The 72089-nt window shown below is 42.0% G+C and overlaps 1 protein-coding gene across 4 annotated transcripts; it reads left to right on the plus strand.

Moving 5' to 3' along the window:
- Window positions 1–34130: 34130 nt before the first annotated feature.
- LOC148014318 (uncharacterized) lies at window positions 34131–56200 on the plus strand. Of its 4 annotated transcripts, none has more exons than XM_087666193.1 (2): window positions 34131–34827; window positions 55744–56200. In XM_087666193.1, the coding sequence occupies exon 1, from the start codon at window positions 34278–34280 to the stop codon at window positions 34806–34808; it is 531 nt and encodes a 176-aa protein (XP_087522319.1). In that variant the 5' UTR covers window positions 34131–34277; the 3' UTR covers window positions 34809–34827; window positions 55744–56200. The 4 variants fall into 4 exon arrangements, with proteins under 4 accessions (XP_087522319.1, XP_087522317.1, XP_087522316.1 ...); XM_087666191.1 differs by lacking the exon at window positions 55744–56200 and adding an exon at window positions 54643–55314; XM_087666190.1 differs by lacking the exon at window positions 55744–56200 and adding an exon at window positions 54636–55313.
- Window positions 56201–72089: the final 15889 nt, after the last annotated feature.

Below are 72089 nucleotides of genomic sequence, written 5' to 3' on the forward strand. Positions count from 1 at the left end.
GTTGGATGAGATGATGTCTTTTTCCTCATCCTGTTGTACATGTGTACATGTTGCACTGTCTTTTCTTTTTTCTCTCTCACTGGGGCAGATTCGCCTTTAAGTGGGAGGTTGTTGGGGGTAAAGGCGCCTCCGCCTAGCCACCCGTATATTACTACACTGACAATACCCACCATTGCACACTGCAGGTGGCGAGCGCCCGTCACAGTCACTTATTCTTTATTCTTTAAGTGACAGTTTGAATAAAGGAAGGCCTGGCCACACATTGTGGTTGTTGGAGTTCCCACTTTGAGTTTCACTTTCTCTCTTGCTCTTGCTCTCCATCCGCTATAACTGTCACTGCCAAGCTTCTTCCTCCTGGGTTCCACTTCCCTTTCAAAGCTGATCAAAATGTTGAGGTGGTGGAGGCCGATAATGGTTGGAGTGGATGACGAAGCCTTCGAAGTTGGTGATTTACAAACCCCTCACACGATAGGATGTAAATATCATCATACAAGTCCCCATGCAAGAAAGTGATCTTTATATTAGTATGTAAGTCCCCATACAAGAAAGTGATCTTAATATCCATATGAACTAACTCCATATCCTCTCTAACAACCAAAACAAGAACCATACAATAGATGGTCATCTTGACTACTGGTGAAAAGATCTCATCAAAGTGAATCTCCTTCTCCTGCTTAAATCCTTGGCCACCAATCTCGCCTTGTATTAAGGCAATCTATCATATGGAAATCATTCAACTTGTAGAGCCACTTACATAGCCCTTTAGCAAAGGAACTAACTCCTAGGTAGCATTCTTTACCAAAGAATCCATATTTGACTGCATACTTTCATTTATGATTGTCATCCCTAGTTATAGCATTTGCATAACAAGAAGGCTCACCACAACCACAATATGTGACCATGACATAGTCTAGAGACAAAGTGTATCTATTTGGTGATTTAGAAACCCTCATAGACTTACTTAAAACTGGCTCAATAGGAGCCTCTAGCTATTCCATTTGTCCATCCTATAAAATGTAAGGCTATCTATCATCTTGTAACAATCCTACCTTAGCATTTGCTAGCTATCCAAGCCATATATCATGTGGAACAAGCCATACAATCTACTCATGTGATGGTGCCTATCCTCTTGAAACAATACTCTACAAATCTCAACCATTTTAATGAGATGCTTATGCATTTTATCCTTATTAAAGATAACATCATGGCTATGTACTACATTCTTTGATTCAATATCCCATAAGCAATAGCCCATTTTACATGATTCTCCATATCCAATGAAAATGCACTTCTTAGACTTACAATCAAGCTTACTGCACTTGCTTCTAGGTATATGCATAAATGTCTCGTAGCTAAAAATACACAAGCGATCATAACAAGATTCTCTTACCAAACCATAACTCCTCTAGTACCTTATTATCCAATGGCTTGCTAGGAGACTTGTTGATCAAATGCAATGTTGTCTTATAGCTTTAGTTCAAAATCCATTAGTGAGACTAGCATTAGCAAGCATACTATAGACCCTTTCTTGAGTGGTCCTATTCATCTTCTCAGCCACACCATTTTCAGAAGGATTCTTAGGAGCTATCAATTCTCTCTTGATACCACAACTAGCACAAAAGTTTGTAAAGTCATGCAAGTTATACTCTCCACCATTATCAATCCTCAATCACTTAAGCTTCTTGCTTGACTAATTCTATGTAAAGGATGTTGAGAACTTTTGAAATGGATTCAACACATCACTCTTCTTACAAAGAGGATAAGCATAAACCTTCCTTATGATATTATCTATAAAAGTGACAAAGGGCAATACTCCACCTAATGAAATAGTGGACACTAGCCCACACATAAAAACCAAGATCAGAAAAATAAGACAATGGAGATAGTTCAAATGGCACAAATGTTTCATTCCAATGATTGACATATATCACAAATGATGATGCCATAAAGAAATAAATGGCTATTATAGTGAGCTACAATATTATCTTTAACACTAGAAACATGCAAAGGATACAAAGTACTAGATTTTGGGCTTTGGCTACAACAAGAGATCCCTTGCAAAACTTTCACACATGGTCACCAAAGATCCCTCTATAACCACAATCATCAAGCTGCCATATACTAATCAATCTTTTTGTCAAGTTTGGAACATGCCATACATTTTGCAAAACAAAAAAAGAACCATTTAGCAAATGAAAAGTGTATATTCCCAATGGCAATAATGCTACATGCATAGTTGTTTCCAAGACAGATGCATTTTCTCTTCCTAGCATCATAATAACCGCTCCCTATGTGGTGTAACATGAAACAATGCTCCAAAACATGGCCTTCACTAAATCATGAAAGATAATATTTTAAGATATCAATTGGCTAAAATTAGTGCTAAACTCATTGAGGTGATTATATATTGATGCTTCCTCCTCGATGTAGAGGTCAATGAGTTTTTTTAATTAATAAATTTGCGAGACTACACTCTCTCTTTCATACAAGTCACTAAGCTTTTTTTGTATACTTTATGCACCTATCATGTCTTTCACATTAAAATATATGAACTTTGAGAGTGTTAACATAATAATAGAGCATGCTAGCTCATCTAATTCCTCCCATACATCTACATCCAAGTTCTCAAGCTTAATCCCGCTACATTTGATTGACTTTACTTACTTCTTCTGGACCAATACATTATATATTTGCTCTTTCCAATATGAAAAGTTCCTACTTGTAGGCTCTTTAATAGTAAAAAATGCATTACCTAAACTTGATAAAGAAGCCATAATAATAAAATGATATCTACACACCAAAAACAGCAACGAACACCCAACTGCAAGCTCAATATAGACCAATGGATTGCAAATAGAGTGCCACACAAAGTTAAGCAATGCCTATCCAAATGTCAAAACAATGTAAAAATAATACAAAAATGACATTTGAGAACTTTTAAAGACATATTAATTTTTTGCAAGCTTTACCAAGTACTTTGACTATCTTTTGAGCATAAAACAACCATTAGAGACCAAATACATGCAAACTGCCTTCAGAAATCAATTGCAACCCATATAATCTCTATAAAGTAAACATAAACCAACATGCTAAATATTTCAAGATAACAAATCCATGGAAATTTCTATGAAATCCCAAATCAAGAGTAATCCAAGAGCCTCTAAGTGCGAGCACTTGTCCAAAAGTGCTATCCAAACTAGAATTGTTCTATTATGTGTAAAATAGAAAACTAAAAGCTACAAAAAATCAACTTTTTGATTGCTCAAATATATAGCTCTTGTCACATTCTTCATTTTGAGTCATAGAATGCCTCAATCCAATATCATATACAATAACTATGTGTAAGATATGAAAGTGATATCAAGCTACCATAACTATCATGACTTCTATAGCATGCTCTATATCTACTCAACATGGATAGAATGGCCATTCTTTGTATCCACAAAATAATATATAAAATGGCTATGGTTCAAATTACTCCATTTCAAGTGACCTATGGAACTGATACCATACAAGATCCAAATCCCCAGATTGAGAATAGATATGTAAGAGTGATAAGAAGGAAACACCAACTAACACCAAATAGCTATGTAAGAGTAAGATCCACTTCTCACTAAGCATGCACTAATTGTTGAGGCCCAACAAAAGGCTTAATTTGGCAAACATGTGCAACGAAAGGTATTATGCATGGAAGCATCAACCAAACTGGAAATATGTTGTTTTGCTACTCAATGCCACACAAATGGGCTAATATACTCTACAACAAGAGTGGTGAGATCCAAGCACAATGCCATGTCTAATTACATGTATCATTACTTAGACAAAGCCATGTTGTAGCATGCATGGTTGCCAAGCCACAAGCAAAGTGAGTCAAATACTCACATGACAACGAACATCCAAACCCTTACAACACAAGAATAATAAATTACTTTGTTGAGAAGGAGAATTTTTGTCAATTGCTCAAGGACATTTGGAAAGCAACCAATAGGAACAACTCAAGCCCTATCTCCATTAGTGAGCGGTGGATTTTTGCCTCCAAAAGGTGCTTAAAATTTGCCAAAAAATCCTAATGTCAAGGGAAAAATAAACTCCGTCGAAGGCGGCATAGGCAATTGGGTCGATTTTAAGTAGCAAGCAGCCAACGGGTGCCAAAAGTGCTTTAAAGACCCACCGAGAAACGATTGGGGAATTTTCATAATTTCTCAGGATGTCAGATGAGACTTCTGGAAGTGGCAAGTAGTGGGGAACTTCGAGTCGGTTAGGTAAAAATTTTCGAAGCAGTAAATAGACGCCGAACGCGAGAATGAGAGTGCCTAAGGGCCAAGACCAAGAGCGGCCAAGTGTAAAAGGACTTGAGAAGGAAGGGGGGTGACCCTTGGGGTCTCCCACCCCAAAAATTTGATTTCGGGCAGGGGGGGTTGGTTTTGTGTGCACAGCTGCAAAATGCCGACATACTCCCCCTTTCCATGGAAAAAAAGAGGTGTGGGGGCTGAAGAACAACCTCCCCCCCCCCCCCACCAATTGCAGTAGTGATCTACATTCTTTCTTCGCTTCCAATCACCGCCTCTGGCCTGTGAAATGGCTGCCCGAATCAAAAGATCACAAACTAGTCTTTCTCTCTCCTCCCTCTCTCTCCCCTAAGAGGCAATTCATGTGGAAGAAGCCCAATTGGTGAATGCTTGTCAGGCGGTGTACCATATCGCTTATGAATCGAGTGGGGTTGAAGATGGATGATTGGAGAAGAACTTATCATCAATGTTGGACTGATCTATTGTCCCGAATCAGATTTTAAAAAACCATGACAAAAAAAAACCCGGTAACTCTCTTTTATGAAGGAAAATGGCTCTTTATTGAGATTTTATTGGTCAAATGATGTTCATATTGGATGAAAATCGGTAGACATGTTATTTGCTTTGTTTGAGACTTGTGTGAATAAAAAATTCAAAAATCATAATGCCATAATATTGAAATTAATTCTTGAAAACCCAAAAAAACACGCATTTTACAAAGAAAATGGGATTTTTGTCATTTTGGATGAGATTTAAAAAATGCATGAGGGGTGAAATGTGGGGAATGAGTAATTCTCAATTGTCATAATAATTTTTTTTGGTAAATACCCTATTTTCTTGATAAATAAATAGGAAAAATAGCAAAAAATAAAAAATAAGTTTTTTTGCAACAAATAAATAAGAAAAAAGATGGTTAATGTCCATGCATGTTTGGCAAGGTTGAGGCATGAGGTCAAGCCTCAGCTCACCCTTGTTTTTATGTTTTAGTGTGTTTTTATTGCTTTATACATCGAAAATGACAAAAAATAAAACCCTACACCTATGCAACGATGCAACACATAAGCGGTAGAGGGAAAAAAAAGTTGTGAAAGTGTTTAAGTGTTGAAAATGAAGTAAAGTCTGATCTTTTGGTTGTTCACGTCATATAGGACGATCTTTTATTTAAGTTTTAAGAGACTAGTAGCACAAGGTAACTCAGTGCTAGTCTCTAGCAATGCAGCAATAACGAATAGGTTGAAAATCATTGAAGGGTTGCTTTTACACTCCAATTTACTGATTTGTTTTGGAATAAAATGTTTGTGCACAATAGGTATCCACCTCTACACTTTGCATGCCACATGGTATAAAATCCAGGATGCATAGTACCTATATACCGCACATTGACCAACACTGAGAGTGTGAGGAAGTCCTTGCTATAAGTTAGACAAGTGGTTCCTTAGGATAAGTTTAGTGAGGAAATATCAACTCGTAGATCGTTTGATATACAAAAGAGCGGAGCTTGTATGCTTGTTTTTTATGTTGAGGCAGCACATCTTGGGGCCAATCCCCTTGATGTAGGAGAGCTGCAAGGAGGCCGTGGTATTCCAATCCAGGGGTTGCCTCTTGTGTATGTGATACGAGGCATTATACCTATATGTTATGGGATCACCCTCTGAGGAGAAGGGAAGGTAAACGTTGGATTATGTCCTATTACAAATGCAAAATCAATATTAGAGTTTAGTGTAGTGTGAGCCTTAGATGCTCCTGGCCGCGAGGCCGTGTGGGTTATCTTGTGTGTCTTAGAGGTTCGGCTAGTACTAGAGAGTTAGTGTTGGGCCCACTTTAGGTCCCGACAAGTGGTGTGTTTGTTGGGAGCCGCCAATAAGTGGTGGTTTCGAATCTAGGGTCTCTAGGGACCAAATAGTCTATTTATGTCCTCTGACAAGAACCATCAAGCCGAAATACAAAGAGAGGAATGTGCTAAGAGGGCTAGATGGCGGGCTGAGATTCTAAGGCATTATTCTCCTCACGGGAGCAACCCGATACGCATAAGCAGTAGTGGTTTTAATAACCCAAGTGTCACAAGCCACCCTTTGAGTGCAAGAGGAAGTCCTAATACTTCCCCTCTTCTAATCAATCAACCCACTTCAAGTGGGGGTGTAGTTTTACCTACACAAACTCCTATTGTCAATCCAATTGTAGCCATGGCGCAACCCATTACAATTCTAGCAGGGACATTGGATTTACCAGCATTAGGAGCACCTTTGCCCATCTTCCATGGGTTAGAGAAAAAGATGGAGAACTCCATATTAATGAGTTTCAAAAACTCATGTTCAACTATCGAATCCAAGACGAAGGCATTTAATTATGTTCTTAAATATGACAATAAAAGAAAGGGCAACAATATGGTATCACAGTCTAGAGGTCGGAACCATAACTAGCATTGACCAATTCTTCACAGCCTTCCATAGAGAGTTTGCCCCTGAGAGGGGTGGACAGTATTGGTTGTGTGTCTTGAATGTAACATGCCAGGAGCCAAATGAGAATGTCCAAGCCTATGCCAAGAAACTAAAGCAAGTTCTTTGTAAACTTGATACTTATATTCACATTCCACTGGCTGCACAGTTGCAATATTTCCTACGTGGATTAGATTTCAACATCCAGGTGCAGCTTAGTAGTGTTGCTTTGGCTAACATTGACTCTACTATTACCCAAGCAGAAGGAGTAGAGTCGCACTTGCAAGCGGCTTATGCAGCAAGGGTAAATTGGAATGGCAATAATTTGGCATTGACCAACAGGAGTCAAGGGGACCCCATGTCAAATGCAAATGGAAGAGGGAGTATCATGCCAAATTTGCCTATGTTACTAGCTCCTCCTAGTGTGACTATGCCTATGGCTAGTCAGACGGCCCCACTAAATGGTGAAGGCCAAACAATAAACTCGAATGTTGTCCCAATAAGACAGCAGCCGATTCCTAATCAAGTGATTAGACTGATGGGACAACAAATAGATGATAATGGCTATGAGTCAAGTGCCTCAAATGTCCTTGGTGAAGTCAAGGATATGATGAAGCACTACACTGACATGATTACCAAATAGTATAGACAAATAGCTATGGATGTCAATTTCCTTAAGAAGAAGCAGATTTTGATAGGGAGTCGATGCCCTGAAGAGGGTGCCCCCTCAAGATTCAGCTGTAAGTGGTGTGGTGGCCAACATTTCCCTAGGAATTGTCCAAATTTCAAATGCAATATTTGTGGAAAGTCTGGCCACTTAGCTACTACCTGTTGGAGTAAGATTAATTCTCTCCAACAAGGAAGTAAACAATTAGGTCCAGTTAATCATCACGCACAAGGGAATAATCTCCAACAAGGTGATGGACCAAGACAAATATTGCAAAGAGAAAAGGCCATTGTCGAGGAGTTGCCTCATAGCAGTGGAGTCAGCCTTATTGAGGCCATACGTATCAATGACACTTAAACTTCTAATCTACGAGCCGTAACAAGAGGTCAAAAGACTAGAGAGGGTGACAAAGGAAATGTAAAACCTATCGAGGGAAACCCTAAGCAAGATGCTAGGTGAAGGCAAGTCCTAAATCCTGATATGGAAGGTGGACCTCTCAGGCCTGCTGATAGTAAAGTTGATCCCGAGAAGGATAAAGAATTGCCAAGAAAGAAGGAAAAAGTTAAAAAAGAGGGACCAAAGCCAGTCCAAAGACCAAAGGAGAGAATGGTTTGGCGAGAGAAGAGAACTTTGGCTAACTACCACAAATTTGATTTAGCAAGTCCTCTTTGTGAAGTTAAACTAGACGTAAACCTCCTGCAATTGATGAAACTGTCTCTAGGAGTACGCAAGGAACTCAAGAAAATCTTGGATATTGGGTATATTGTAGAACCTTTAGGCATAGCATGAGTGGGAGAAGATTGGTTTGATCATGTTGAAAAGCATTGTCCCAGGGTTCCAGCATATATGGATGGAATATTAGTGGAGCATGTTATCGTGGACACTGGATCCTTTGTCAATATCATGTATTCAAACTTGATGGAGAGGCTAGGTCTAGAAATCCAAAAAGACGGCTCCACACTTCTTAGGATGGCCGATGACAATCTAAGGCAATCAGAAGGTTGCATCACTAAAGTCCACATTACTATTGCAAGCGTGGAATGCTATCTGGACTTTAGGGTGATAAGGCTTGCAGGACGTCCTAGCTATCGAGTTTTGCTAGGCAGGCCATGGATTTTACAAACAGACTATCGATCGATATACCTACTGGTCGAGTGATTCTAGGTAGAGGTGCCAACCGTGTAATAGTGGATGCTTACCCTAAGTCTCCTCAAAGTGAGAGAGCTCCTTTATCCTCTACTGAACTAGAAACTGTAGATGATCTATCTGGTAGTGAGACGTCATCGAGTGATGGATCTAAAGAAGGGTTCACTACAGAAGACATCTATCAGATAACATTGAATGAGCCGATAGAGCCTCAAGATCGAATAAGAGACGCGGATGTAATTGAGTTAGACCTTGGTATACCAAACTATTTGCGGCCAATCAAATTAGGATCCATGCTCAATTCAAAAGAAAGAGAGGACTATGTGTCCTTAATTCAAGAGTTTCGTGACATCTTTTCTTGGAGCTATGATGAACTTCAAGGATTCCTCCCAGCTTGGCTATGCATACCATTTCTCTAAAGAAAGGAAGTTGGCCCATACGTCAGAAAGTAAGGCGAATGCCTTTTGAACTAAGGGACGGGCTGTTTGAGGAGCTACAGAAGTTGCGAAAAGCAGGCTTGATCTTGCACGTTCAACATACTGAATGGTATTCACCAATTGTGATCATAAAGAAGAAGAATAATCAAATCTGGCTTTGTGTAGACTTTAGAGAGCTGAATAAGCAGACTGTTAAAGACAACTACCCATTGTCATTTATTGACCAAATTTTGAATCAATTAGCGGGTAAGGAAATATATTTGTTCATGGATTGCTTTGCAGGGTATAACCAAATGGCAATTGTTGAGCAAGACAAGCTAAAAATGTCATTTATTATTGTCTTTGGTACCTTTGCGTACCATGTGATGGCATTTGGTTGATATAATGCACCTAATTCATGGCAAAGAATAGCTTATAAGACCTTCGATGATATCTCCTAAGAGGAGTTGAAAGTATTTATTGACAATTTGGGGGCAGTCACCATAAGAGAAAGGCAGTTGATCATTTTGCGAAAGTGTTTTAAGCATTGCAGACAATTTTTCATAGCTCTTAACCCACAGAAGTGCATCTTTGGGGTACCTTATGGGCTATTATTAGGCCATGTGGTTAGTTCAGTAGGGATCACGACTGACCTTGAAAAGATCAAGGTCATAGTCACTATGAGTCCGCCACACACTCCATAGGAGGTACATAGCTTTTTGTCATCAATAGGGTATTATTGGAGGTTTATAAATGCCCTGGTAGAAAGAACATTTACATTAACTAATTTGTTGTCCTTTAAATGTCTGTTTGCATGGAGTGATGCTTGCAAAGTATCTTTTGATGATATGAAGTAGGAGCTTGCCAAAGCACCTGTTTTAAGAACACCTAAAAGGGGTGAAATATTTTATATATTTTCAGCAGCAACAATGCATAGTATTAGCTGCTATTTGGCCTAAATTTGGGAGGAAAAATGGTACCATCTGATAGCTTTTGCTAGTTGAAAGTTGGGCATATCAGAAATTAACTACACCTATATGGAGAAGTTGTGCCTTATGATGGTATTTGCAACCAAAAAGTTCAGGCGCTACATTCTTTATGAGAAGGTGGTTTTTAATGCGAAGGCGAAAGGGCTTCGATTGTTGCTGAACAAGTTGCATCCGCTTGGATCTTTTAGCAAAGTGGTTAATCACTTTGCAGGAGTTTGATTACGAGATTAAGAGCAAGCCATCGAAGCTACAATGCATTGTAGAATGTCTTGTGGATTTCAGAGAGCCAAAAGAGGTCTTGGCTAAAGGAAGCGACATGGAAACTCAGTTTAAGATTGATACAGCGTCTATTCCCTCCTAGTATGTTGCTATAACGCACTATCTATCTATAGGAGAGACTGGAGCTACCCTATCAAAATCCGAGAAGAGAAAGATTAAACAATAGCCTTTAAAATTTGTGTTAATTGCAGAAACACTATATGGGTAGGGGGTTGATGATATCTATCGCCAATGTGTGATGCCTGACGAGGTTCCATTTATCTTGGGGGAGTGCCATGACTCTGCTTGTAGGGGGCACTTTGTTGGGCGGTTGACGGCACAAAAGGTTTTAAGAGCTAGATATTGGTGGCTGTCCATCTTCCAAGATTCATTTGAGTATGTTAAGAGATGTGATACTTCCATTTGAGAAGTGGGGCATTGACTTTGTGGATCTCCTATTAACCCATCATCTACTACTCAGAAGAGATATATTATAGTATCAACTGATTACTTTACAAAGTGGTCAGAAGCACAAGCGACGAGGCATGACAATGCAAAAGAGATTGCCAGTTTCCTACTTGAGCAGATCATCTGCCGCTTCAATCTGCCAAAGGAAACAGTATCAGACCATGGAACCCATTTCCTAAACAAGATGATTAAAAGCTTGATTGAAGCATGGAAAATTAAGCATAACAAGATGACTCCTTATAACCCACAAGCAAATGGACAAGTTGAAAGTACCAATAAGCAACTTGTGGATATCTTGTCAAAGATAGTCTCCGAAAAGAAATGTGACTGGGATACAAAATTGTATGTGGCGGTGTGGGCGTATAACACGACGTTTAAACGAGCCACTGGCCACACCCCATTCAAACTAGTTTATGGGGAGGAGTGTGTCTTGCCCTTAGAAATTGAGTTGCCGATCATAAGATTCGTAGCCGACCATAAGATTTATGGAGAGGAGTGTGTCTTGCCCTTAGAAATTGAGTTGCCGCCCATAAGATTCATAGCCGGCCATAAGATTCGTAATCAATCATTCTTTGGGTGATGAAGAGACCCTATTTGAGTGGTTTACGACTCTAGCCCAATTGGATGAGCTCAAATTGTAGAGTTTGTTGCACCAAGAAGTAGCTAAGCATCGGATGAAGCGGCTACATGATTTAAAAGTGAAGAAATATACATTTAAGAAGGGGTAATTAGTTCTATATTACGATGCACATAGGGAGCTATTTCTAGGGAAGCTAGAAGCTAGATGGGATGGCCCTTACAAGGTAGTTAGGATAGGTAAAAATAAGTCCACGGCTTTACTAACTGATCTAGAGGGAGTGGAATTTAAAAATAAAGTTAATCTTAATAAGATTAAGCCTTATTATTTCTGAGTATGCCAACGTAATAAATGCATTGCAAGTCCATGTTGGGGTTGATTTGAGACCTGCAGGAGAGCTTAAACTGGTTGATGGGGCTTATTTGGAGCACCCATATCTAGAGTAAAGATATCTTCAGGGGAAGCTTATTTGGTGGACCAAAGGATACAAAGTGATTGAACAAGAAGACGGAACCTTTGTGTGGGAAATTAAAGTTTTCTACCATCACTGCTTACAAATTTTGACAAGCATCCCTGTTGAGTTTAATGAAGAAGGTGGGATGGAGCCATCAATTCATCCTCTAAACATGTTGAATTTTGACTATCATAATTACAAATAGGGGAGTTCCCGATGGTTGGTTGTGTAAACCCATTGTGGATGTACACGTTATACTTTGATGGAGCATCCAGGGGCGCTAATAAAAAAGAGAGAGTTCGAGTAGTTATCCAAGATCCCCGACGTAGAGTTACAATGAAATTAGCTATTTATCTCATGGTAGAATTCACCAACAACGTGGCGGAGTATAAAGCCTTGATTATGGAACTGAACATTGCCAAGAAAGGTGGTACTCGGCAGTTGTTAGTAAAAGGGGATTTCCAGCTAATCTTAAATCAACTAAATGAGACATACATAGTCCAGAATCCTATCCTTTGCATACATCATCGAACTGTTATAACCCTACTTGATGAATTTGAGAGCATATCTCTTCAGCTGATTCCACATTCTTGGAATCCGTTTGTGGATTCCTTAGCCAACTTTGCTTATGAAGAGGACCTCTTCTTCAATTGTGGTCCTAGTTTGGATGTTGCTATTGATAATGAGACAGGACCTGGTCGCTTGTGGGGAATTTTATCAGACCACGCGTTATATGGCAGGCGATGGTTGGTATGGGTAATATGAAGAGTGGCTGAGACCCATCTACCACTATTATCTTGGACCCATAGGTTGATTAGACGACATGTTATGTATACGCCTCTTGCTATATATGCAGGAGGGATGATCACAACTTGATGCATTTAGTTTAGGGCTATGAGCCAAATTTTTCCCCTTGGAATGGAGCGTATTTTCATCTATCTTCCTTATTCCAAGGAGGGATGTGTATGTGTTATTCTGTTTGATCTCATTTGGCCAAGAGGGCCATTTTTGAGAGGTTTTAATGTTTGATTTCATTAGTAAAATGTGCTATTTCTTTTGGTCAAGAGGGTCATATGTCGGTTTGGTGCATATATGTTTAATGGTTTTCTATTGTAGTGATTGCATCATACAGGTTGACGAAGTCACTGGAGGGAGCCTTTGCTACGGAGGAGCTTCTTGTGGCCATTCTAGGTGGTTTTGTCCCCTTCCCGAGTCTTTTCCCTTTTCTCTTAAGCAAATAATGATATATGTGTATGTAAGGGGTTACTTTCTTTTCGTTTGTTGGGGATCGACAATCAAGGCATGAAGTCCCATGCATAGGTTAATATGTCTATGGGTGGTCTGAGTAGTCATTGCCTCCTGCAAAGGCATTGTCAGGTATTGAAAGACCTGTTTTAGAAGGAAGTTCTAGTGACCATGTTCTGCTGACCTGGGTGGCCGTTCTAGGAGTTCCTGTTAATGTGAGGCAGTTAGAAAATCCTGCCAGACAAAATGATGATACAAATTTAAAAAATCCTAAATATTTGAAAGAAAATATATGAATATACGGAGGTGTGTAAAAAGGGGTTCTAACCTCTATAAAAATAGAAAAAGAAAGAAAGAAAAATCTTGAGCAGTTATTCATTGCCTTGCGGAGGCTTGGTAGGTTCCTAAGAATGAGTCAATGCCTTGTCTTCCTAGGGGTGGCATCTAGCTATAAAAATAAGAAAAGGAAAGGAAGGTTGGAGTGAAAATAAAAGTGAGAGTTAAAAAAGGATTAAGTGTCGCCTTGCGAGGGCTTGGTAGGTTCTTGGGTACCAAGACAGGACCTGAGGCCAATGCCCTATTCTCCTTGGGTCACTACGCTCACCTCCCTCCTTTTTACATGTCCGAGTATAGAAAACAAAGGCCTAAAAGAAAAAATGTGCTAAAAAAAATATTTCTTGATCAGGCTATAGGAGTCCTCGCCTAGGAGAATCTCCTCATTGAGTTGTCCTCACTTAGGAAAGTAGTTTAGATCACCACTTAGGATGACCTCTTTGATAGTTCTTTTTAACTTGGCTGTGTTGGAACAGTTGATTAGTGACTAGCTTTAGGCTTTCTGTCAGAGTATCCTAGGCCTACTTCTCATGGATTTCATGCCTTGGTCTTGACAGGGGGTAGAGTGAGAGCTGTGATGTGGTTTGTTGTGTATCTATTTTGTATCAGCTTGATGCTCTTTATGATTGTACATGTGTAGATCTATACGTGGGATTCGATGGGCTGAGTCACCCTATCCCGTGGTCGCCAATGAGCGGTGGATTTTTGCCTCCGAAAGGTGCTTAAAATTTGCCCAAACATCCTAATTTCAAGGGAAAAATAAACTTTGTCGAAGGCGGCATAGGCAATTGGATCGATTTTAAGCAGCAAGCAGCTGATGGGTGCCAAAAGTGCTTTAAAGACCCACCAAGTGATGGTTCGGAAATTTTTATAATTTCTCAAGATGTCAAATGAGACTTTTAGAAGTGGTCGGCAGTGGGGAACTTCGAGTCGGTCAAGGAAAATTTTTCGGAGCATTAAACGGACGCTGAACACAAGAATGGGAGTGCCCGAGGGCCAAGACCAAAAGCGGCCAAGTGTAAAAGGACTTGAAAAGAAAGGGGGTGACCCTTGGGGTCTCCCACCCCAAAAAATTGATTTTCGGGGGGGGGGGGGGGAGGGGTCTGTGCACAGCAGCAAAATGGCGACATACTCCCCCTCTCCATGGAAAAAAAAGAGGTGTGGGGACTGAAGACAACCCCTCCCCCCCACCAAATGTAGCAGTGATCTACATTCTTTCTTCGCTTCCAATCACCGCCTTCGGCCTTTGAAATGGCTATCCAAATCAGAAGATCAGAAACTAGTCTTTCTCTCTCCTCCCTCTCTCTCCCCTAAGAGGCAATTCATATGGAAGAAGCCCAATTGGTGAATGCTTGTCCGGTGGTGTCCCAGATCGCTTCTGAATCGAGTGGGGCTGAAGATGGATGATTGGAGGACTTATCATCAATGTTGGACTGATATGTTGTCCCAAATCAGATTTTAAAAACCCGCGACAAAAGAAAACCCGATAACTCTCTTTTATGAAGGAAAATGGCTCTTATTTGAGATTTTATTGGTCAAATGATGTTCATATTGGATGAAAATTGGTACACATGTTGTTTACTGTTTGTTTGAGGCTTGTGTTTTAAAAAAATCAAAAATCATAATGCCATAATATTGAAAATAATTCTTGAAAACCCAAAAAAACACACATTTTACAAAGAAAATGGGGTTTTTGTCATTTTGGGTGAGATTTAAAAAATGCATGAGGGATGAAATGTAGAGAATGATAATTCTCAGTTGTCATAATTAAAAAAACTAGTAAATACTCTATTTTCTTGATAAATAAATATAGAAAAATAGTAAAAAATAAAAAATAGGTTTTTTATGACAAATAAATTAAAAAATATGGTTAATATTCGTGCATGTTTGGCAAGGTTGAGACATGAGGTTAAGCCTCGGTTCACCCTTGTTTTTATGTTTTAGTGTGTTTTTATTGCTTTATACATCGAAAATGACCAAAAAAAAAACCTTACACCTATGCAACGATGCAACACATAAGCGGTAGGGAGAAAAAAAAAGTTGTGAAAGTGTTTAAGTGTTGAAAATGAAGTAAAGTCTGATCATGTGGTTGTGCACGTCATATAGAATGATCTTTTAATTAAGTTTTAAGAGGCTAGTAGCACGAGGTAACTCGGTGCTAGTGAAAGGGAAGTGGAACCTAGGAGAAAGAAGCTTAGCGGTGAGAGCTATGGCGGATGGAGAGCAAGAGCCAAGAGAGTGAGAGACTCAAAAGTGGGAACTCCAACAACCACAATGTGTGGCCGGGACTTCCTTTATCTAAGCTGTCACTAAAAGAATAAAGAATAAGTGACTGTGACAGGCGCCCGCCACCTGCAATGGGCAGTGGCAGGTACTATCATTGTAGTAATACATGGGCGGCTAGGCGGAGGCACCTTTACCCCCAACAACCTCCCACTTAAAGGCAAATCTGCCCCAATGAGAGAGAAAAAAGAAAAGACAGTACAACATGTGCACATATACAACAAGATGAGGAAAAAGACGTCATCTCATCCAATGCCCATCAATCTCTTGAGGAAGGCAAAGCGCTCAGTAGTGAGGATCTTTGTGAGCAAGTCTGCAGGATGCTGCTAAGTCGAAATCTTGACAAGATCAACATACCTATCCTCAACGACCTCGTGAATGAAGTGATACCTCACCTCAATATGTTTCGTCTTCGCATGGAAGACGAAACACAGATTCTTGGCCAACTAAATGGCACTCATAGAATCTGAGTGCAGTGTAGGCATAGCATTTGTCATACCAAAGTCTGCAATCAAACAGCCTAACCAGATAGCCTCTTTACAAGCCTCTATGACTGCAATATACTCGGCCTCCGTAGTAGAAAGGACCATACACTTCTGCGCCCTAGACATTCAAGAGATAGCCCCTCTAGCATAAGTGAACACATAGCCAGAAGTGGACTTCCTACTATCTGCATGTCCTGCATAATCAGAGTCAGTGTATCCCACGACTCCTGTATCCTGGCTGCCATAACAAAGACACATATCTGTTGTGCCTTTCAGTACCTCATGATACCCTTCACGGCATCCCAATGTTTCTTGCCAAGTGTAGCCATATAACATGCCACAACCCTAACTGCAAAAGCAATATCTGGATTGGTGGCTATCATGGCATACATAAGACTACCCACGGCTAATGCATAGGGAATCTTGGCCATCTCGGCCTTGTGCTCATCTTTCTTTGGACAATCGGCCTATGAAACCTGCACATGAGAAGGTAATGGACAGCCAATAGGCTTAACATCCTGCATGCAGAAGCGCTCAAGGATTTTATGAATGTACTCCCTCTATGACAGATAGTGTAGTCCCTGAGATCGATCGCGCGTAATGCACATACCAAGTATATGAGAGACCTGTCCCAGATCTTTCATCTCAAATCTCTTCTTGAGCTGAGCCTTAAGAGCATCTAGCTCCTCATGAGCTATCCCTACTAAAAGCATGTCATCCACATAGAGTACCAAAATCAGTAAAGAACCATCACGGGCTTTCTTCGTGTACAAGCACGGATCCATAGCACTACGGTTGTAGCCCTGATGACTACATGAATGGATCAAACTTATGATACCATTCCCTAAGTACCTACTTCAAGCCATATAGACTCTTCTTTAGCTTGCACACTAGGTGTTCCCTACCAGGGTCTGCAAAGCCCTTAGGCTGCTCCATGTAATCTCATCATACAAGTCCCCATGTAAAAAAGTCATATTGACATCTGTTAAAACTGTTAACCATCAGACGAACAAGGTGGAAAATCTGGAAAAGCTAATGCAGAAGACAAAGGCCAAGGCAAAGTGGAATAGAAGATTAAGGCACACTAAGAAAAATCTGGAAACACAAGAAGCGCAGAAAAGTCCTAAATAAGGGAAAAAGGTGCACAAGGAAAAGCGCAAGTCAATACTTTTGTAAAAGAGCGCAAGCGCATCGTGATTTAATTTAAGGAGCGTCGGGCTCTCACCCGTGCAATTTGTAAATGTGTACGGGCAGTGGAAAGAAAGCTAGGAAGATAGAAGGACAATGGGGAAAAGGGCCTAGACCACAGCCGGCCATGTAAAAAAGGGGATAAAGGGATGACCGCCTAAAAAGGGATTTAGGGTTTTGTATATAAAGTTGAAAAGTGAATGAGAAGCTCATTCTTGTGTGTGGCCAAAAGCGGCTCTCCTCTTCTTCTTCTTCTTCTTCTTGCTTGCTTGAGCTTGTGCTTGAGAGAGGGAGTGTGAGAGTGTGAGGGAGTGAGTGTGTGAGGGTGAAGGACCGGGGAGGAGAAGCTCTCCATCTTCTCCTCTCTTCTTCTCTTCTCTTCTCTTCTCTTCTCTTCTCTTGCTTGCGGCTATGGAGCTTGGAGCGTGGAGCTTGAGGATGGAGCTTGCTTGAAGCTTGCACTTGGATCGTGGAGCTACCGGAGTGCAAGAGAGAGGAGGGAGCTCGATCGAGCATCAAGGTAAGCTCACTACACCCGTAAGGTAGGCATTGCGCATTGGCTATGTGAGAGGTAGCCATGGCCGCTCGGCTTGAAACGCTTGATCAATAAGCGGTCCGTAGGTCTCGAGGTAGAGCTCTATAGCTCCCCTCCATTTTGGTTCTATTGCCGGGACTAACAGAATCAAGCCTTGAGCATCGCGCGCATCGAATCGAGCATAGAAGTAAGGTTTGCAGCCTGAACCGGTGCTCGAGATAGTTAAGAGATTTAGGAGGATTTAATCCTTGGAGCAAGTAAGTATTTTGATTTGTTGTTGAATATTAGAGTAGGACCATCCATCTCCATATCTATTTTTGATTTCTGTTGCATTAGGTTGAGATTAGAATAGGAAAAAGTAGGAAAATAGAAGGGTTCTACTTGCTGCTGGAAACAGGGAAATAGGGGCACATGATCAGATTTCTGGTTGGAACAGTGTGAGGGATTAACTTCTGAGGTTGCAGCAGGCTGGGATGGGGCAATAAGAGCCTAGGGAACCAAGAAAGACCACATTTTTCATTCTGCCTTGCGAGAAGAGAGTGAGCTGGAGAGCCAAGGAGAGAGAGAGAGAGAGAGAGAGCTGCGGGGAGACCTCTGAAGTGCTGATCAATTCGAGCGCCACAGTGATTCTAGGTATGCCTGGCAGTTCCTTGTATTGTTTTGCACCTATTTGGAAGGCACGGGATGATTCCGTGGAGTAGGCGTTCACTTTGAGACATCGGCGCAACTCGTAGGCCGTCGAACCAGTCCGTCCGAGTCCCAGAATCGGACCATTCAATTTTGGCGAGAGTCGGACCAGAGTCATCTGACTACTAGAGTCGGACCACCCTGTCCGATCCGATTCCCAGAATCGAACCACTGCGAGAATCGGACCCAATCTCAAAATCGGACCACATGTCTGATTTTCACAATCGGACCAACTCGTCCGATTCTCAAAATCGGACCACCTTGGCCGAGTCCCAGAATAGGCCCTCAGCCCACTACCACTCGGACCACCTGACTTGGCCCTTGGCCCACTTGGCCACTCGGCCCTCGGATAACCAAACTCGGACTGGCCGAATTTGACATTCGGCCCTTTCTACTCGGCCCTCGGACGGGCCGAATCGGGGATTCGGCCCCTGCAACTCAAACTTGTTGGGCCAAATTTTGATTTTTTCAAATTTTAACCAAATGCAAATTCCTCCACAAAATTCTCAAATGCAAGTTGATTCAAGCCCAAACATCTTGAAAGGAGAGAAGGATCGAAGCTTGCACCGAGAGCTATGCCGGGAGAGCAAGAGCAAGAAAGAGAGAGACAAGAAATGGGAACTCCAACAGTCACAATGTGTGACCGGGCCTTCCTTTATTCAAACTGTCACTAAAAGAATAAAGAATAAAGTGATGGTGACGGGCGACCGCCACCTGCAGTGTGCAGGGGTGGTAAGTATCAGTGTAGGAATACACGGGCGGCTAGGCGGAGGTAGTAGACCTGAAACTGACCGAGAGACCATATAGAGCCGAAACCATATCATGGATCAATCACTGGACTGAAATTTAGAGCAAGTAGTTCAAAATTTGGCTATAAACGGTCTTTCAATTGACGTATGGCATTTACCATAATGGCCCTATGGGCCGGGGGGGACTGCCCACCTGGACCCCTACAGAAGGGGCTCTGCCCCCTCTACACCTCCCCCAAGTAGGTTGGAGAGAAAACGCACGCCATGACAGGTCCTCTAAATTGGACCCTAGTGTAGTGATGGCTCTACATGAGCATGGATTCTCACTCACAAAAGAGCAACCAAAATCCCATACCTGAACAGAGAGGAACAGAGACCCTAGAACATCAATGGGCCAATCTAGCCAACAAGGGCAAAAAGGCCACGTTGCAAAAACACATACGTGTTGCATTCGGACTGCATCTAGTCAAAGCAGAAAGCAACAACATCAAGCTACAACAGCGAGAATGACTAAATATGACAGTCCTAATGATAGATGCTCCTTGAATAACATTGCACTGATGATCCAAGACATCAGTGGAGAATCCACATCTAGTCGTGCAGTTGGGAACTCAAGGGCATTTGTCAAAAGGCTTAAATTTACAAGCCAAGACCTGGAAGAAGAAGACATAGGACCACCTGCTTATCTTAGAGTCAAACTCACCACGAAAAGAGAGCATACTATCGATGCTCTGATTGATGAAGGAGCAAATTTTAATATCTTGACCTATGAATCATGGACCCTACTAGGCCAACCAGAGCTCACACCGACTAATGCAACTCTTAGCCCTTACGGGGGACAACCACAAGCACTCATAGGGAAGTGCAAAATCCTTGCGACAATTGAAACTGAAAGCTTGCCTATCCTATTTCATGTTCCTCCAAATAGTGCTAATTACGGGAAGGAAACCCTCCTAGGAAGACCCTTCAAAAGGGCAACCAAGTGTGAGGCCGACTATGTAGCACAGAGGATATACCTGACACTACCAGGTGTGAGGATAGTCACAACCTTTAGCAAGGGTGACCTCATCAAACCTCGAGGAAAAGGCAAGGAGGGTGCTGACCTAACAGTCAAGCCTGCTAACGAGAGCAAGGACTTTTTGAAAGAGTTGATATGAGCACAGGTCGAACAACGAGAACCAGTGAGTGAGGCCATGCCTGAAACAAGAAGGTCAAGAGACAATGCCAAGGAAGGGCTTTGGACTTACAAATATCGTAGAAGACCCCAGAAGAAGCCCAAGCCTTATAAACGAAGGCATTGATGGAGGGTCAGCACAATGCCACAATGGATATTCAAAGCATTGCTACGTGCTCAAGGATATTATGCATGTAACCGATGGATTTGGGTACCAAAACCTCTTACTAAACCTCCCTTGTCGATTGAAAGCCAAATCGTATCAAGAGCAAAGAAGCATAGGAGGAGATCTAAACGAAAAACCAAGTCTCGAGTCAACAATAGTGGAGTGACCGAGCCTCTCATGGTCAAAATCAAGAAACCAAATAGGACCAATCGGAGGGTAGATCCTCAACCAAGCATGCTTGATAAGCAGATATCAGATGTAATCGTTGAGGATACAAAAAAGCCACTAGTGCCCAAGGAGCCTTTGATTCCCCAAGAGGATAGCATGCATCATATGCACAACATTGCTCATGGCAAGGTTAAATACTCAACAAAGCAAATAGCCAAATCATCTAACAGCCACAAGCAAATCTCCTAGCCAGTGTCAAAGCCACTTAGGAGTCCCAAGTCTCCTACACCCTCTTCCCCTAAACGGACACATGAAGCACAACAATCGTCAAGTGCGGCTACTCAATCCCAAAATCTACCTACATCAGAGCTTCCAAATGTCCAAGAGGCAGGACATGACACCACCCTTAGCTCTCAACCTAAGGATATGCTTGTGCAATCCACTGTGGCTAGCTCAATTGATACTCGATCTATGCAAGTAAATGCTCTAAGGGCAACAAAAGACACGACCACTTCCAATTGACCTAAGGACTTGACACCACAATCCACCAATAATAGCAAGTCCACTAAACTAGCTGCTACTACTTCCAATCAGGGATCACAACAGTCACAGCCCTTGGATGTGACAATGCCCCTTGCGGAACATGTCCTTAGTAGTTTATATGTGGAGGAGATATCGCAACCAACTTCATTGACAACTCTAGCACTTCGAAAGCACCTAAAGTCTAGGTTGGAGGAGTTAAACAGAAGGGAAGAGCTAGACTCTCCAAAAGGGAGGCAGTTGTACCCTCACAACCTAGCGAGGCTATTCAGTAGGCCACGGCTATGTCCCATAAGGACACACTAGAGAAAGAGAATGCTGAGGCCCAACCAAGCACATCAACTGTTGACCTAGTCTAGGGTCTTGAGTCGTTGAGAGATGCACCTTCACTAACCAAGAAAAAGAGGAGAAAAACATCGAAAACAATAGCAGTTACAGGTGGTTGTGGACCCCAAGAACATTGACACCAAGAGTGGTGGAGAGCTGAGGAATAAAGCATCGAGCCCATCCACCAATGACCCCATCGATGCCTCTCCTAATAGCGGTGAAACCTCAGACACATCCGTGTGCTCTGAAAAATCAAAGTAGTCGTTACCATCAACGGTTGCTTGCAACACTCAATCCACCGACAATAGAAATTGCATTGACCAATCAAGAGTGGATACAACGCTGTCACAACAGGGTGACAAATTTATACCAGTCATGTCCAAGAAGAACCATGACGCAATAATAAAGCCTCAGGAGAAACATGGAAACCCCAAGAGCATAAGAAATCCTAGCATTGACCAATCTTGCTTGTCTAGGCCTGAGCCCCCAACTATGCTAAAGCCTAGGCAAACTCCTAGAACCTTGCATGAGATAGCAACCGAGCAAGCCCTCGTTGAACATAGAAGTGTCGCAAAATACTTAACTGAGTTGGATGCTAAGCTCAAAGTGTTCACACGTGTCTATGTCCTGGTAGACATGGGCACATTCCCTAAAGAGCAGCTTGGAGAATACTTGCCATTTCCCTTATCCTGGGAAGAGCAATAACATCTTGACGAGCACTGTAACAGGTTCCTGCATGAATGCATGCGACTCATCTCTGACAAGGAAGCTAACGAACTACGCTTAACTGTAACATTCAATGATGTGCTCTACCAACCAAATCTCTTAGAGATAGAGCAACTAAAGTGACAATCAGAGGATCGAAGTCAATTTGAACAACGTTGGTGTGAAAATTGCATTGTAATGGTCAAATTAGGAGCCGAGATCATGATAGTCTCAGAGGAGCGATTGGTCAAATGGCGGTCTCAAAGAGACCCAACCTATGTGGCACCAACTTCCTTTCAAGTGCTGACTGCCATTCGGGGTACGGACTTTGCTGAAACTAGCCAAGAGAACTCTCTATTTAATAAGGTTCTCACTGAGGAGGAGTTACATGTTGCCAGCAGACTCGGACAAGGTTCCATGCTACTTGATGTTGCAAAATATCTATCGGTATTGAGTAAGCTGCCACGAGTACTAGATGCGTGTGCCACACTCCAGTACAATCTGGAGTTCTACAATTGGCTTTTATCCTCGTGAAGTGACATGGGTTCGTAAATATGTACATAAATAAACAATGAATTTTGTGACCCTGTATAGACAATATCAACACACACAAGCAATGATAGTCAAGCACAGGGAGAAGAGTTGGGTTCAATAGGCTAAGCTCCTCAGGTCCTCCTCTCACCACACATTTAGAAGTTGTGTGACCATTCCCGCCTCCAGGTGGAGGGCATGCAACCCTCATTACCACCATAGAAAGCCCTGACCAACATCTCTGATGGTGTAGATAGGGAACCGTTCCTTTCTACACACCTTTTCCCCTTTCAAGTCTATCCTTCCGAGGATGAGCCCTACCCCACTCCATGACAACCAGTCCATGCAACTTAGCATGATCCAAGATCTGTTAATGGCTGGAGGCCAAATGAACATCATCATGGGGGCCATCCCTCTACAACAAACACAACCCACTGTATAATCCCTTCCATGCGAATAGTTTTATCCTACCTCAAGGCCTAATCCTTGGTTCGCATTCTGCATGTCCCCCTACGGTAACCGACATGGAGTACCTAGTGCAATTGGCTTGCAAGGACACTATCCGCCGTCAAAGGGAGCATGTAGCACAAGCTCCTCCGCCGAAACGCTACGTACCTACCCTTAAAAGGTATGCAAAGAAACAAGGCTCCAAGCAACACTGTCTCGGATGTAGGTCAAAAAATCCCCAGGCCAGGGGAATAGAAGCTCAAAGAAGCACATGGGTTATGGCAACACCGATCGTGCAGGCTCCCACTAGACGCTCAGGCACCAGGTGCTCAAAAGAGGAGAGGGCAGCTCAAGACAAGCAGAAATTCGACGCATTGTTTAAAAGCATTTTGGAGACAATTGCGGCCAGGGACTACACCATCCGAGTCCCATCTGAGTCTGTCCCAGCCGACATTTTCCCCAGCCAGCCTCAAAGGAGCCCCTCACCAGCACAGCCTCAGTCACCTGACCACCCAGACTCACTCCGCCTCGTACAAATAGAGTAGCCCCATGTTGTATAAAAGGCTTATCAAATGCTACATGGCCATGACTTTTTGTATTTAAATGGTTAAGTGCTGACATGTTCCCCGATTGTACAAACTTTTCATATTTGCGTTTAATATATTTCACGTCTTTAGCAAAAGAAAAAGCTAATCAAGCGCAGGTGATAAGTATCCAAGCCAACACCATGGAATTCAGATAAGTGATGTCTCCTTGCATTGCACTGGTTTATTCTAGTTACGGCATATGCCATGCATGTACTCTCATGAAGTAACAAGTGAATGTAGGATGACACATGTCTTTGTGTGAAAGTGTTCAATGCCCAAGTCACCGCAAGTCCACCGACCCCACAAAGAGCCGCAACAAAGCCACGCTGCCGAAAGCAAAGATCACCCGTGCAAGTGTCCACGTTGCATGGCCCAAAGCGTGATCTTAACCACTTCCTCTTTTTGGGTTACACTCTACGCCGAGCACTCATGGCAGCTGTTACCCCAATTGTACCAACATCGCACATTCCAAAGAGGGTTGCAATATCTCAAGTGTATCTCCCCATCTCAACGACTGCTTCTCTAACAACGAGGCTAGGGCACAATCATCATTGTAATATCCATTTCCTGAGCCTTCGAAGCTTGACATTTCCCAGCCCATTGAAAGGCTAATAGCCTCAACATATTGCAATGGTTGTACTCAGGCAAGTCCAAAAAAAAAGAGAGAGAAAAAAAAAAGAAGAAAAAAAGAAAAAAGCACAAGAAAAAGAAAACGAAAAAAGAAAAAAGAAAAGAAAAGAAGAAAAAGATACAAAGCACCCACGATCATAGCACAACACCTAGGGGTCCTCAAGTTAGGCACGTCCAGTGACCTTGGTCGGCTGGCTCCGTCCCTAGTCCCCTAGCCCTTTAGCATCACCCACAATTGTTCAGGGCACATCAAGGGTAGGACATACCTAGGGAGCTTGTCTCGCCTATGGTTAGACCTGTCACCCTGACCCATTCACATGATTCCCTCTTGCACTCTGCCTTAATACCATTGCAATCAATTGTGGTAAGCACCGCATGAATGGCCATGAAAAGTACACCGTCCTCATCAAGCAAGTCCAATAGCTCCCAGTTATCGAAAGTGCGGTGTCCCTGTGTTCAATTATGGTACGTCGTGCAGTCACAATGCAAAGGATGTCTCATATACATTCACGTGTACTTCTTCTCAACATGGATAACTTTGCTTCATCCACACATTGTTACGAGAAACCAGCCCACGGTCTTCTAACTAGGTAATATCTAAGTATGCACGAGCACTCACATTATATTTGCACCAAAATATATACAAAGTTTGGGTCCTCAAGTGCAGGACAATACTCTCAGCTTGCTTAGAGTTTGCTTAGAGTTCGACCCATCTTCCAAACTAATTGAACTATGTCTTGTGCACGATAGAGAAGATTAGCACTACCCCTAGGGAGAGACCACCTATGAGAGGTTTTCAATTGCAAGTATTGAAGAATCCAACAAAAGTGTCGTTCGTTCTTCATCACCATCCAACTCTGAATTCTTATCCTTTATCATCCTGCAAGCCCGCCAAGAACCATCAATGCAATCCCCAACAAAGAACAACCCTACCACCAACTCCAACAACCCTACCACCAGCCACTTAGCCCACTGCGTACCTCAACCACTTTCTCAAGCTGCATATGCGTTTTGTCCTCATGCAAGATGACATCATGGCTGCAAATCAATTTCCGCGCCTGCGGATCCCATAGACGGTAACCCATCTCTCTTGCATCTCCATAGCCAATGAAAATGCATTTGACACTTTTAGGATCCAGCTTATTGCATGTGTCCTTGGGCACATGGCAAAATGCTTCACATCCAAAGACATGCAAATGATCATAAGAGGGGGGCTTGCCTGCCCATACCTCCTCTGCAACCTGAAAGTCAATGCCATTGCTAGGTGACCGGTTAATGAGATGCACTGCAGTAGTAACTACCTTAGCCCAAAAGTGTTGCGGTAAGCCAGCCTGGCCGAGCATACTACGGACCCTTTCCTGAATGGTCCTATTCATGCGTTCAGCCATACCATTCTAGGGTGGGGTATAAGGGGTGACCAACTGACGCTTAATACCCCGCTTATCACAAAAATTCTCAAAAGCACGTGATACATGCTCACCCCCATTATCTGACCTTAGGCATTTGAGCCTTTTCCCATACTAGTTTTATGCCAATGCAATCCAATGCAGAAATGTGTCTAAAACATCAGATTTTCTCTTTATGGGATAAGCCCAAACCTTACATAAGTAATCATCTATGAAAGTAACAAAGTACTTTGCTCCACCAAGTGATTGGCAGGGCATGGGCCCACATACATCTGAGTGCACAAGAGCCAAGGGCTCACCCATGTGTTTGTTACCGGAATTTTTATGCGTATTTCTAATCTGCCTGCCATACAAACAATGATCACAAGAATCAAAATGCGAAGAGTCAAAAGGCGGAAGATATTGTAAAGCACGGAGCATTTTCATTCCTTTAAGAGGCATATGCCCCAAACGAGCATGCCAAAGGGATACATGGGAGTAGAACCCACAAATAAAACATGATCCAATGTAGCTCTAAATACAAGTAAGAGATAGAGGCTACCAGACTTGGCACCTCTTGCAAGTACAAGCCTGCCACGAGTAATATTCCATATAGAGTCTCCAAAGGACACAAAATACCCTGCATCATCAAGCTATCCAACTGACATAAGGCTGCGAGTCAACGTAGGTACATAGTGTACATCATGCAAAACAAAAGAACTACCAGAAGGAAACTGTAGCTTAACATCTCCAATGCCCACAATGTCAAGAGACATGTCATCACCAAAACGCACAGAACCAAACATGGTACGATAGGTATGAAACCAATCTCTACAGGGTGTCACATGGAAGGACGCACCCGAATCCAAAAGCCAGCACTGCGCATACATAGAATGTATCTCACAAGTCTGTAAGGCATCACGTGCAGAAGCTGCAAGTATGTAATCATCATTTGAATCAGTGGCCTGCATGACATTAACCTCTTCTATCTTCACACTGGACTTTGCAGGTACAATACTACACTCAGAAGACTTTTCCTACACTTTTTATTTTTCCTTTTCCTTGTGCTTATCATCGCGCATTTTATGGCACTGTGGCCTAATATGTCCTACTTTCCCACAATAATGACACGTAAGATCTGACATCCGTCCACGGGACTTATTGCGACCACGTGACTTGGACCTGGACTTCTGAGAGTCCCTGTCCTTATGATCATTATCATGCCTACCATTTTTGCTACCTCTAACGGTCAATGCATATGAAGAGCGGGAAGCATCATTGTTTCTCCTGTTGATTTCCTCAGTCAATAAAGCACTCTCAACATCTTTGATTTTTAGCCCATCAAGCTTGTTCGTGTATATGGCAGTATTGAATACATCCCATGATTCAGGCAAGGTGCCAAGCAGAAAAAACAGGTGCAAGTTGTCTTTGAACTCAATACCCTGTGACAACAGACTCTTCATGATAGCATGAAACTGACTGAAATGAGATGAAAGGGAGGTCCCCTCCTTCATGCGAAGGTCCAATAACTGCTTCAGCCAATAACCTGTGATGTAGGACTTTGTTGCACATAGAGCTCTTGAATCTTCTCCCATAAATCCCATGCACTCTGATTTTCATCTTCAACAACATTATGATGGACCTCTTCTAAGAGTGACAAAATAATGGTAGACTTGCATAGCTCATCAACTTCCATCCAAACATCATCATCCATATCCTCAAGTTTGACACCCTTGAAACGCAAGGGGTTAATCTGCAACTTCTACACCAAAAGCTGTCATATTTGGGACTTCCAATACCCATAGTTGGTACCATCCATCTTGGCAATGTTAAAGACAGCTATATCTCTTAGATGACCAGCCATACTGTCCCAAATCAAAGCAAAAAGGCAAAATTTCATGTTGCTGTAATTAGCAGAAAATGCACTAAAACCACTACTAAAACTGGTTGAAAGGGTGGATTTCACCAAGAGAAGCACCTGTCCACCAAATATGACCAAGATAACATCAAATAGTAAGCATTACCCTCATAGAAGTGCTCAAAATCTGCAGATTTCAGCTTGTTGTAATGAATGACAACAGTATGTAAAATTGTCCCAAAATGAAGCAATCATTGATACATATGTCACTTCAACTGCTAGGTAGCAAGATACATCCAATAGTGAGTTTCCAGGGGCAAGAAGTACCAAGAACTGTCAAACCAATAACCTGCCAGGCAAGAGACATCTCATAGGTCTAGAAGTCATGCATGTAATGGGTCTCGGGGTAAGAGAAGAGACCAAGCACAAGCATAACTGATAGAGTAAGAAGCTCAATACATAACCATCCAGGATGCATACAAAACTGACAAACCTGTGACAGAGATAGGTGCCTAACCCAATAGGCGTATCAAATCAGCCCACTACAGACAAATTGTAGACATAAAGCTCTCAAGAGAGCAAATGCATGTAATTGTCCCACAAGCTCAAGCTCATTTGTAGACAAGACTCTGTGTACATTCGAATATACCAAGAGGCTCCCACTGAAAGTGAAGTCAGATGCAAAGAGAGCAAGCAACGCTCTAATACATCAAATACATAGCATTAGACATGCCAAATCCTAGTAGGGTACATTCGGAGCATAAATCCCAAGCTATCTCAGACCCGTAAAGCATAAGCCTGAAAGCATTCAAAGAGCATGTAACTGACCACCAAATGTAATGCCCAGTAGATCCAAAATGCTCAAATACATCTGAAGATAAAGCTCCAAGTAATTTTCAAGCATGGGCAAACCAAGTGGCATCCATATCTGACCAAGGCATAAATGCAAGAAACCTAAATGTCAAGCAATGACAATAGGCATAGACTCGTCCAAATAATGCCAATGAAGAACAACCAAGTTGGAGCTTAATACAAGCTTAAAATCATTCTAGAACCAAGAAGAAGCATTTGACAACCTCCAGATACATCGGTATGATCATTCAAACCTCTAGGAAACACCCCGTATCCATGAACCAATGCATACACCAAGTAAATGAGCTTCATCCCACTGTATTACAACAAGCAATTTACTGTTATATAAAGCTCAAACAGTGCTCAAATCTGCTCCAAATCAGTCCCAAAGCATATACATAGCATCCCATAACATTCGGGCATCAATAGGCATCAAACGGGCAATGGCAAGAAGCATTAAACAGTAAATGTCAAGTGCTGCCATGTTTTGATAGTCCTGGGACTGTGTATACAGCAAAGGGTGAAAGGGGGAAGCACTCGAATAAATCACTGAGAGTTAAGAACCAATGCTGGGGAGTCAAGCAATGCTCAAGAAGGTTGCCAAGAGTGCCGAGAAGCCAAGGAGGAGCAGGGAAATGCCAGGGAGCAGATCAACCCAGCCCCCTAAAAATGCACCGAAAATTGTGCTGGTTGTTCCTGGGGGCTGAGGATCTACAACAGCCCTCGGGGGCACTTGTCAAGGTCAAGGGGCTCCAATGCAGCTTGAGAAGAAGCTGATGAAGGTTCGGAAGCTCGGGGAGGAGGTGGGAGATCAAAACGTACTTGCAAATGAAGGTGCCATGACTCCCATTGAAGCTCGGGTTGAAGCTCTTCAAATCCGGGCTGAAGAGAATGCTGAGCAAGCTCCAATGCCTTTGCTCTGATACCAGTTGAAAGGGAAGTGGAACCCAGGAGGAAGAAGCTTGGCAGTGAGATCTATGTTGGATGGAGAGCAAGAGCCAAGAGAGTGAGAGACTCAAAAGTGGGAACTCCAACAACCACAATGTGTGGCCAGGCCTTCCTTTATTTAAACTATTACTAAAAGAATAAAGAATAAGTGACTATGACGGGTGCCCGCCACCTACAGTGTGTAGTGGCGGGTATTGTTAGTGTAATAATACACGGGCTAGGCGAAGGCGCCTTTACCCCCAACAGCTAGTCTCTAGCAACACAGCAATAACAAATAGGTTGAAAATCATCGAAGGACTGATTTTACACTCCACTTTGCTGATTTGTTTTGGAATAAATGTTTGTGCACAATAGGCATCCACCTCTGCACTTTTCATGCCACGTGGTATAAAATCATGGATCCATAGCACCTATATGCCAAACATTGAACAACACTGAGAGTGTGAGGAAGACCTTACAATAGGTTAGACGAGCGATTCCTTGGGATAAGTTTAGTGAGGAAATATCAACTCCTGGATCGTTCAATATACAAAAGAGTGGAGCTTGTACGCTTGTTCTTTATGTCGAGGCAACGCATCTTGGGGGCAATCCCCTTGATGTAGGAGAGCTACAAGGAGGCCACCGTGTTCCAACTGAGGGGTTGCCTCTTGTGTATGTAATACGAGGTGTTATACCTATATGTTATGGGATCTCCCTCTAAGGAGAAGGGAAGGTAAACGTTGGACTGTATTCTATTACAAATGCAAAATCGATATTAGAGTTTAGTGTAGTGTGAGCCTTAGACTCTCTTGGCCGCGAGGCCGTGTGGGGTGTCTTGTGTGTCTTAGAGGTCCGTCTAGTGCTAGAGAGCCAGTGTTGGGCCCACTTTAGGTCCTCACAATTAGGATGACTTGTGTTTTGGCTATAACATAGGCAATAAAGAACTATGGTAAGGAGGAAGTTAGAAATAGAAGAAATATTCTCTCCTCTGTGCAAGGAGCTTGAGAGTGTCTTCTTATGGCTCTCTCTCTTTTTCTTAGTGATTGTTATTTGCATCAACTATTCAATGGAGTGGAGCATTTCCTTAACATAACAACCTGCAAAAATCTATAACATGGCTAACCATTTCATTACTTAGGTGTCTCCTAATATTGGGATTACAAAGAGGCAACGTCCTATTTGGTTGAATAAAAGTATTAAATCTAAGGTGGATTGCTAGAAGAACAAGCCCATAAGTCTACCTAGGAAAGTGGCCATCATTAAAGTGATGCTTGCCTCTTTGACTACCTTTTTGGCCATGCTTCTTAACTTTAGTCAAACCTTCTAGGTTGGCTTCAAGAGGTCCTTCACCAAAGTATTGTGGAACTAGTCTAATGGAAGGAAAAGATGGAGATCTATTTCATGGTCTCTAGTTTTCATGCATGAGTCTGAAGGAGGCATGGGTGTCATCGAGCTTGCCGAGAGATCCAAGGCCCTCATTTTTGTCATTTTTAAGAGAATGGAGGAGAGTGGCCCTTGGGCTGAAATTCTTAGAGGCTGGCTGAAAAGTATGCCCAATAGAGGTATGAGGAATATTGGGATGCAATGGATGGACCCCTTGTTATCCTCTCAAATGGTTAATATCCCCCATTCTGAGATGGCTTAAACAATAGTGGTAGCATGGCAAGAGACCCTTAAGGAGGCAAAATGGATAGGTTCTAAATATAGAAGGGAGGGACACTTCTTTGGTCCAAATAATTTGGACCGCTAATTTTGCCTTTGAAAACCCTACTTGGCCCATGGAAATCCACCCCAAGCTTGCCCACAACATGGTGGGCAAAGAGTTGATCAGATGGAAGGAGTGTGGGATAGCAAAGCAATGAGATTCATGGAGGTTGATCAAGAAATATTGTCTTTTAATCTCAAAGACAAGGTAGTGGACTTCCTTTAGCACTTTTTGGATCATATGAGGCCTGATTGGCCAATCTCCAAGGTGATAAGTAATGCTAATCCTTGTAAGTTTTTAGCCTCTCCCAAATGCAAGTGTTGTGGCACAAAGGACCTCTCTAAGGCTTCAAAGGACCACTTAGCCAAAACATTTTCTTGTTGGGGCAAATGGCACCTAAGGACTAAGATAGGCATTTGGGTCAAAAAGATTTCGAAGAGTATGGAAGTCTAGGCCCTCAAAAAAACTACAATTTGCCTTGTGGAGGCTCTTGATGAACAAATATCTCACTCGGGAACAGTTGCATAAAGCTTTGAAAGTGTCTCACCTTTGTGGCCTTTGCAAGAGTGAAATAGAATTAGTAAGACATCTATTTTGGGAACATAATGAAAACAAAAGATTATGGAGAAAGGTTCAAGAATGGATTCACAAAGTAGGCTTCAATGAAGCCATTGATACTGTTCAAAGAGAAAAATGGTAGGGATGTCTCCACCATGAAACGATGGAATGTGGTTTGTGCCTCGGCCATCATGGCAATATGGTTTTGTAGGAATAGTTAAGCCATTAGGCCTGCAGCAAGGATGTTGGTGCCACTTGACCTCTAGTAGAACCTTTGCAATGGTGTCTTGGTTTTTTTGAAGTCTTTTAAGAGTAAGGATTAATCTCACAAAGTGTTTTACGAAAGCTTGAAGAAGGTCTAAATGACTCTTTTTGAAAACCCACCCATGGTGATGATCTGTACATATCACTCATTTATTTATTTTAATAACTTTTCACCACAATATTAAAAAAAGCAAGAAACCACTTGCGACCTTTGGCTTGATAGTTGAAGCCACACAATGGAATGTAGGTAGTACATGATGTTGCTTTGCCATCATTAGCTTGATAGTTGAAGCCACAAGATGGAATGTAGGTAGTACATGATGTTGACACATAGTTGTAACACATCAACTATAGTTGACCAACTATATTGAGGGCAAAATTTCAGAGTGATTGCCTCTAGAATTTGTACCTTGATCCACTTGGTTGCTTTGAACTTATATGTTTGTGAACACCATGAAGATGTTTGGCAAGCCCATGTGTCTACCATGATAATCAAGTTTCCAAGAGCCTTGTGGTGCCATGATAGTGTACATGGCATAATGACAATGGGAGGCTATATCAAACAATATGCCTTATGTACTGCATCTTGGTTCCTTACAATCTTGTTTATTCGCTTATGTTTTTCTTGTTTTTTCATTGTCACATTGGAATGTTGAAGTATTAGAGTTGTTTGGATCATGTTGGCTTGCTTCAATTGCATATATCAATAGAAGGTGTACAATTGTATAGTGAAAATTGGGTAGACATTCCCATCTCAATGTAGTTGATGAAGTGCAAGTTCTAGTTGTATTGGTAGTGGCCAAATGTAAACATGAATAGGAAAACAAATGTCTCAAGGATGATGTTCTTGAAATCAACATAGCAATTTTTTGTACCTAAGTGTTGCCATCTAATTGTCCAACAAGCTAGAGTCTCTAAGCTAGATGGAGCATGCAAAGCTTGTGATTCTCCCATGCAATAGAACATTGCCTTGAAGCTCGGCTATATGAAGGAATGAAAAGACATTCTAGTTGCCATGTAATAGTTAACTCCAAGGGACATGCTAAAACATCTCGAGAGAGTGATAATTGTTTGTTTTTTTTGGGGGCAAGTGGCAGTTGTGTATGGACACCCCTAGTGGAGGGCCAACACAAGGAGGCCACTACCAACCTTAATTTAGATTGGGTTCATGAGAGCCTATGGAAGTGGAAGCATGTGATTAGCTAAAGGAAAAGTCTTAACCCACTTAAAAATGGGCGGCTTCTCCTTTGGAAAGAGAGACATTTCCACTTGGTGAATGTGGTAGGGAGGCCCAACGGTTTTGAGCCTAGCACATGGTGAATGTGGTAGGTTTCTCCCTTTGGAAAGAGATATATTTCAACTTGGTGAATGTGGTAGATAGGCCCAACGATTTCGAGCCTACCATATAGCTAATAAGTCTTTCCATATATTGCACTAACCATGGGAGCCTTCCACTTTTTTGTGAATTGCCTCCACCTCAACTAGAGTGAGGCAGCTATTAAGAAAACACTTTTTGGTAGTGTGATTGATTTATTGAGGTGCCAAGCTCCTCTGTATAGGTTGGGCACATTAAGATTGAGCCATCCATGGGAATCAAACTTTGGGCACATCCAATGGATTTCATGTTGATTATTGTCGATGTGGTAGCATGACCTTATACTTTTGCATTAAAATGCAATTGGTAGGAGCAATCGGAGCTTCACAACATGTTGTATCGGGAGACAGCCAACATGCAAGCTCTGATAGCCACAGAGCTTTTGCCACATCATCATCATCATCTCCTTCGCTTGATGGGCATTTATCTACCATATACCCATAGCCCAAACCAATTGGCAGGAACACAACATGTTGTATCAGGAGACAGCCGACATGCAAGCTCTGATAGCCATAGAGCTTTTGCCACATCATCATCTCCTTCGCTTGATGGTCATTTATCTATCATAAACCCATAGCCCAAACCAATTGGCAGGCAACATCCGCAGATTTCAACCTTAAACATATGCCCCTAATTTAATCATGGAAAAGGTTGTAGAGTTCTAATTGTAAATCGATGAAAGCGCACACACTTTGCTCGTATAAACCAGCTGGCCCTTCAAGAAATACTTTCTTTTGCTACTCGTTTCCAAGCTGACTACGCAGACACAAATACGCCATTACCACCTTGTTCTACACACCTAGAGTTGCAAGAGAAGGTCTTGCCATAGCCACGGATCGATTTAGCTGTCTAGCGAGGGTTAGCCATAGAAGCCATGGATCGCAACTTCGAGATTCTGATAAACCCCGACCTCATTATAAATTTCACCGATCCCGGTTACTACGATCGCCGTAGGAGCCTCTCAGGGAGGGTGCGCAAGCCGAAGCCTGCTCCCAACCAGGTTCGGCAACAACGGCGACACGGACCAGAAGAGCCGTGGCATCCCTCTCCCCCTCCTCCTCCCCCTCCCGCCGTTCCTGCTTCCGTCCATCCACCACGCGAGGTCATCAAGGAGCTTGAGCCCTTGCACCAGACGGTCGTGGAATGCGAGCGCGTCCTCGACACTCTGCATACGCAGGACAGTACAGCCCGTGAGGAGGCTCAGCGCCGAGCCCAGGAGCTCCATCACAGACAGTACAGGGTCAACCAGCCTAAGCCATTTCGATGCTCAGGGGTCCGGCAGGCTTGCCTTCGATGCTACCTGGAAAACCCCATGGATTCTCTCAAATGTGCAGATAGTGTTAGGGCTTATGCAGAGTGTGCACAGCAAGTTCGGGAGTGTTTTGCTACAACCGGTTTCAGTTGATCTTCTCAACACTCACCAGGTGACTCGCAGTAAACGCGATGCACGAGCAGTTTATCCTAAATTTACACATCGCTTGGAATACATCACCTTCTTAACTTATTTGATCACACTTTCAGTGATTCATTTTGGGCCCTGAATCAGCATAACCTGGCCATTAAATCTTTGGTGAAAAGCATTGACTTTATACCGTATTAAAAATCGCTTATGCTTTTCTAATGATATCGCATGCTTTTGGTTGATCAATCCTTTAACATGTTGATAGAATCACCTCCTTTCCTAGCACATGCACGGTCAAGACTAGATTCACCTGTGCATGAGCCCTCTAAAAGATTCTCACCAGATATTAGAGTTCATTCAGCTTGGTGCTTGAACTCAAATTCACCCAATACTGAAACTTGGGAAAATATATTCTCTGCTTTGCTTTGGAATTCGATCTTGTTTCAGGTACGTGTTTTGAAGATTATTTAGAAGATGAGAGTTCAGATAGTTTTTACCAAACAATAGCCATTTCCATGTGGGTAAATCAAGACTTGAAATTTTCTCCAAAAGCAGTGTAGGCTCTTTCTTGCCATAGTCATGTGGATATGACCTCTTTTGAACGCCCTTGACCAGAATCTAGGATCCATTGATAACAATGTCTCCTAATCGTTCCTCATACCAAGATGATCCAAGTATGGAACTTTGGGGAACAAAGAAAATCCATTAATATGCTCAAGCACAATAACTATTCGTATAATAATAGTCCACAGTTTGATAGGATGCAAGCCAAAGGCTGCCAATAGTGGATAGCCTCTAATGCAATCTTGCACGTGCATATCCCAAAACCTTGAAGAGGCTTTGTTGCCCAGTCCAGGACACATGATCAGCCTTTGCAAACACAGTTGCTCTTGCTCCTTGAACCACACCAAACTTTGCACTGATAACACACTCGTGATGTTGCTCTGTGCTTGATAAAGGTAATCCTCAAACCTTGTTCGTGAGACTGAAGGCATGAATCATTGTGAAGTAGCCTCATCTTTAATAGGCACGCGTGCCACCACATCTGAGTTGCTTATCTATCTGTCCAATTTGTATGGATTCCTTGAGCTAGTGTACTGCTCCTGGAGCCTTGGTATATGAATTCCACTTTGTGAGTTTATTTTCTTTGAGTTCACTCTGTCCTTGCTGTTCTTTTGTGTTCTTTGTGTCTACAACAGATCTAGCAGCATCTCTCTTTGCCTTTGTTGTCCACACTTTTCTGATGTAGTATTAGAGCCCGTGTCTTTGATTCTGGTGCTGGTTGCTGTGTTTGATTACTGTTTTCAGGTTTGGTCATGTACTTATGGCTCCAGATTTTGTGTTTGGTTCCGTCCTGGGCTAGGCAGGCCTGTGCGACAGTTTCTTCTGCTGGGTGGTAGTTTTCAGCATCAGGGTGGCCTGTTTTTGCAGTGCTGCACCTGTGTTTTTGCTGCTGTTCCTGTGTTTCAATAGTTCAGCCTGCATTTTTGCTGATCAGCTGCTGTTTGGGTCTCAATTGCCAATGCTTTGCTGTTATGCAAACAATTTCACATATGTATATTTTCAGAGGCCTGATCATCTTCAGCCCTTGAGTCAATATGTGTCTTCAGCTTGATCTGACACACTTAAAGAGGATCACTCAAGTTAGTGATTGTGCTTTTGTCACTATGTTCTTCATATTTTTTCCTAACTTTGGGTTTTTTGAACTGTTGAGCTCATGGTGTCGGGCTGTGCATAGGAAATTGCCTCTCTCTCTCTCTCTCTCTCAACAAAAAAAAAAAAAAAACCTTTTATCTAGCTATATGTTCTCTGCATCTCACCTAAATGGCTCCTCCATGTTGTAATATTAATGTCAGCTTGGCTTGTGTATAGAAGTGGCTTTGGTACATTGTTACATGATCAACCTTGTGTTTCTAAAAGTCCTTTCCTATTTGAGGTGATTTGGATGAAGACAACTACAACGAAATAGTTCTGACTTGGGATAATGATGATGCGTGAGCATATTTGACTCTCCTTTGTTACATTTCAAAGGAAGTCCTTTCAGCAGTTATCTCTTGCAAGACATCTCCAAAGGTGTGGGAGAAGCTATAGCTTATGTATGAGGCTGCATCAATGTTGTGAGTTGCGACCCTCTATGGACAATCATAGAATATCGGTTCAAGGTGACTGATATAATTTAGTCATTTCTTCTTAGAGTGACATAGGTCTAGGATTGCTTCGCCACATGCAACCTACCCTTCTTGAAGCCCATCTTGTGGGGACTATTCTCTATAAGCTACCTCTAGATTTTGATGGTGTGTCTAACACCTTATGAGCTCGGATATTGGCAGCACTTGTTATCTTTGATCATATGACCTTGATGTTGCTTGAGCATGAGGTTGCTTTGCATTTAAAGGGGATGCTACGATCTGATTTTCATAGCAAATTGGATGCGTATGCTACTTCTAAGAGGGATGGCAAATAGAAGATGAGGAAAAGTGAGTGCTAGCATTGTGATAAGAAGGGACATCTTCGCAAGGATTGAAAGAAACTAGTGGCATTGTGGAAGAAAATGGGGGAGGAGGAGGAGGAGGATAAGAACTCCTCACATGAATCATCATCCTTAGATTTGGGCTTCGACTCTAGCCAGGTAGCAAAGGCCACAACGACCTCTTCAGCTTTCTAGCCCTAGTGGTGCTAGCATGCCTCATGACTCATGTCAAAGTGAGAGTATGAGAGACTGGTGGTGGTGGTGGTGGGGGGGCATTGGAGCCTCATCCATATGCAGGTGTGATGGACCCTAAGTGCAGCTTTTTAGAACATCGACTAAGTTTGGAAGACTCGAATCCTCAAGTGGTTTGCCTTTCAGGTTCATGATGGGGTATTATACAATGTACATAGAGCAATTTTTGCTTTTAGTAACTAGTTTGATCTACTCATGAAGGGACACTGTGAAGGAAACTGCTAGGGTTTGCACTGAGGGCACACAAAGTGTACGACCACGATAGAAACACAAAGAGACAGACACAGACACAAAGGGCAAAAGTGTGTGACCATTAGTTGGAGTGTAGGAGTGCTGAATAGTGAATGGCAAGAGGCTAGTCACCAAAATGCAGTAGTCTGGAGGCTGGAAACTGGTAAACGCAGCAGTATACCACCGATCTGAGGTTGGAAATTGTGCACAGTCTGTTGTAAACAGCAGGCTGAAACAGTGTTTGAGAGTGTCAGGGCCTGCAATGCTGAAAACGCAGGTTGGCTAACCCCGGAGATGATGGACAGCAGGCTGAACGGCAGTCTGGGACAGTTTGGAGCAGTCGCTAGCAGCTGAGAGCTGTCGCCTACAGCAATGGACAGGCTGAAGATAATGCGGCTGCAGTTGATGATGGTTGGACAGCAGATGGAGGCGGGCTGCAGGCTGGAAACTGGGCGCCAACAACAGCAGAGGGTGTGTGGGCTGGTGTAACCTGCAAACAAGGATCATGGCTGAATGGGGGCAGCCTGTCTATTTATAGATGTGGAAGGGTGCCCCAAAAATTAGGGTTTCCACTAAACTCTCTCGAACCGCTCCTCGTTTTGGGGTTTCCACTGAACTCTCTCGAACTGCTCCCCGTTTTAGGGTTTTACTCTAAAAGATCATTTTTAGTGTGTTCTGGGGTTGTTTAAGAGGCTAATCAATAAGTAATGCATATTTTAGCTCAACAGACACTTGGGTGGTTTGGCCAAAGGTGGGAAATCCATGGTCATGATGTGCTTTCGGCAAAGTTGGTTTGTGATAGGTATCAAGATTTGGCTATTTCTACTCTCTATGGTCATGGATTGATATGATAGACATTGACATCAAGGTCTTTTTGAGGCACCATGGTGGTGACTTGATCATCCACAACTTTGGGTATCCAATGTCCTATTTGATTGTCATTGTGGTATGTACCATGATGAGCCCTTAAACATTGTATATTTTATGCATCGCCCATGATCTGAGAGAGGGTATCAGTTGAGTATATATTCTAGGTGATAGGACCTACAAGTAGGGGCATTTTAGATAGTTGACTTGTACTTTTGGCCTTTGCAAATGCTGTTTCACCAGTCGTTATTGTTATATTTATATTCTGTCTATTTATAAGCAGCCTCTCCTTCGTCATCCTATACATCCAAATACTCATCCATTCAGCATGCTTGCTTTGTGGTGGAGAGAGGGAGATTGAAGCACTCTGTTGATTGCCACAACCTGAGCCTTTGTACTATTCTTGAGCCATGGTGAATAGATTCCATTTTCAAGTCTATTTTCTCTGAGCTCATTGTGTTCTCAGCGTTATTTTGTGTTTTTTGTGTTTATAGGAGATTTATAAGCACTATCTATTTGCTTTTGTTGCTCCATACTTTCTAATACGAGAATGTGGCAGAAAATGCAATGAATGGAGCGATGAGAGAGAGAATGGAGGCATTTGAATTTCATGATTGTTGACATCAATAAAGCAACTGCCATAAATAGGCACTCTTCATAGAATTGGCTGATCTATTGCCTTTAAAATTGGGTGGATTGATGTTCACCAATGGCTCAAAACGACCATGAATTGATGGGCATGACAAATGCAGGCATGCATAACATGGATAGTATTAAAGCTTCTTCGTCTCTGTTAGACTTAGATGTAGCTCACAAGTAGGAGATGACACACATGATACATAGAATGCTAACAGTTCCTCTTAGACCCTGGGACCAAGGAAGTGCACACGATGAAGCATTGAAGACTATGGAAGAGGCTCGATGAAGATGTGTGCATTGTTTGTAGGGGGAGAATAAACCACCTCCAACTTGGACTCCAAGATGTACTCTCGAACACAATGATATTGAATCTCTAGTGCTTAGTATGAAACTAGCCATTCTTCTCGGAGAGAGTGGTAAAACTTGATCAAGTGCTTACTGTTACAACAATTAAGAAAAGAGCATAAACTAAAATGCACACCTTACCTTAACAATCTTAAACAATAGACACCCTGTTGGCCCCAAAACTAGCACCACCCCTTTCGGTATTTCTTTAACTTGAATTGCCAATGGATTGAGTACAAGCCAAGATTTCACTATCTCCTTTGTTGATCCAAAAGCCCCTTGTTGTATAAACAATCAACAAGCAATTTGGGCCCATTGCCCCTTGATTTTCACCTATGACTTGCACAAATGGAACCACTAATTGGCAAAATGCTGTCCCAATTCACAATAGATGAGCTGCCATTTGAAATCCTTAACAACTCCTTGATTTTCATTATCCGCCAAATTTGGCTGAGATTTGCTCCAAATGGCTGAGAATTACTAAGAATGGCTGAGCACAAGCTGGAGAAGGTGAGAGAATGCTGAGATGACAGAGAAATCTGAAATTCTTCGTGAGAAATGCCCCCAATTTGATTGCTGTCTTGTTCAGACTGCATCTAATGCAGTCACTTGCTGTTTGAAGGCCTATAGATGTAGTTGCCATCCCTTGGTGGGTCTTCCCCTTTTGTTACTTGCCTCTAGATGGTCTCTAACTGCTGTTTCTTGCATTCAACGGCTGTCCTCTGCTCCAGAATCCGGCCAGCTGCTCTCTCTCTCTCACACACACACACACACACACACACACACAAGATGAATGCATTGAATGGCTCTTCATCAACCCCAAACAGCCTTGTCTCCCATTGCATGGGTAATTTTGTCAAATGGTAGCCTTTTAATCTCATTTTCTAACAATTTCTAGCCATTTAATTTTTAGTATTAATTAATTAAAAAAATAATTTCAGCTCTTTTGACCTTGCCCAAAATTAAATGTGCCAATCCATAATTAAATTGGCTAGGCCATTTGTAACCTTGAGTAGTCCCTAGCCTCAATTGACCTTTAGACTGAGATTAATTAATTAATTAATACTAGTTCCTAGTGTCACCATCGCCACTTAATGATCGATGAACTGTCCTAAGGTCAAAATTGTCACCGATTGACAACTAAAGCCAGCTAGCATAAATTGTCATAACTTTTGTCTTTGATATCTATTGACTCTTCTGGGTCCTTGTCGATTACGATTAAATAATTGCCATGTGTATCATATGTGCTTTACAACCTTGCACATTTGATTATTAAATTAAATCAAATGTTAGATTAAAGCATTTCATAAATTTCATGTCCCCTTGATAGACCTTGATACATGTCTTGACAAATTGCTCTATATCTTGCCTCAAATTTGGCCAATAAAAGGAATGCTCAATTGCCTTGACTGTGGCATCGATACCTCTATGTCTTGCTTACGAAGGAGCATGACTTTTAGTGATCACTTTAGGCCTCAGCCGCTTTGTGACACATAGTCATCCATGCGTCATCAAAAAGCCATCTCTAAGCATAAAGTGCTCATGTCTTTGGCCATTGTAGAGTTGGTCATAAACATTAGCAAATTTCAAATCAATAGTATATTGCTCCATGGTATCCAACTTAGTGTGATAAACCATATTGTTGGCTGAAATTTGTGGCTTTCGTGATAGTATATCGGCCACGAGATTCTTCTTACAATCTATATGTAGAGAGAAAATTTCCCCATCTCATATGCTTCTCTAACAACTTTATCTACATTAGAAAGTACCTCAATGTTTGATGATTTGTCTGCACTTTAAAATAAATCCCAAACAAATAATGTTTCCACGTAGATAGTGCATGAATTATATCCAAGAGTTCTTTCTCATAGACATGCAAATTCCTGTCTGCACTGTGGAGAAGATGGCTCTCATAAGTCACAACTTGACCATCTTGCATTAAAGCAGCCCCAATGCTGTTTTTATATGTATCACATTGTACCACAAATGACTTCCTGGGATCAAGCAACACAAGCATAGGATTTGAAGTTATCTTTTTCTTTAACTTTTTAAATGCTGAAATTTTCATTGCTGTCCATCTAAATGACACATTTTTCTTCAAAGCATGCAATGGAGATGCAATTTCAGCAAACCCCTGTACGTACTGCTTGTAGTAAGAACATAAATCCAAAGAAGTTGCAGATCTCATGTACATTCTTCAATGATGGGCATGAGCGTATTGCCTCAACCTTTCTAGGGTCCATACAAATACTATCAATCGATACGATATGCCTCAAGAAGTGGATTTTATACAAAAAGAATTCATTTTTCTTGTCATTAATGACCAGCCTATGCTTACGCAGTTCATTGAACATGATGTCCAAATGCTTTCTATGCTCTGCCTGATTCTTTGAGTAGACTATCATGTCATCAAAGAAAGTGCCTACAAAAAACATTTTTCCTAAGTTTTGTAGGGATCAAGGCATTCGGGTGGAATATCCCAATTTGAACACACCATTTGACAATGGTGTGGTGGGGGCGATTGATGTTGGAGCATAGGAGCCTACCTTGCTCCCTTTGGAGTGAGGTTGTTGCTACAGTGGTGCACATCCGCTACTCCTTGTGAGGCTTTCTTTGGGTAGAAGCCCTCTCTCAATGTTAAGACACTTCATCCTTCAGCATTCTCATCTCCCCTTTAAAGGGGGCTCCCTTGTGTGAACATTCTCATCTCCCCTTTGAATTCCCAACCAAGCTCTTTTCGCTCAATGGATGGCCTTGCGATCTCTGCCTATTACAACAATCACATCATGTGGGATGTTGCTGCTATAGACAGCAATACCTTGCACAGGAATATTCAAGAGATGGGCTTTCAAGCATGGAGTAGTCTTACAGATCTCTGTAAATTGCAACAATCACCTTGTTTAGGATGTTGGCTCTACAAATAGTAGTACCCTACCTTGGAATATTCAAGAGATCCGCTTTCAAATGTAGAGCACTCCCTTTGTAAATGTTGTTGCAATGCCTGCACCTCCATATCTTCATTCTAATGGAGCCTAGTTTTTGCTTTCATTTGTGATAATGTCCAGCTCTTCCCATGTGGCAAATTTAGGATGTCCCATTGTGATTTGAGTAGAGAGGCTTGTGCAAGATTCAAAAAGAAAGTGAAGAAAGGGAGAAAGTGAGCAAGAAGAGGGTAGAAGATAGGGAAGAAAATAGAGGAAAGAAGAGGGAAGTGGAAAGAAGAGAGAGGAGAAAGAAGAGAGGGAAGAGAAGTAGAGAGTAGAGAAAGAATAGGAGAGAGGGAAGAGAGATGAAAGAAGAGAGGAGGCAGTAGCTTAAAGGAGGAGGTGGGCTGAGCAGCAGCTGGTGTGCGGTGTGTGCACACAACTAATCAACGAGAGGAGTGGGAAGGAGCATGGCAGATGAAAGAGAAGCTTCAATTGATGTCCCATAGCATTGCGTGACATTTTCCTAAAATCGGGCTTTATTTTTTATTTTTTGGTCCAAAAACCTCACATTTTTTACTATTAGAAATGTTTCAAAAGTTTTGAACTCAAAGAAATGCCTTCTTTGCTGCTATGATTGTAGAGGTGATGGATATCTTCTTTCAAGTAGCCCAATTTGATGGGTCTTATATTTTTCTCTTCTTTTCTTTTTATGGCAATATATGAATGGAAAGATTTAAGATTATATCCTCCATAAAAGGAATAGTATTGCAAAGAGGGATCAATGACCTAAGCTTATTGACCTAAGAACTTAGTGTTGTGTGGCATTGTTATTGTCTTGGAGTTGAGCCATGCAGCACCACGAACCATCAAAGACCATGTCCTTGAAGTAGCTTGAGGATCTTCATTGCTCTTGGAACTCATGGTAAGTATAAAAACAAGTCCTACTTATAGTCCCTAAGGCTCCGACTGCCATAGTGGTGTTAGCGATCAGATCCTGTCCGTACAGTCGGACTGACCAGTCGGACTGCCATGTGGCAGTCCGACCTGTACCTGGTCAGTCGGCTGCATTAAAATGCAGCCGACCTGCCTATTTTTGGCGCCCATTTTCTGGCTATTTATAGCCGATCTTCTGCAGTCTTCCAGTCACTTTTGATCGCAGGTTTCAGGCTGGAGATTCGTGCAGATTACATCTCTGTTTGCAAATTTTAGGTTGGAGATCGTGTAGACTGCAGCAGACTTCGAGGTGAACAGCAGGTTGCATCGTCGAGGTGGAGACACGCAGTCCCGCGCACTGCCCTCGTGTACATATCTGCATATCTTTGTATACAGCACACTTTATACAGCAGATCTTCATCCTCCACTGTCTCTTTCTCTCTCTTTTCTCTCTGCGTTCTCTCTCTCTCTCTCAGTCTTGGTCCCACGCTTCCGCATCGCTGCACTCTGACATGGTATCAGAGCAGTGTAGTAGGGCTGACTGAGTGAAGAACCAACCTGAAGAGGAGATTCCATCGCGACACAAGGCTGCGTTTCCAGGGTTCGAGGGCGAGCGGGAGAGCTACGCCTCGGAACAAGGCTGAAGCGAGCATGGGCGTGCGGGAAAGGAGTCCAATTGGTGGATTTGCTGTTGTTTAAAGAGGAGGAAGTCTGAGTTTTTAGCTTTCAAGTGCAGGTTTTGCTTTTTCATCGCCTCCGACGGGTGAAGAAGGTTCGGGACGCGGAAGAAAGAGCCCTAGTAGGCTGCGTTTTCACAGTCAGAGGGGGCTGCTTTTGCGTTTGTGAAGGCATTATAGGTGAAGATGTCTATAGAGATTGACTTGGAGTTCCAGATGATCATGGACCGGAAGGTGCCTGTCTTACCGGCTCTTCTCACAGATCAAAAGCTCAATGGCGACAATTACCGCATCTGGCGCGTGATGATGTTGGCCATCCTTGAGTCTTACGATTTGGCGGAGCTTGTACAAGAGGAGATTAACCGGCCCTCGGTGAGAGATGAGTCCAAACTCTCTTCCGATGCTCGTGCAGAGTTGGCCAAGGCACAGTCTCACTGGGACAAATTGAATGCCCGGATTCGTTTTTTTCTTTTTCTGTCTTGTACTACAGCCGTGATAGCCCACATCGAGTACTTGACGGTGGCTCGGGAGATATGGTGGGAGCTTGACCAGATGTATAACTGGATGACCCTTATGAAGCAGGTTTCTTTGGAGGTGCAGATGCGGATCTTGTCCGTGAACAAGTCTTCTTCGTTGTGGGAGCACATCAACAAGCTTAGACAGCTTCAGATGCAGGTTCAGAATGCAGGGAAGCCGATTTCCTCCAAAGACATGGCGATCACACTTTTGTCCTAGTTGCCACCACGATTCGGTGCTTTCTACTCCGCCCTTATTGCTTTGGGACGTGAGTCTACTCTTCGGTGGGAAGAGCTGGTTTCTATGGTCTTGGACCAAGAGGAACAACTGAAGGGACAACATGCTTCCAAGTCGGAAGCCTTGATAGGTCAAGCCTCTCAGAAAAAGGGGAAGGACCAAAAGAAGAAGAAGGAGGACAACAAGTCAAAGAAGGATAATGAATCCACATGCTTATTTGTGGAAAGACTGGCCATTGGAAAAAGGATTGCCCTGGCAAAGACAAGAAGGACACCAACATGAAGGACACGAAGGATTCTGGAGCGGTGGCTGCACCCTCATCAGCTGCGTTTCTTCATCTAGCTGTCATTGAGGACTCTACACCGAATGCTTCTGATGCTGCGATGACAGCTCCCCAGGCTCGAGAGTGGATCGTTGACAGTGGTGCCTCCCGGCACATGACTCCTTCACCAATTGGTGTTGCCCATTTGCGACCTTCGCGTGGGCAGATTCTCATTGGAGATAGCTCTTCGGTGTCTATTGCAGGACGGGGTGAGATGCAGCTTATTTCAGATGGACGTGGTGGTACCCATACCTCCGAGGTCTTGCATGTACCAGGTTTAGGGTATAATATACTTTTGGTTTATAAGATTTGTTCACTTGGACTTTTGGTGGAGTTTGACAGTGATTCGGTGTGAGTCCTTGATCGTGGGTCAAGGAAGGTTCTCTCGTCAGGATATGAGGAGAATGGCATCTACAAATTGACGTCTTCTACCGCCCTCCCTACTCTTCTTCTTACCTCTCAGACACAGTCAGAGCTTTGGCATGCTCGGTTTGGTCACCTCAACTATGATTATCTTCAGAGGGCATCACATGGACAGCTTGTTCGAGGGTTGCTGGACATAGTGGTGAGCCAGCAGCCATGCGTCTCTTGCATTCGTGGGAAACAGCATAGGGATGCGATTCCCAACAAAGCTTCGCGGCGGTCTACTTCACCGATGGAGCTTGTATCTACAGATCTTTGTGGCCCTACGAGGAATGAGTCCTTGAGAGGAAGCTCGTACTTCCTGTTGATCGTAGATGACTACAGCAGGATGACTTGGGTCTATTTCTTGGCGTTGAAGTTAGAAGCTTTCTCCCACTTCAAGGATTGGCTTCTCTTTGAGGAGAACCGATCAGGCCGGCGATTGAAAACCTTGCGATCTGACAAGGGTGGTGAATTTGTTTCTAATGAGTTTGCTCGTTTTTGTGTAGATAAAGGTATTCACCAGGAGTTTGCTAATACCAACACTCCTCAAGAAAATGACATTCTTGAATGGAAGAACCGAAGTGTGATCGAGATGGTGCGCACCATGATGGAGCACCGACAGACACCTTAGTTTCTGTGGGCCGAGGCTGTGGCTACTGCAGTTCACATCCTTAACCGATCCCCCACTTCGGCCGTTGATGGGATGACACCTTTTGAGGCTTACTTTGGGACTAAGCCCGATGTTTCTTATTTTAGGGTTTTTGGGTGTGATGCCTATGTTCACATTCCCAAGGCTCATCGTGATAAATTTGAAGCAGCTTCCCGAAGTCAAGTGTTTGTTGGCTACAGCTCTCAGTCCCAAGGCTATCGTTTGTATGATCCCGTTAAGCGGGATGTGTACACCAGTCGAGATGTGCGGTTCGTGGAGGTTCCGGCCATAGTAGCGGGTGAGGAGCATCCCGTTCTTGGAGATCTAGGGGAGAGTTGGGCTCCCGAGACAGTTCCTTTGGAGCCCGCGCCTTTTGATTCCGATTCTGTTTCCGATACAGAGTTTATTGTTCCACCGGTCACCCTCGAGGAGTTACCACTGGTGGATATCCCAAAGTCTTCAGCTGATGGAGAGAGACGAGGAGAGGTCCGGCCTCCTCCTCGTTGGGCCTGTGACACACTCCGTGATTCAGGGATCGAGGGGATCCCTGAGGAGTGGGAACCATCGCTAAGGTACTTGGTCTTCAAGACCAAGTTTTGAAGACCAAGTACCTTAGCGATCGTCAGTTGATTGGATCATTGATTTGGCTCCTCAACACTCGTGTTGATCTTTGTTTTGCTGTTGGTCTCTTGGCGGGGTTCATGAGTGAACCTTAGACAGTGCATTGGCAGGCTGCCCAGAGGATACTTCGGTATTTGAGGGGGACATCTGATTTAGGGATTCATTATCCAGTAGGCACAGGTGGTTTAGATCTTGTACTTGCAGGTTGGAGCGACTCGGATTGGGCTGGTGATGTGGACCACAGGCGGTCTACTACAGGTTACTGTTTTACCTTGGGTGCCGGTGTTATCTCATGGAGTAGCAAGAAGCAGCCCACGATAGCTCTTTCGTCTACTGAGGCGGAGTATCGGGCCGTGTCTTCTGTTAGAGATCATAGCCTGCACAGTCAGTCGGACTGCCACGTGGCAGTCCGACTGTCTGCAGCCCAGTCGGCTGCATTTAATGCAGCCGACTTGTTTCTAGGCTGCGCCCTGTTTCTGGCGCCCCAGTTCGTGGCAGATTTCGACTATTTAATAGTCGACACTTTCAGCAGTCTGAACACTTCTTCTCTGACGCAGATTACAGACCGGTGACGCGCACTCTGTCTCTGTTCACAGATTTCAGACAGCAGACAGTGCAGACTGCAGCAGACTTCGAGGTGGACAGCAGGTCACATCGTCGAGGTGGAGACACGTAGTCCAGCGCACTGCGCCATTGTATATCTTTGTATTCAGCATTCTTTATACAGCAGATCTTCATCGTCCACTGTCTCTTTCTCTCCCTTCTCTCTCTGCGTTCTCTCTCTCTCAGTCCTACGCTTCCGCACCGCTGCACTCTGACATGGTATCAGAGCAGTGTTTGAGGGCTGACTGAGCGCAGAATCAACCTGAAGAGGTGTTTCCATCGCGACACAAATTTGCGTTTTTTGCGTTTAAGGGCAGACAGGAGGGCTGCGCCTTGGAACAAGGCTGAAACGAGTGTGGGCGCACAGGTGGTGGATTTGCTGCTGTTTACTGCTGTTTGACGCGGAGGAAGTTTGAGTTTTCAGCCTAAAAGTGCAGGTTTTACTTTTTCATCGCCTCCGGCAGGTGAAGAAGCTTCAAGACACGGAAGAGCCTTAGCAGGCTGAGTTTACCCAGTCAGAGGGGGCTGCTTTTGCGTTTGAGAAGGCATTGCAAGTGAAGATGTCTACAGAGATGGACTTGGAGTTCCAGGCGATTATGGACCGGAAGGTGCCTGTCTTACTAGCTCTTCCTACAGATCAGAAGCTCGACGGCGACAACTACCGCATTTGGCGCGTCATGATGTTGGCCATTCTTGAGTCCTATGATTTGGCGGAGTTGGTACAGGAGGATATTGACCGGCCCTCGGTAAGAGATGAGTCCAAACTTTCTTCCGATGCTCGTACGGAGCTGGCCAGGGCCCAGTCTCATTGGGACAAACTGAATGCCAGGATTGGATCCTTTCTCTTCCTATCATGCACTACAGCCGTGATCGCTCACACATCGAGCACTTGACGGTGGCTCGTGAGATATGGCTGGAGCTTGATCAAATGTACAATCGGATGACCCTGATGAAGAGGGTTTCTTTGGAGGTACAGATGGAGGTACAGATGCGGACCTTGTCTGTAAATAAGTCTTCTTCGCTATGGGAGCACATTAACAAGCTAAGGCAGCTTCAGATGCAGATTCAGAATGCGGGGAAGCCGATTTCCTCCAAAGACATGGCGATCACACTATTGTCCTAGTTGCCGCCACGATTCGGTACATTTTACTCTGCCCTTATTGCTTCGGGGCGAGAGTCTACTCTTCGGTGGGAAGAGTTGGTCCTATGGTCTTGGACCAAGAGGAACAGTTAAAGGGACAGAATGCTTCCAAGTCGGAGGCGTTGACAGGTCAAGCCTCTCAGAAGAAGGGGAAGGACCAAAAGAAGAAGGGGGATAACAAGTCCAAGAAGGACAAGGACAAAGACTCCACATGTCATATTTGTGGAAAGACTGGCCATTGGAAGAAGGATTGCCCTGACAAAGACACGAAGGACACCAAGAAGAAGGATACCAAGGATTCTGGAGCGGTGGCTGCACCCTCATCAGCTGCATTTCTTCATCTAGCTGTCATTGAGGACGCTTCACCGAATGCTTCTGATGCTGCGATGACGGCTCCCCAGGCTCGAGAGTGGATTGTTGATAGTGGTGCCTCACGGCACATGACTCCTTCATCAGATGGTGTTGCCCAGCTGCGATCGTCGCGTGGGCAGGTTCTCATTGGAGACAGCTCTTCAGTTTCTGTTGCAGGTCGGGGTAAGATGCAGCTTATTCCGGATGGACGAGGTGGCACCCATACCTCCGAGGTTTTGCATGTACCAGGATTAGGGTACCATCTCCTTTCAGTTCATAAGATTTGCTCCCTTGGTCTTTTGGTGGAGTTTGACAGCTCTACTGTGCAAGTCCTTGATCGTGGATCGAGGAAGGTTCTCTCATCCGGATATGAGGAGAACGGCATTTACAAACTGAAGTCTTCCACTGCCCTCTCTACTCTTCTTCTTACCTCACAGTCACAGTCTGAGTTATGGCATGCTCGGTTTGGTCACCTGAACTATGACTATCTTCGGAGGGCGTCACGTGGACAGCTTGTTCGAGGGTTGCCGGATATAGTGGTGAGCCAGCAGCCATGTGTCTCCTGCATACGGGGGAAGCAGCATAGAGATGCCATTCCCCACACAGCTTCGCGGCGGTCTACTTCACCGATGGAGCTAGTATCTACGGATCTATGTGGCCCTATGAGGAATGAGTCCCTGCGTGGGAGCTCGTACTTCATGCTGATCGTGGATGACTATAGCAGGATGACATGGGCCTATTTTTTGGCATTAAAGTCAGAAGCTTTCTCGCACTTCAAGGATTGGCTTCTCTTTGAGGAGAACCGATCAGGTCGGAAGTTGAAGACCTTGCGATCCGACAAGGGAGGTGAATTTGTGTCTAATGAATTTGCTCGGTTTTGTGCAGATAGAGGAATTCACCAGGAGTTTGCCAATACCAATACTCCTCAAGAAAATGGTATTCTAGAACGGAAGAACCGCTGTGTGATCGAGATGGCGCGCACCATGATGGAGCACCGACAGACCCCTCAGGTTCTGTGGGCCGAGGCTGTGGCTACTGCAGTCCACATCCTTAATCGATCCCCTACTTCGGCCGTGGAAGGGATGACTCCATTTGAGGCTTATTTTGGGTCGAAGCCAGATGTTTCTTACTTTCGGGTCTTTGGGTGTGATGCCTATGTTCACATTCCCAAGGCTCACCGTGATAAATTTGAAGCGGCTTCCCGAAAACAGGTATTTGTTGGCTACAGCTCCCAGTCCCACGGCTACCGATTGTATGATCCCGTCAAGCGGGATGTGTACACTAGCCGTGATGTGCGGTTTGTGGAGGTTCCGGCTGCTTCAACGGGTGAAGAGCATCCCGTTCTTGGAGATCCAGGGGAGAGTTGGGCTCCTTCTACAGTTCCATTGGAGCCCGTGCCTTTTGATTATGATTCTGTTTCTGACACAGAGTCTACTATTCCACCGGACACCTCTGAGGAGTTACCACCGGTGGATATTCCAGAGTCTTCTGCTGATGGAGAACGACGAGGGGAGGTTCGGCCTCCTCCTCGCTGGGCCCGTGACACACTCCGTGATTCAGGGATCGAGGGGGTTCCTGAGGAGTGGGGACCGCAGGATGGTCCGCGGCGGTTACGGAGGCACCAGGCGCATTCTTCGGAGCTTGTTTGCTCCAACTATTGTTTGATGTCCCGTGCTATGCAGGATCGAGAGCCCACCTCCGTGAAGGAGGCTTTACAGTCCGCCCCATGGAAGAAAGCTATGGAAGCTGAGTTGGAGGCTATTGAGAGGAATGGCACTTGGTCACTTGTGCCACGCCCCCCGAAGAAGAAGGTGATTGGAGTCAAGTGGGTCTTCAAGACCAAATATCTCAGTGATGGTACTTTGGATAAGCACAAGGCTCGCCTTGTTGCTAAGGGTTTTGCACAGCGCCCAGGAATTGACTGTCATGATACCTTTGCCTCCACAGCTCGTATGGCAACCATTAGAGCTGTTCTTGCTTTGGCTGGCCATAGGAGATGGCCTGTTTATCAGTTGGATGTGAAGTCGGCCTTCCTGAATGGTGATTTGAAGGAGGAGATCTACGTTGAGCAGCCTCCTGGCTTTGGTTCTTCAGATGGGAAAGTCTACAGGTTGAAGAAGGCCCTGTATGGCCTCAAGTAGGCCCCGCGAGCTTGGAACGAGAAGATTGATTCGTTCCTCCAGTCTCAGTTGGGATATCGGCGGTCCAAGGCCGATCCGCAGCTGTATGTTCACACTTCCGAGGATGGTTGTGTGTTGTTTGTATTATATGTTGATGATTTGATTGTCACAGGTGATGCTGCACAGCAGGTCCAAGAGACGAAGTCAGCTTTACATCGGACGTTCGAGATGACGGATTTGGGTCTACTCCGTTTCTTTTTGGGCCATGAGATTTATCAGTCTCAGAGGGGGATCTTTCTCTCCCAACAGAGATATGTACAGGAGCTCTTGGTGTCTTTTGAGATGGAAGATTGTCGGGCCCTCTCTACTCCTATGGATCCGAACTGGAAGGCTACTTCCCATTCAGCTTCTCCTTTGGCGGATGCGTCCCGCTATCGACAGTTGATTGGGTCTTTGATATGGCTTCTCAACACGAGGGTTGATCTATGTTTTGCTGTTGGGCTCTTGGCAGGGTTCATGAGTGAACCTAAGACGGTGCATTGGCAGGCTGCTCAGAGGATACTTCGGTATCTGAGGGGGACGTCTGATTTGGGGATTCATTACCCCGCAGGGACAGATAGGTCAGATCTTGTACTTGCAGGTTGGAGCGACTCGGATTGGGCCGGTGACGTGGACCACAGGCGGTCTACTACAGGTTACTGCTTTACTTTGGGTGCAGGTGTTATTTCATGGAGTAGCAAGAAGTAGCCCACGGTAGCCCTTTCGTCTACTGAGGTGGAGTATCGGGCCGCGTCTTCCACCACATGCGAGGTTGTGTGGCTTCGGAGATTATTGGAGGAGCTTGGGTGCCCCCAGACTCGTCCTACATTGCTGCGATGTGACAATGAGAGTTGCATTGCCTTGGCAAGGAACCCTGTTTTTCATGCCCGGACGAAGCACATTGAGATCCAGTACCACTTCATCCGAGAAAAGCTTCTGGATGAGACCATCACTGTGGAGTATTGCAAGACGGAGGACAATCTTGCGGATTTGTTTACGAAGGCGCTTCCTCAGGCTCTACTTCGGCAACATTCCATATCCCTCAGGCTTCTGCCCTGTCCAGGCTCTGAGAGGGGGTGTTAGAGATCATAGCCTGCACAGTCAGTCGGATTGCCACGTGGCAGTCCGACTGTCTGCAGCCCAGTCGGCTGCATTTAATGAAGCCGACTTGTTTCCAGGCTGCGCCCTGTTTCTGGCGCCCCAGTTCGTGGCAGATTTCGACTATTTAATAGTCGACACTTTCAGCAGTCTGAACACTTCTTCTCTGACGCAGATTACAGACCGGTGACACGCAGTCTCTGTCTCTGTTCATAGATTTCAGACAGCAGACAGTGCAGACTGCAGCAGACTTCGAGGTGGACAGCAGGTCGCATCGTCGAGGTGGAGACACGCAGTCCAGCGCACTGCGCCATTGTATATCTTTGTATTCAGCATTCTTTATACAGCAGATCTTCATCGTCCACTATCTCTTTCTCTCCCTTCTCTCTCTGCGTTCTCTCTCTCTCAGTCCTACGCTTCCGCACCGCTGCACTCTGACATCTTCCACCACATGTGAGGCTGTGTGGCTTTGGATATTGTTGGAGGAGCTTGGTTGCCCTCAGACTCATCCTACTTTGCTGCAATGCGACAATGAGAGTTGCATTGCCTTGGCACGGAATCCTGTTTTCCATGCCCGGACGAAGCACATAGAGATCCAGTACCACTTCATCAGAGAGAAGCTTCTGGATGAGACCATCTCTGTGGAGTATTGCAAGACGGAGGACAATCTTGCAGATTTGTTTACGAAGGCGCTTCCCCAGGCTCTACTTCGGAGACATGCCAAATCCCTCAGGCTTTTACCCCGTCTAGGCTTTGAGAGGGGGTGTTAGCGATCAGATTCTGTCCGTACAGTCGGACTGACCAGTCGGACTGCCACGTGGCAGTCCGACCTGTACCTGGTCAGTCTAATGCAGCCGACTTGCCTATTTTTGGCGCCCATTTTCTGGCTATTTATAGCCGATCTTCTGCAGTCTTCCAGTCACTCCTGATCGCAGGTTTCAGGCTGGAGATTTGTGCAGATTACATCTCTGCTTGCAGATTTCAGGTTGGAGATCGTGCAGACTACAGCAGACTTCGAGGTGAACAGCAGGTTGCATCGTCGAGGTGGAGACATGCAGTCCCGCGCACTGCGCCCGTGTACATATCTGCATATCTTTGTATACAGCACACTTTATACAGCAGATCTTCATCCTCCACTCTCTCTCTCTCTCTTCTCTTTGCGTTCTCTCTCTCTCTCAGTCTTGGTCCCACGCTTCCGCATTGCTGCACTCTGACAAGTGGGATTGTGAATGGTAATGTGCTGCAAGTATGGTGGATCCAAGACTCAAGTCGATTACTCTTTGATGCGGTAAAAGGGAGATATGCTTACACAATGCAATGAGTTTTTGCCTTGGATGCGTGCGTGCTTTTGTGAGCGAATGTTCCTCCGTTCCAAAGTGCTCTGTTCACATTAACACAATGCCAATGCATGGAAGATGCAAGGGGTAGTACAAAGTGTTGTGCTGAAATAGAATAAAATACAAAGTGCAGTGGTACTAGTTGAGCGGTGCCTTCATGGGGGAATTGTTTCCTATGCCCAATGGCCCTTTCACAAGAATGATCATCAGGATGCAATACAAATATCTACATAAATATACATGAACCAATGATGAAGAATCATCAAAATCCTGAATGCACTAAGAGAAGAAGCGGCCCCCTCTCACCACCATTGGTAAATCCCAACTGGTGATGAGTTCTTGACTGACAGACAAGCCTTAAGAATGACTACACTTGACATACCTTATTACATGCATACATGAAATCCAATGAGATGAATTCGGTGCATTAAAGTACAGGCTTAAAAATTGGAGATTGAATAAGCTAGATCAGGGCAGGTGTGAATGAGCCAGGAGTTTTCCTAGCATGAACTGTAGCTGTGCTCGTTGAGGGGTAGTGCATCAGAGTCCTTGGTTAGTTTCAGAGTTGGGTCCAGTGGTGTGGCCACTGGCTGTTGCATTGTGGGGATAAAACTGATCAACTAACTGAAGGGTGTACTTTTGGTGCGATGCAAAAAAACCCTCTGAATGCTGGAAAATATCCATGCCCAAGAAGTGTGAGAGAAGACTGAGGCTGGTCATCTTGAATGTGGAGCTTAATCATGCCTTGAGGGTGAGAAACAGTGGATGTGTCTGAGCGGGTGATAGATACAGAAGAGCATTCTCAAGTTGCTGTTTGTATCACAATGTAAGACTATGTGCACAAAAGTTGGGTCAAATATGTTTGCATTTTTGCCTGTTGCAAATTCCCCTCAGTCAGAGGGCCCAAACAAAAAAAGAATAGGGGGAGAGGATTTTTCCAAACCTTTGATGTCTATTGTGTATCTTCTTGAATGTAGTTTATTTCTGTAGGTCAAGGTCAATATATGCTTACTGGGGCAAGTGTTGACTTTCTGGACAATTGTGGCTTAGCATGCAGGCATGTAAGGTTCCTCAAGAATAGTGATTGTCAAAGTTCGGGTTAGGGAGGATTTTCTATATGAGGTCACATGAAAACTGTGGACCATGCACATTGGAGATCCATGCACCATGGAAAGTTGGTAAAAGGCAGATTTTAACAGAACTATTACAGCAATGAACTTGATCTTAAAAAATGTGAGACCAGATTTGTAAATCCAAGACAGGGACATACAGGCTGGGCCTTCCAAAGTGAAGCAGATTGGTGGAGGCTGATTGGATGCATAAACATAAGTGTGCATATTTGACCAGGTCAATGAGTTGGTTAAATGGTGGCAAGTTCTGCAAACCGCTTCCTGGAAACCACCAGAAACTGGTAAAAATGTGAACTCATTGGGTTTTGCTGTCTATCCTGATTGCTGATGGAAAATTGCTGCCCCATTATCGTGGGCAATGTTATTGGTAATGTACTTTTTGGTAGTTCTTCAGAATATATGGATCCTGCATGTAACTTGTGACAAAGATCCATCATCCATAGGGAGTGATTCCAAAGTTGAGCACCAGAGAAATCTCAAAACTTAACCTCGCTAGAGGGAGTAGAACTAAATTGTGCTGAAATAGACTGTTTTCTTGATCTTAATGTGCCCAAGGGCGTATAAATGCGTTGTTTACTTTATTACCTGCCCTTTTAGGAAGAATTGAAGCATGGACTGGCCTGATCGATTTTGATGACATGCCTTTTTTTTTCTGATGTCTGAAACTGAAAATTAAAGACAGTGCTGGCTGGGTTTCCAAGTGTCTTCTGTCAATAGACGCATTAGGTGGTGCATGACAAGCTTTAAAGTTTATCTCAAAGGGCCATGAAGAAACATTATATTTTTGGGACACATAAAACAAAGAGGGTGGAAAAGGTCAATTGAGACAGCACACATTTTAACTATAGGGAAATCTCTTTTTAATATTTGAACCTGAAAGAGAATTTGATTACTCAGCTTTATGATATTCAAGGTTGAAAATCCTTGTTTCTTGCAAACTTGTTGACATAGATCAACACTTGAGCAAGTTGCATGGAATGCCAACAATGAAAGATTGTTTGCCTAATTAGATTCTCTTTGTACACCAGGGTCTTCTTTATATGTGGGCGTCCTCTTTGTGTGCTGTTGATTTTTGCATTAGAATGTGGGGCACTGAGGGTCAAAAACTTGAGCATATTGCTATGTTTTATGCCTCTTTTCATGCTTATCATAGCTGGAATGCTTCTAAATTGTCCAAGAGTGGAGGCTACATTTCATGCTCTATGGCAAAGTCGATGGTAGCAATTGCTACATAGTCATGGCTTCTTAATTGCTCTTTAGGGGCCTGTAACTAACCAAGAATTCTTGGCTATGGAGAGAGTGCTCTTGATGTGATGTAGCTTCCCCACAAAAAGGAAGACCCACCAATAAAACACAATCTTATTGTCATGCGATGGTTAGTTGTCAGGACAGTTTGTTGGATCCTAGTCTTCTAGGTTTTGTGTTGCTCTATGATGCTATCCTTTAAGGCGTATATGGGTGTATGGCAAGGTTTTTTCACAAGATAATGTATAGGCGGTTTAATTTGTGATCTTTCTTTAGCATCACATGGTCTTTAACTTCATTGAAGAACAAATCATCTCGGTATTGTACTCCTAAAGAATCTTGTTCTATTAATAACTTCTTTAGAATATATTTTTGTATCAGAAATATTATTGTGAGTTTCCACAACAAGAGGTTGCATCTCTTCCTTGTAAGTAGATCAAAATTACTCATAATCCCTTTTACTCTAAATTACTCTATCTTGTACTTGGTGATAAAAAATTGTTTATCTCATATCCTTCATAGTTGAGCGATTACTATATAGTAGAACAAGGGAATAAGTCCTTATACTATTGAATAGTGATTACTATTCAATATTGGGTTATAATTGGTCCTTTTGTCTAGCAACCGTTTCCTTAATTTGGAAGCTCACCTTGGACATTACCCCTACTTGAGCATCGTCAAGGTTGAACCTTTTTATTTCATGCTAGACATCTAATGTAGGGTCCAATCAATTGACCTGCATCCTACTATGTAGGGGTTTGGAATATCTCCTTGCGTATTGCAAGGTTTGAGTCCATTTGAGGTGCTTTTATGGCCAATTTTTAAATTCTTGTACCTTCTCACTTGTTTTAATACAAAAGGAGGCTGAATAGGAGAAGAGTATTAGAGACATTGGTGATGTAGTTAGAAGATAAAGACATTAGAGAGGAGATATCAGTTGTTATCGAAGGTCTAGACATTGGAGAGAAGAAAGCTAGATATATTGATGATGCAAAGTTAGATGATCTAGACATTGGAGAGGGCATACTTATTAGAGAAGTTAGTGTAGTATATGAATTCTTGCTAAAGAAGTTTTCATTTCTTTACAAAGATGGGAATAGTGCTGACAGATGACTCAGAAGAAGACTATGAAGCCAGAAGAAAACAATCGGGATCGGTGAGCACGAGTGATTCCTTTCACCTCCCAGCCTTGCCTAGTATATTGTTGGCCAGACCATCGTGATCCGATTGCCAGCCATCAAACCTTGGTGAGTCCTACTATTCTTGGACTCTCTTCATTCTAGGCTCCCCTTAACCCCGTTCGGGCGCCCAAGAGCCCGGACGGTCATCCTCGTGCGTGTTCCCCTTGATTTACCTTAATGTCACTTTAATGTCACATTCAATATTTGTGACCTTAATGTCACATTAAATATCACATTAATGTCACATTTCCTTCCCCTTAAGAATCGGTTTCGTCCTCGAAAACGATACTTGGAAGGTCTAACTGTAAATCGGGAAACCTTTTCTTTAAAGTACTTACTCGCTCCCATGCTGAGCTTTCTTCTGAACAATCTTTCCACTTAACCAAACATTCTTGATAAATAGTATTCCTTGTTCGCCTATTACGAACATTTAATATTCTTTCTGGTTCATGTGGATTAGATTGGTCATTGAACAGCTCCTCAATGTCATCATTTAAGATTAGATTATCCAAATCACCCAGCTTCTTCCTTAATTTACTTACATGAAAAACTGGATGTATTTTACTACCAGCAGGTAGTTGGAGCTTGTAAGCCAATTCTCCCACCTTTTTAAGTATTATGAAAGGACCACGATACCTTGGTGAAAGCTTTGGACATTGTCACTTTTTCATAGTTTTAGTTTGTTCAGGCACCTTAAGATAGACCAATTCTCATTCTTCAAAGGAGATGTCTCTTCGGTGAGGATCTGCATATGCTCTAGCTCTGTTTTGAGCCTTTTTAATATTTTCTTGAGCAAATTTTAACATACTATTCATATCCTCCAAAAAGTCTTTAGCTGCCTGAACCTTTTCCTTATGTAGTCCTACTGCAAAAGGAGCTTTGGGTTGAAACCCATACATTAACATAAATGGACTATATCCAGTGGAAGAGTGCTTGGCACTATTATATGCAAACTCTGCTATCGGTAGATACTCTTCCCAATTAGTTTGCCTTTTACTTACATATGCCCTAAGCATATCTTCAAGAATTTGGTTAACCCTTTCAGTTTGCCCATCTGTTTGCGGATGATCCGCTATACTCATGCTAAGTTTAGTATCCAATTTCCTAAATACCGCACGCCAAAATTGGCTATTAAATTTTCTGTCCCGATCAAAAACTATATTTGCTGGAAGGCCATACAATCGGTATATGTTCTCTACGAACAATCTAGCCAATTCTGGTGTTTTAACATCAGTTGAAGTTGGAATGAACCTAGCCATTTTGGTTAACCTATTCATAATCACCCACACAGAGTCGTGCCCCCTCTGTGTTCTGGGTAAAGCAACAATAAAGTCCATGGAGATACTCTCCCATTTTCTCGAAGGAATCTCTAGTGGATGGAGAAGTCCTCCCATTTTTAATCTTTCAGCTTTATTAACCTGGCATTTATTACATTTGACCACATAGTCAAGGACGTCCTTATTCATTCCAGGCCAATAGAATTGCCTTTTAATAAGACTATAAGTCTTATTAACTCCTGGATGTCCCGCTCTAGGGGTATCATGACACTCAAAGAGTATCTGGCGCCTTATTTCTGTATCTTTCGGGACACATACCCTACCCTTGTAGAGTAAATAACCATTATCAATGGTAAAATTCTTCCACTTGAATCCAGTTTGAGCAACCCCTGATGCTCCATTTCCTTGTTGAACATCCTCAGATATTCCTTCCTCAGTAGAAGCACTTTCATTTGGATCCCCATTTTTTATTGCTTCCCATATGTTGGAATATGTCGAATCAACCTGGCATTTCCCTTTTAAAGATTCAAGCAAGTTGGAAGTGAACTGAGTAAAACTCAATTCATTAATGATGGGCATTCTACTGAGTGCATCAGCTACTATATTATACTTTTCTTTTCTATATCTTATCTCATAGTCGAACTCTTGGAGGAGTTCGGCCCATCTGGCTGTACGCCCGTGTAAATCCGGTTGATCATGAAGCCACTTAATGCTTTCATGATCCGATAAAATCAAAAGTTTGGCACCATACAGATAGTGCCTCCATTTCTTCATTGCATGTACTATTGCATATAGCTCCCTTTCATAAACAGAATAATTCTGTTTTGCACGGTCTAATTTCTTGCTTTCAAAAGCAACTGGTTGACCTTCTTGTAATAAGACCGTGCCTATCGCCTTGTCATTGTCATCAGCTTCAACCACAAACGATTTATTGGGATCCACTATTAATAATACTGGAGCTGTAGCAATAGCTACCTTAAGTTTTTGAAAACTTTCATTTTGGTCTGTTCCCCAATTAAAACTTTTTCCCTTCCCTTTAAGTTGGTTTGTCATTGGAACAGCTATTTTGGCATAATCTCGAATGAATCTACTATAAAATCCAGATAAACCTAGGAAGATCTACAGCTCTTCCAGGTTCTTTGGAGGTGGCCATTCAATAATTGCCCTTACTTTTTCTAGATCCATGTTGATTCCCTCTTTTGAGATAATATGCTCCAAATATTTAACCTCTTGTGCAAAGAATTCACATTTAGTTTTCTTCGCATAAAGGGAATGTGTTCTTAACAGTTGGAATACTAATTGTAAGTGTTCCAAATGTTCTTCTATTGATTTACTAAAGATCAAGATATCATCCAAGAAGACGACTACAAAATGTCCTAGATAGGGCCGTAAAACACTATTCATGAGCTTCATAAAGGTAGCCGGTGCATTAGTGAGGCCAAAAGGCATCACCAAAAAATCATAATGCCCGTATCTAGTACGAAATGCTGTCTTGGGAACATCTTGTGCCTTAATTCTTACTTGGTGATAACCCGATCTTAAATCTATCTTTGTGAAGAATTTTGCCCCTTGCAATTGATCAAAAAGATCTTCCATTCTGGGCATAGGAAATTTATTCCTCACCGTTATTTTATTAAGTGCTCTATAGTCAACACAAAGTCGCATAGAACCATCTTTTTTCTTTACCAACAAAATTGGTGAAGCCCAAGGTGAATTACTGGGTTGAATAAACCCTTTATCCAAGTAATCCTTAATTTGTCTTTCAACTTCTTGGTGCTGTGTTTCACTTAACCTATACGGTGGTTTAGAAATAGGGTGTGTATCCTTATTTATGTCAATTGGGTGATTTATATCACCCCTATGTGGTGGAAGGCCACTTGGTAAATCAGAAGGAAACACATCTTTAAAATCATCTAACAAACTACTTAATTCATTATTAACATTCAACTCACAAACATAAGAAAATTGTTGCTTTATATTACAGAAAGTAAAAGTGTTCTGTACAGGAAGAGACCATAACATATATACCTCACAAACTTCCTTCTTTACCAGCTTCTGAACTTCAGTAGAACACAGCAAAGGATTATCAGATACTTCATGTTCACCTTGAATGACAAAAGTCTTACAATCCCTTTCAAATTCCAGTGTATTATGATGGTAACTACGTTTTAAGGATGATTCCAATCCCCATAGCCACTCCCTCCCTAGAGCAATATCAGCTCTTTCCATGTTCATAATTTGGAAATCAAGTTTATCTTTATATCCTTGAATCTCAATTTCCAAATTGGATACCATTGTATCCCATATTTTATTGTCTTGGCCTTGCATCATACGAACAACATATCGATGCCCACCCTTTTTGTTGGGGAAGTTTCAATTTTTTGACAAGTGCATAATTTATAAAATTATGTGTGGCAGAGTCATCAATCGTGACTCTGACCCTCTTTCCAGCTATCAATCCATGTACTCTAAGTAAATCATGTGGCCCAAAGGTAGGTTGCCACATAGAAGTTGACATACAACACTTGTGTTGTACATCCATGTGCAAGACCTCCAAAGATTTGTACTTTTCATGCCCCTTTAATTTTAAGGTCTGCACTACATGGATTTGTTTTTCTTTTCCCTTGCCCTTGTCCTTATCCTTTCCTTTGTCTTTCCCCTTTTTCTTTTAAGGGAAATTCCAAGCAGCATGGTTAGGGGATAGGCAATTGAAACACAACTTTTCTTTTTTGGCCTTATCAAAGTCATCAGGACTTAACTTTGGCCTCACATATGGTTTCTTTTCAAAAGGTTGTTTTTTACCCTTAAAAAATGGCATTTTTCTTTTAAATTTACCCACAAATTTTGAGGTTTCCAATTCCTTAGACTTGGGCTCCGTATCAATGAGACTAGTGAGTGTACCTGGACGCATACTATCTTCATGAATTAATGCAAATTTAATTGCCTCTTCCAACGTCTTAGGTGAACTTCTTTTTATTTCCTTTTTACAGGCTTTGTCTAGTCTCCTAATGAATCCTCTTGTTTTTTGAAATTCATCTATTCCTTCCAATTTGAGGATTATCTCACGATATTCCTCCAGATATGTCAGTAGGGGTCTTCCCTTTTGTCTGACATAATCCCAATCTTCCCAATTTCTTTTCATTTCATTTTCAAGAAGGAATTCTTTCAAAAAGACGGATTCAAATTGAGCCCAAGTTTCAGGTATTTTATTTGCCTCCTTTAAAGTTTGCCACCACTTATATGCTTTGGGCCCCAAAGTTAAACTAGCCTCCAATGCTTGGAGATGTGGTGGGGTATTTTTAAGTTTATGTAAATCTTCCCATTTTTGGAGGAAATGAAAGATTGTATCTTTATTCCTATCTTTTTCCTCCCCATGAAATTGAGGGGGTTTCATATATTTTAAAACTGGATTATCCCTCAATTTATGGTGGGGTTCCTTAGGATCTCGCATAGTCACATCTAAATCTTTCGATGAAGATGGGACATTCGAGGTTTCTATTTTATTTTTATCTCTTTCTAACAATAAAGTTAATTGAGATTTTATTTCAGTGAGTGTTTGGGTTAAAAATTCCATTTGAACCCCTTGAACTTGCACACGAGCAGTAAGATCATCAAATTGCTCTCGTGTAGCAAAAAATTCTTCCCACTGTTCTTCTTGCATTTTTGGTTCATGGGGATCTACCATAGGGTGGCCCCCAGAACTAGAACCTTCCATTACTCTCTCTTTCCCTTTTTCTGCCATTAATACACTGGAATTGGAAAGCAAAGATAAGAAATTTGCATACAAAGTAAAGTGCTTCCCTGGTTTTAATGGCAGGGCAGCTGCTGCTGGATTTATTAGTAAGCCCGAAGAGTGAGGAACAATTCTTATCTTCTCAGACTAGACCAGTCATGCTGAAAATGAAATTCTTCAGCAGAAAATGGGACAATCACTTGGACCACAAATATGTCTTTTTTATGTGTGACAAATCTGGCTGATTTCAGTCCGTCGGTGGCGATTCAAATGCTCGTACTTATCATCACGACTACAGCAGTCGTCTTTATGTTTCGCCTCACAGCTTTTTCATATTTCGCCTCACAGCTGACGCAGTTGACGCCTTTGGAAATTGCGCCTTTCGTTGACCAGAAACGAATCCCTTTTCGCCTCACGCTGGGTCGTTCTGCCTCACGTCTGCGTCGGGTCATTTTTTTTTTTCACGTTGACCAGAAACGAATCCCTTTTCGCCTCATGCTGGGTCGTTCTGCCTCACGTCAGTCGTTTCGCAAAATGTCACTTACGTGACGTGGCACACCACACGTAACTACTTCGAAAGGGTCTTCGACGATTAATGAATAGCAGGCGACCCTCACGCGACTGGCATGCTGGAAGGCGATTGAAACCCGTCAACTGAAACGAACCGCGAGACCCGTTGATGAAGAACTCCACAAATCCACATGACTAAACCTGTCAGCTCTGATACCAATGGCAGATGACTCAGAAGAAGACTATGAAGCCAGAAGAAAACAGTCGGGATCGGTGAGCACGAGTGATTCCTTTCACCTCCCAGCCTTGCCTAGTATATTGCTGGCCAGACCATCGTGATCCGATTGCCAGCCGTCAAACCTTGGTGAGTCCTACTATTCTTGGACTCTCTTCATTTCTAGGCTCCCCTTAACCCCGTTCGGGCGCCCAAGAGCCCGGACGGTCATCCTCGTGCGTGTTCCCCTTGATTTACCTTAATGTCACATTAAATGTCACTTTAATGTCACATTCAATACTTGTGACCTTAATGTCACATTAAATATCACTTTAATGTCACATTAATGTCACAAGTGCATACTTTGAAAATGACATGAAAATGTTCAATGCACCATTCAACACAATGGAGGTGATATCATCAAACATGTTTTTTCTACATGAGTTTGAGAGCTTCATGGAGATGGTGGAGCCAAAAAAGGCTATTGAAGGGTCTAAGACCTTTATGAATACCCATTTTAAGGAAGGAAATATAATAAAAGGAGAGTTGTAAAGAAAAGAATCTCCAATAGCTTCCTTTAGACTACCCATTTCATAATGAAAAGTGTGAGCACTATGAATTCTACTCTAGGTTTTGTGCTTCTTGGTTTATCAGGAGGAGCCAATAGGTTGAACTACACGAAATTGTTGCCACTTGCAAGTGAATCGGAGATGTTGACGATGTCGATATGGATATGAAAGAGATGAATTTGTATCCCATTGAGAAGACAATTGTGTCAAGGGAACTTGATATGGTAAGCTTGAGAGTGATTAGTTTGATGGAAGAGGAGCAAAAAGACATCCTAGTGGGTGAGTCCCTTACTCTTGCAAATCTTTTCTCCTTTCCCATATTGGAAAAGGAGTTCCTATTACTTAATGATGTTAAAAAATTCAAAGGGCTCAGAAAGGACTTCTACATGGGAGTCATTTTCAAATGGGGCTTGATATTGAGCAAATGAAAAAGGAGTTGAAAGGTGTCATTGTGGAGGAACCTTAGGCAAGGATTAAAGGATTATGTAATTATACATAATCTTATACAAACAGGGTGTGTGATTACCATGTTAACATGTTTATATTGATTACTATTCACTCTTGAGTGGGTAAAAGTTGACTTGAGAATTGGCAAAAAGCCCATGAGGCTTCTTCAGTTTCTCGATGGGAGGTTGGGCTTGCGATCAAAAGCAGTTAAGCTTTCAAAAATCTATACAAGAAGCTTGTGGGGCTCGTTGGGATCTCATTCTCATTCTCATTTAGCTAATTTTTCCTCACACATGCACGTGCGCTTATGTGCACACACACATGTGGTTTGAATTAGGGGAGGCTTGTCAATCGGCATGTGCAGTGAATTAGGCGCATGTATGACATGAGGTAGAGACATGATGAACTTATCCATTCATCATTATTCTAATGAAGAGTCGAAAAGGCTCCTAAGAATAGAGCCATAGTGAAGGAGGAAAAGAGAGCTGATATGTGTTTTCTTTGAAGGAGGAAAAGTTCTCTTTTATCTCTTATTTTTAGTGTGGCAACATCTATCCATATTGCAGATAAGAGATATCTATATGAGAGAGAGCTTTTCCTTCTTTTTCTTCAAAGAACTCTATGCATATCATCAACTCTCTTTCAAGAGATTTTTTGAAGAGGACAAAATTATCGTTCATAAACTTATTTATGCTTGGAAGCGTTTTCGATGTATCACCAGAATGATAACGAATGCATGAGTTCGGAAGCTTTTTGGTTTGCTCTTGAATTCATGATTATCTAACGATAAATTTTCATGCAACCCAAACACTATCTTTTCTTAGAAGGTTCTTCTTGCCCTTCAACTTCTTCAACAGTAGTTATGTTGTCTTATCTATTTTGAAACTCTTTTCACTAGATGCCAACAATCTACAATTACTTGGATGCAAAGGTAGAGGGGCAATGGAAAGTGGGTAAATGCCTCCGCGAGGGTGCCAACAAACATACAATCAATTAGATAAACAAACAAACAATATAACAATCCATGGAACAATCAATTGTTTAAGTCTTGAACTCTAAACATACAATATAAATTTATGGTACAAAGTACATTGATGAGTAAGAGAAAAATGAATAAGTGAAAAGCAGCAAAAGCAAGTGTACTCTTGCTGAGAGAGAGAGAGAGAGAGAGAGAGAGAGATGGGAAAATAGAAAGTGACAAAAGAAGAAATCTTGTTGATTGACCTTTAAGCAATGTAATGAAAATAAAATCACATGTATTACAAAATCATGTTTCTCAATATATAACGTTACTTCATTGGCTTCTATGCAAAATAATGTGATTAAAGTAATGTCTTATATAAACCCTCATTATACTAATGAGAAACTTAATATTCAAAATTTTTTTGATCGTGTGTTTTCTTTACTTTGTTGTGTGTTGTCTGATGATTTTACAAGTCAAAGCTATTTTCTAGAAAGTATTGAACATCTCATAGAGGGATATTGCATTTCTTAGCCCATCACTAATCTTGTGGCTCTCAAGTAGATTGTTTTTTATTGGTAATGGAACTTTATGCATTGTGTGTTCCATCCTTGCTAAGGATATCCGTAACTAGCTTAATTGAGAGTCCATCCTATGGCCAAGCTCTACTTTGGAAATCTAAAGAGGTCAAGTGGAAAAAGTAAAAGAACTCGTTGTATGTAGTTTAGGAGTGGTTGATGAGCTCCTAAGTAGTACTAATTCCATCAATGATGTATCTCCAAAGCTCCATGCTCCTTGATGTTGCGAGTTTCATGTGTAAGAAGGTAATCTACTCCACTCATTTCTCCAAGTTGGTGCAAGTTAGCTCACACACACACACACACACACACACACACACACACACTCTCTCTCTCTCTCTCTCTCTCTCTCTCTCTCTCTCTCTCACTCACTCTCTATTAGCTCTCTCTTTATTACCAATTTGTGTGTGTGTGTGTGTGTGGTTTTCCATGATGAAGTGGAAGACAATAGGATTGAAAAAGGCAACTTACAAAATGAATGGAGATCTCATGTCTCTTAAATCCCCATAAGATGAAGATGCCCCATCTTTGTTGCAAGCAAGAGAATAAATGGAATATAAGGTTACATGAAATCAAGAGAAAAATAAGTTTTGTTTAATTGGCCACCACCAAAATGAGTTGTTTGATTAAATTTTCCACCTTAGATATGAGGTGGACTCTTTACATATGGTTAGTTTTGTCTTACTCTTGGGCATCCATTGGTAGACTCTCTTTGCATGTATGTGTAAGAAGGTTATCTACTCCACTCATTTCTCCAAGTTGGTGCAAGTTAGCTCACACACACACACACACACACACACACACACACACACACACTCTCTCTCTCTCTCTCTCTCTCTCTCTCTCTCTCTCTCTCTATTAGCTCTCTTTATTACCAATTTGTGTGTGTGTGTGTGTGGTTTTCCACGATAAAGTGGATGATAGTAGGATTGAAAAAGATAACTTACAAAATGAATGGAGATCTTATGTCTCTTAAATCCCCATAAGATGAAGATGCCCCATCTTTGTTGCAAGCAAGAGAATAAATGGAATATAAGGTTACATGAAATCAGGAGACAAATAAGCGTTGTTTAATTTGCCACCGCCAAAATGAGTTGTTTGATTAAATTTTCCACCTTAGATATGAGGAGGACTCTTTACGTATGGTTAGTTTTGTCTTCCTCTTGGGCATCCATTGGTAGACTCTCTTTGCATGCATGTGTAAGAAGGTTATCTACTCCACTCATTTCTCCAATTTGGTGCAAGTTAGCTCACACACACACACTCTCTCACTCACTCTCTATTAGCTCTCACTTTACTACCAATTTGTGTTTGTGTGTGTGCATGTGCGTGTGTGTTGTTTTCCATGGTAAAGTGGATGATAGTAGGATTGAAAAAGATTACAAAATGGATGGAGATCTCATGTCTCTTAAATCCCCATAAGATGAAGATGCCCCATCTTTGTTGCAAGCAAGAGAATAAATGGAATATAAGGTTACATGAAATCAAGAGACAAATAAGCGTTGTTTAATTTGCCACCACCAAAATTGTTTGATTAAATTTTCCACCTTAGATATGAGGTGGACTCTTTACATATGGTTAGTTTTGTCTTACTCTTGGGCATTCATTGGTAGACTCTCTTTGCATGCATGTGTAAGAAGGTTATCTACTCCACTCATTTCTCCAAGTTGGTGCAAGTTAGCTCACACACACACATACACATGAAAAATAACACTTATTTTTACACTTTATTAATGAGGTTTTTTGGTAATGATTATAATGGATTTTTATACTATATGCTTAATCTTGTTGTAGAGAAGTTTTTAGATTGAAAAATCACATAGTAACAAAATATACAAAAAGTTGTGAAAACTATAGGATTGTTAACATAAGAATTGTTCATTAGAGAAATGTATTAGAGCATAATAGTGAAGACAAACTATTTTAGGCCTTCAAACTTAATATAGAACTCTCAAGGATATTGAGAATCTCAAACAAGAAATAGATTGCTATAATAAAAAGAATCCAAATAACAAGGTGTATCTTTTACTTAGGAAATATTGAATATACCTTTGTTTATAATTTAATTTAAGTTGTAATATTGGTCCTTTTTAGGTCAGTTTTTGAGCTAAATGCGAGTGAGAGAGACGTTTCAAAGGCACCTTAGTTTTATTCACCTTTTATCTTCAATAGTATTGAATGATATTCTTGAGAAGAAATTCAAAAAAGTAAAAAGATAATACTTGGATTTTTAAAATTAAGCATCGTTATTTGAATATTGAGCTAATATAGAAGACTTTGGGTAGTATGGTATTAATTGATATATATATACACAAATTTTTTCAGCTAATGTAATCAAATATGAAATAAGGTCACATAGAGAATTGTTTTATTTTCAGGGTTATTTATGGTGAAGATTATTAGAAAAAAGAGTTAATAGTAAAGTGATGGAAGTTTTAGGTGAGTCTTTTCATACCAAGGCCAGCTTCAAGAGAGCAAAAAAACAAAGGCTATTTTCAATGAATATTTAATAATGTTTTCTTAATTTGCTTACACTGCAATGGTTGATAAAGTTTAGATTCTGTCTTTAGAAGATGTTGAAGGAGTAGCTAGGTTTATGATTAAACTTGATGAAAGTGAGATTTTAAAGTATACAAAATAAGAGAGAATATCTATTACCTTAATGGCTAGAGCACTTTTGTCAAGTCATTATTGTGATCCAATGACATTGTGTTCAATTTGAATATAATATCTAGTGGTTAGGAGCTTTTGAACCAGATAGAAAGGATTTTGATATATTATATTGTATTTTTTATCGGGCTTCAATACTTAATGTGATTAAGAGCCAACAAGCAGGAGAAGAGCTATTTGTCGAGGATTGGAACTACAAGGTCGAATGCTACATAACTGGTTACTTGAAAATACTCAAATACATGTATAATGTGTTAAGAAGAGCTAACTCTAGATGTCTCCGGTTATTGTAGAGTGAAGCAACTGGAATAGAGCTCTCTAGACGCATCAAAAACCCATACTTCAAGCAAATTTTAGATATTCATTTGGTCAATACTCACATCTATACACTTCATGTACCTTGCAAAATAATTGCAAAGCTCATTCATCTTTATGTAAGGCTTGCTTGGAAGCTAAAGTCCTCATTGACTAGAGAATATACTATAACAAAGATTGAGCAAGTTTTATTTACAATTGGTTTGCATGGAGTTAATGTTGTCATTGAAGTAGATCTTCAAAAGTAAGAGGATGGAAATTGTACCCTTAAAAAGCCATCTATTGGTGGGATGAATATTAGAAGGTTTCTGGGCTTTCATAGAAAACTTGGTAAAAGAAACTTTAGAAATAGTGCTTCAACCATGAAATATAATTAGTGGAAATCGCTACATAATGCAATTAAGGATCATGTTGATAATGGACATGCTTGGAGTAGAAAAGTCAAAGTTTGAGAATATTAATAATTTTTTAAAAAATTGTGATAAAATTGAATGGAAAGATGATGGTCTCAAAGATTTCAAAAACCAATTGAACCTCTTTAAACGACAATGACAAAAGCTTAGGATAATAAAACTTCACTCCTTGTATGGTAAGAAGTTTACATTATTATATGTCCATTATCTAACTCATAAAATATTTTTAGTTGACTTTTTTAAGTTGTTAACTATGTAACATATGCTATACAACCATGTCCCATGTTTCATCAAACAATAAGAAAGTATCTATTTCCTCAACCCAACACATGAAAAATTACATTATCAAGCATGAATAAAATACTTCAGACATATAAGACATGAAGGTTGAAGAGTCAAAACAAATGGTTTATTAGAGGTCTTTCAATGCTTCTACAAACTAATTTGGCACAAACTCAAGCTTAAAGATATAACCTCATTATGTAATATATCATATTTAGTAAAAACTATACGAATGGTTATCCAAAAAAGAAACTAGAGATATTTTAAAACTTGTACAAAGCAAATATTTTCAAAATGATTATAAAGCAAAAAAATATAAGGTAAAAGATGGGTTTCAAAAAACCATTGAATCTTTGATATCTTTCAGTTTGATTCTATTGTAGAGGAATCTGTGGTTTCATTCCAGTCAATAATGCCTCTACATTTCAAAAACTCCAAATTTTTATAGTTTTGGAGAAGCTTTAAATTATTTGTATCTCCCATAAATGGGAGAGAAAATTAGAGTCAAGAAACTCCAAAGTATTAGCTCTAGATTCATTATAACCATGCATATAGCAAAAAACTCTTACGTCTTCTTCCTTCTCCACCAAAACTATATTTTTCACTCCTTTATTGAAAACATGGGAAGCATTCACCTTGAAAATAGATTTTAAGGCCATCATTTGTAAACTTGGAGAGCTTGACAATCTATTGTGATAAATTGTATAGTTTGATTATTCAAGCATTTGACATAGTGGCCAAGGCCTTAACTTTTCCCAAGCTTTAGTGGTCTAGAGCTCTTAGCTTTTCTAAGAACATTGTCACGGTCTTCAATTTTAGTTTACATAATGATAAAAAAAGTTTCATTTGTCAATATATGAAAATATTAAAGTCACTTATCCATTAAGCACAACAAAAATCTAGTATTAAGCCTAATGAAAATCTTAAAAATATATTCCATACCTTGGGATTTCATATTCTTCAAGAAGACTTTTATTAGAAAGATTTATTGAGCTCTTTGGCTTCTCCTTTGATGGAGGCTTTAGTTTATCTTCACATCCCATGTTTTCGAATAGCAAGTCTTTTCTTGATCTGAGAACTCCTCTTTTGGGTAGCCCCTTCTTTTTATACTTTATAGTCTAATCAATATATGAATGCAAGGCTATGGAGCTATCTTAGAAATTCTCCCCCTTAATATCAAGAGCTAGTAGTAAGCATAGTTCATAACTTATGACATCCTTATCATTTTGGCTCCACCTCATAAGGATAGCTAAGTAGAAATCTTCTCTAAGATAAGAAAGGTGTTGAATATAATTGAGAAATATATATCTAGTTGTATTGATGAGGTGACTGGGAGGTGTAGGGTGACAATCAAGAGGGCCTTCTTTAGTCTCTATACTCAATTCTATCTCCTTTTCTTCTACCTTTGTGATGTTACTCACTTTTAAACACGACATGATCAAAACCTTGTATCAGATGGTTCTCAACATCCTCTTGAAATATCTTTGCTTTCTCTTCATGTAGTATCTTCTCCCTTCTTCTCTTGTACTTTATCTGAAGAAGAACCTTCCATCAAGCTAATCATAGTTGTAGCATTCTATGATCTCATAGGTTTGCATCATGCCTCTTCGTTGATTGCATCATACCCTCTTTGTCATATGAGACATATGGGTTTGTATGTTCCTCTTATTTCAATGGTTCATACATTCCTTTTCTTCTAGTGGTTCCTTTATGTAATATACAAGTGTGTTGCTTAATGGATGGGTTACAAATGTATCCAAAGGTCTTGGTATCCTTTAAGGATTGATGTCTACCTTAAGCACAATTATCCAAAGGTCTTGGTATCCTTTAAGGATTGATATCTACCTTAAGCATAGTTGGTATCCTTTAAGGATTGATATCTTCCCCAAGCACTCAAGACTAATAAAGCTAACTCTAGGGATCTTTTGTAGATAGGTCTTATGTTTTGCTATTGGTATTCGATGTATTGGTGTACGGTGCAAAATAAGGGAGTTGTCTTGGGGCTTTCTAGCTAGGTCAAAGTAGGCATAGTCACTGCAAACCCAACTAGCTCTAGCACATTCTAATGGTAGATGGTGTCCACCATAGTGTATGCAATGTATGTTTTGTCTATAAGGCCTTAGTTGCATTATGATTTCCATGAGGTATGAAAATCCTTGTTAGTGCACCAAAATGTAAACAAAATTCATTGGGCAATGTTGGACTCGAAATTGCTTCTACTAGACTAGGAAACTTATGGATGCCCCCCTCTTATCTTCGATCCTCTCCCTATAGAAGTTATCATAATCATTTTATCTAATATGCCCATTTACATTGGATCTATCTAAGATTGAAATACTAGCATGGCCTATCTTCTTATTGTGCATGCACTTGATGAAAGACTCATTCATTGCCTTAGCATTTGGTGATTCTATTGTTGGTATAATTTTGAATAAACTTAAAATCTTGGAGATGTAGTCCTTCATTCTCTCTTTGTTTAGCTGCTCTACATTTGTCATTCTTAAAATAAGGCTGTTCCCATAGTTGGCCTCTACAAAGTGTGTGATGAGAAGGTCCTTCGAAGTAGAGACTGATGCTTTTTTAATGAGGTTTAATCCTGTGAACCACATTCACCCCTTTCACTTAGGCACAATATGTTTTTTAAATGAGGTCTAAGCATGTGAACCACATTCGCCCCTTTTTACCTAGGCACAAAAACTATAGGGCTTGTGTGCTCTTAGAGGTCAAATGTGAGATTATTAGATACACAATCTTACTCACATTGCTTTATGAAGATGTAGGGGTCATCTTCTACTCTATATTTATCAATTTGTATGGCTATGAGGGGAATCTTGAATTCCTCCTTTGGTCTAGACATGATGCCTGGTCCCATTAGCAAGGCATTCGCTATTTGGAATCTTACTTGAAGTAAACTAGTAACATCAAGCAATCATCTTTGCACCAAGTCCAAGAATGAGTCATTAGATAGCCCTACTAGAC

The sequence above is a fragment of the Lygodium microphyllum genome, chromosome 25 (genome assembly GCF_053477565.2).
Source record: "Lygodium microphyllum isolate KBCC chromosome 25, Lygodium_microphyllum_v1.1.10, whole genome shotgun sequence".
In the NCBI taxonomy this organism is placed as follows: Eukaryota; Viridiplantae; Streptophyta; class Polypodiopsida; order Schizaeales; family Lygodiaceae; genus Lygodium; species Lygodium microphyllum.

What these genes read in the sequence shown, in the direction of transcription:
- LOC148014318 (XM_087666193.1), top strand. Translation starts at nt 34,278, where the DNA reads ATGGATCGCAACTTCGAGATTCTGATAAACCCCGACCTCATTATAAAT.